This window comes from Bombus impatiens, unplaced genomic scaffold, assembly GCF_000188095.3.
Source record: "Bombus impatiens unplaced genomic scaffold, BIMP_2.2 scf_0417, whole genome shotgun sequence".
Taxonomy (NCBI): domain Eukaryota; kingdom Metazoa; phylum Arthropoda; class Insecta; order Hymenoptera; family Apidae; genus Bombus; species Bombus impatiens.
The window spans coordinates 353,780-425,849 of NT_176836.1; the positions used below are offsets into that span (position 1 = coordinate 353,780).

The 72,070-nt window shown below is 34.1% G+C and overlaps 5 protein-coding genes and 1 long non-coding RNA gene across 16 annotated transcripts in view; 3 read left to right on the plus strand and 3 right to left on the minus strand.

Moving 5' to 3' along the window:
- Positions 1-19,529, plus strand: part of LOC100744615 (protein Gawky) — a 25,261-nt gene extending 5,732 nt beyond the window's left edge. For 2 of the 8 annotated variants that reach the window (XM_012386690.3, XM_024368248.2), the window contains 15 exons: positions 1,078-1,127; positions 1,474-1,586; positions 3,510-3,684; positions 7,059-9,086; positions 9,216-9,583; positions 9,712-10,045; positions 10,354-10,878; positions 12,148-12,524; positions 12,845-13,042; positions 13,531-13,686; positions 13,799-14,272; positions 14,450-14,785; positions 15,521-15,750; positions 15,920-16,283; positions 17,031-19,529. In XM_012386690.3, the coding sequence (XP_012242113.1) occupies positions 1,518-1,586; positions 3,510-3,684; positions 7,059-9,086; positions 9,216-9,583; positions 9,712-10,045; positions 10,354-10,878; positions 12,148-12,524; positions 12,845-13,042; positions 13,531-13,686; positions 13,799-14,272; positions 14,450-14,785; positions 15,521-15,750; positions 15,920-16,283; positions 17,031-17,372 (5,976 nt within the window). In that variant the 5' untranslated portion in view covers positions 1,078-1,127; positions 1,474-1,517 and the 3' untranslated portion in view covers positions 17,373-19,529. Of the gene's footprint in view, positions 1-246; positions 393-1,077; positions 1,128-1,473; positions 1,587-3,509; positions 3,685-7,058; positions 9,087-9,215; positions 9,584-9,711; positions 10,046-10,353; positions 10,879-12,147; positions 12,525-12,844; positions 13,043-13,530; positions 13,687-13,798; positions 14,273-14,449; positions 14,786-15,149; positions 15,341-15,520; positions 15,751-15,919; positions 16,284-17,030 lie in introns of those variants that run through there. The other 6 variants (XM_012386694.3, XM_024368249.2, XM_012386693.3 and 3 more) reach the window with 6 other exon arrangements.
- A 16,308-nt stretch (positions 19,530-35,837) lies between these two features.
- On the minus strand, positions 35,838-44,570 carry LOC117151755. The gene is made up of 3 exons (XR_004461866.1): positions 44,556-44,570; positions 42,057-42,059; positions 35,838-36,848 (listed from the first exon to the last, which is right to left on the minus strand). It is a non-coding gene; the product is annotated as an uncharacterized LOC117151755 (long non-coding RNA).
- A 3,085-nt stretch (positions 44,571-47,655) lies between these two features.
- Positions 47,656-49,885, plus strand: LOC100744932. Its single transcript, XM_003490219.4, has 5 exons — positions 47,656-48,340; positions 48,417-48,525; positions 48,725-48,925; positions 49,002-49,211; positions 49,288-49,885. Exons 1-5 carry the CDS (start codon positions 48,189-48,191, stop codon positions 49,342-49,344), a joined length of 729 nt encoding a protein of 242 aa, XP_003490267.1. The 5' UTR covers positions 47,656-48,188; the 3' UTR covers positions 49,345-49,885.
- On the minus strand, positions 49,473-60,227 carry LOC100744810 (D-3-phosphoglycerate dehydrogenase). Of its 2 annotated transcripts, XM_003490218.4 has the most exons (7): positions 60,117-60,227; positions 58,341-58,481; positions 52,466-52,617; positions 51,240-51,592; positions 50,906-51,124; positions 50,379-50,816; positions 49,473-50,273 (listed from the first exon to the last, which is right to left on the minus strand). In XM_003490218.4, exons 2-7 carry the CDS (start codon positions 58,473-58,475, stop codon positions 50,029-50,031), a joined length of 1,542 nt encoding a protein of 513 aa, XP_003490266.1. In that variant the 5' UTR covers positions 58,476-58,481; positions 60,117-60,227; the 3' UTR covers positions 49,473-50,028. The 2 variants fall into 2 exon arrangements, with proteins under 2 accessions (XP_003490266.1, XP_033177110.1); XM_033321219.1 differs by lacking the exons at positions 58,341-58,481; positions 60,117-60,227 and adding an exon at positions 53,008-53,124.
- Positions 60,228-61,879: 1,652 nt separating this feature from the next.
- Positions 61,880-72,070, minus strand: part of LOC100746700 (trissin receptor) — a 14,949-nt gene continuing 4,758 nt past the window's right edge. For 2 of the 3 annotated variants that reach the window (XM_033321226.1, XM_003490233.4), the window contains 3 exons: positions 66,647-66,833; positions 65,040-65,691; positions 61,880-63,553 (listed from right to left, as the gene is read on the minus strand). In XM_033321226.1, coding sequence (XP_033177117.1) covers positions 63,130-63,553; positions 65,040-65,691; positions 66,647-66,821 — 1,251 coding nt within the window. In that variant the 5' untranslated portion in view covers positions 66,822-66,833 and the 3' untranslated portion in view covers positions 61,880-63,129. The remainder of the gene's footprint in view (positions 63,554-65,039; positions 65,692-66,646; positions 66,834-72,070) is intronic. The other variant, XM_033321227.1, reaches the window with a different exon arrangement.
- LOC100745052 (sodium-independent sulfate anion transporter-like) overlaps positions 65,120-72,070 on the plus strand; it is a 17,789-nt gene continuing 10,838 nt past the window's right edge. The window contains exon 1 of the mRNA XM_033321218.1: positions 65,120-65,208. Coding sequence (XP_033177109.1) covers position 65,208 — 1 coding nt within the window. The 5' untranslated portion in view covers positions 65,120-65,207. The remainder of the gene's footprint in view (positions 65,209-72,070) is intronic.

Sequence of the window (72,070 nt, forward strand, 5' to 3'; positions counted from 1 at the left end):
TGTATATACTGCACACATAGGGGCGTGTGTGCGCGCGCGCAAACACATGCACATACAGCGTGCAATATACATGTACATATATACATATATATGCATGTATACATGCACGTACATGTTACGTGAATCTATACGTACTTGTGAACAATACATGGTGCCTATATTGCTAGAAATATCTATAAATGCACTAGTATTTTACATAGATGCGTACGAGTTTCAGCAAGTTAAAAACATTTTTTTTCCATATTTAATGCGTAGAATATTTTGTATTTCGAATGTATATTTGTGGATACATATATAACATATGCCTGTAGTAATTATTCGTGAAATGTACAAATTACGTCTTCATTTTGTACGTCTACTTGTTATCTAACCTTATATTACGCACAGATTTGGTAAGTTGTGCGTTTTGAGAGTGTATCCAGGGCTTATATGTCTATTGGTGAAACGGGGAAATCGATCGAAACGACGATTTTCGTTTTGATGTTCAACGTGTATTTACAACATTTCAGTAGTAAAATTACTTTGCAGTATTTCCCTTGCTCATTGATAAATTTATAGTACATAGAAAATATTTGGATTTATTATAATGAGAGAAATGTAGTCATAAAATAGAAACATTAGTATTTTTGCAAAGCTTCTAGTTTACTGTCAATAATGTATATCTAACAATTATAGAGTTATAGTCAGGTATTGCATGAAATATGTGATATGTATTATTGTCACTTGGAGTAAACATTGAAAAAATTAATGATTGCTACTAATAGTTTCATAGCGTAATAAGGCAGTAAAAAATTTATATTCGCAAGAAATAGGGAAAGGCAATCTTAACTATTTTATCTGCTTCATTCATAGTAAACATTAGCAATTATATTATATTGTATATGGTGCAATTAAAAACATGTACTATATAGTTATGTACTTAATAGTTTAGAAAAGTATATTTACTCGTACAGAGAATTAAAAAATGAACTTAGAAACAAACAATTTTTACTAGCGCTCAAAGATTTATATTTGTTTAAAGTAATTATATTTTATAATTATATTTGTTTAAAGTAAAATAATATTATGTTATTACAGATCTCCACTGGCATGGAGCTAGGAGCACACTGATAGTGATAGTCTACAAGGTTTGTACTTCAGTTTGTAGTATTCATAATTTAATAAATTAATTAAAAGAGACTGATACATTCACATTGTTACAACTATCTTTTTATTTACTATTCAGTACTCGCAATATATTTTTTCATTTTGCATTATATCATAATAAAGTAATACCTATTGCACATCAATAATGTTAAATTGTAGACAATTGAATTTCTCATGTAGAATCCAAGACTCATTGCTATTACAATGTGGAATAATAAACAGATTATTGGTTTAATAAAATTAATAACTGAAAATTTTCTTTAATTTAAACATTAATATTATGATTCATAATAAGTAATAATAAATTCATAAAAAATTATTCCTTAGATCTTGGTTTCTATGCATTGCCTGCCAAAGAAGAACTGAGCCCAATGTTTCCACACAATTCTAGTTCACATGAGATTTCTACAGAAACAAATGCCTTCGTACAAAATTCCATGGTAAGTATAAGTTCTGTAGTTTTTAATAGCTCTATTTTAATTTTTTAATATTTTTTGACACTAGTTTTGAAATATATTGTAAAGTGAATCTTTGATGTGTTTTTTCTTTTTATCACATAGTAACTTGTATGTATAACAAAAAAGATTCTAAAAAAATATATATGTATTTTAATCAAAATACTAAAAAATATGTAATATGTGAAATATATACTATTTTTAAATTTTTATACGAGTACATAAATGAATGGTAAAGTTTACTAAATTACATTATACAATCTAATTTACTTAAAACATAAAAACACAAATTTAAACACTATGTGTACATAATATAAAAAAATGTGAAATAATTCCTTTCTCGTTTTAAATTAAAAATCAATATTCACCTCTTAAACATAAATATGCCTGTCAGTAAAAAGAATATTTATTTATTATTTTAGATTCAGTCCCCATATGCAGAATTTTATGTTATAAAAATATATTTTATGTTGATAAAAATTAATGTGCATTATTTGAAGATCATTTTTCGCAATGAACAATATACATAGGACAATTTTCAATTAGATTTTTTAATATGTTCCAAGTTACATCGTATTTGCATTTAAAGTTGGATATATTTTTTAGAATAATCAATACTTATATTGAAATACAGTATTTTTGTTAAAATATTATTTTTTGCTATGTTTCACTTGCAAAGCTTTTTTATGTAGAAAATGCACCTGCAATTGAAACCTTTCTCGTCATTACAATATTGTGCGAAATTTGCGCATAATCATGTTGCGTAATGTTAACATTTATAATAACTTATAGAAACATTTGTAGGAAGCAGCCTCTGTGATTTTGTGTGAACATTCTAAAGTTAATAATAGTTTCATCATTTTTGTTGTAATATTAAAGAATCTAACAAATTGAAATTATATGTATACCTAACCTTACTATACAGCAAATATTACGTATAGAGTGTTGTTTACTTGCATTGCAAACACAATAAATTTTTACGTCACACTGAAATTCAATTATTCACAATTTGTTATCTAGATATATCATAATCATAAATCCTCTTCAGACATTATTTAAGGTATATTAACATTATATACATGTGAATAATGTTTCAGAGATAAAATCTCACTGTTGAAGGTTGTTTCAATGTCACATAACCGCGTATTATCATGTTCATCGTGTCTTGGATGATTATGAAAGCATAAACATATTTTCCACTTTAAAAAATTAGAATTTTATTTATAGTAGTAGTAGTAGTATATATTTATTTCATTATCCACAAAGAAATGCAATTGGTTTTACAGAATTTTAAATACTTTTACTCTTATTATACTTACATTGCTAGAATTACGTTTATATTTCACAAATTATCCAAAGTGATTTCGAAAAAATTTTTAGAATCTTGCTATATTAGTTGGCTATATTACATTTTCATTGGGTATTTTACTTCTGAGAAGTATGAAATTTTCAAGTAGTTTTAATGTACATTTCTTACATACATAAGCATATATTGTGTAATTGCTATAAATAAAAGAAGCTCTTATTAGTGTCTTCTTCGTTTATCACTTTTCAATCTTTATATACTGATTAAATCAATTTAGTTTATAACAAAAAGTGATACATAATATGAAAAGAACAATCAAGGGTCAGTGGAACGAATGAAGAAAAAAAGAATACTATACTGCGAACAGAAATAAAAAAGATGTTTTAATATTTATGTTTAATTCGCAATGAATTGTCAAATATTTGTAATTGAATCAAAGTAGTTTTAATTTTATATTTAAAAAGTAAAATAGGTTTTATTTGTATTCTGATGAACAACTCTTGTTGATTTAAGTATATGATTGATAAAAATTTTAGCACATAAAATTTTAGACTGATTAATAGAAGCAAGCATTTTTATGATAATATTACTTTTGATTTCAGGGGGATGTAGTAGTATTAGGGAAAAGCAGTCCGATAAGGGTTGGGGAGGGAAGAGAATCAGAGAATGATAGGTACTGTGATATCGAGTTCATAAACAACATGATGGCCAAACCTAATAGCCATCGCGAAAATACCGCCGCCAATGACTTTTTAACCGTCCTGTCGAACCAAACTGGTAAATATATATTTTTATAATAGCTTATATGAACGTATACATTAAATATTATGACATATAAAAATTCCTTTTTAAAACATAAATGAAAATAAAATAATTAAATTTATAAAATGGAAACGAAGTATATGCAATTGCATTGGGTAATCTTATTCAGTAATATATATGTATATCGTGAAGTACATTTCCGTATATCACTATTTTATGCAGCAGTATATGTTATCAAATTTCTTGGTTAAATATACGGATGAAAGCAAACAAATGTACGATGCCATTTAAAAAGTATGATCTCTTATTTTTTATAGAAAGAAGCTTCTTCCTTACAATAATATATTCTCTATTTTATACTAGTAATACAAACATAACAATACATGCGTAGCGATTTACCTCATGCAAATTGTAGAGAAGAAGATTGACGTTCTCGATGTCGTGAGCGATTCTGCATTTTCTAAGAAAAATCGCAGATTAAGCATTAAACCTGCTTATTCACGAATCCATAAGAAAATATCAAAGCCCGCTATGAAATTTTCAAACGGGAAGGATTAATGTTATTTCAGTCCATGAATTTGCCCACATAATTTAAAACAGATATTACTATGCAGAGAATATACACAAGTCACTAAAAAATAACTATTACACAGTATGATGTTCGTATACACATGCACAGGCACGAAATAAAAGATGAAAGAACAAGAAAAACAACAACAAAAAGAAAATACAACAAAATAGATTAAACTACAAACTAATACATAACTAAAAGAAGGATTTAAATTTATCGCGTTGAATAGACCGTCAACGTATCGCTACCGTTATGGAAATGGTTCTATTCTCCTAAATCTGTTCTAAGTAAGGAATTAATTATCAGGTAAGCAATTATTACTTGAGAAGTCACTCCTAAGCAAACAACTTAAAAAAGTGGACATGCTTTTTACCAGATGTATTTGAATATCGTCTCTGATCCCAGGTCAAAAGCTAGAACAATTTTGGGAGGACAGAATTGTTTCAACAACGAAAGTTGAGATTCGAATCCAATGATAGCGATCAATGAATGCGATAATTTAAACCTCTTTGTTAGTTATATATTAATTTATAATTAATTAGTTGTAGTTTTAATACAGTTTTAATTAATTTTTCCATATTTTTGGAACAATATTACACTCATTGTATTTAAACAATGAACTTCGTGCTTTGTTTCAGTAACTTTATAATGCGAAAGTTTCCAATTCGATCTAAATGTATTAATAAATAGAATTTTAAAACTTTGCATATGGAAACTTTTTTTAATAATTCTAAGCAGTTATGAATATGAATAATTAAATATACAGCAATAAATAATGCAGATTACAGGGTTTGAAATAATTTATGGTTAAAGAAACTGTTTTAAATTATAATTAAAGTATGAATAGGTATTTCCTTTTACGATGTAGTTTTAATACGATGATGTAATCAATCTATTAGTATTCTGCATTGTCCTCCTCGTTTAATAAATGTAAACCTCTACGAACACTTTCTATTTCGTATTATGTCTCGTACTACTGGTTGCATAAGCTATTAAAAAAGCCAAATTTATTTTTTATTCTTAAACCAAATTAATTAAAGTTATTGACTCCTCAAATTTTATTCTGAATTTTGGCTGATCCGGTACTTTTTGCGTCCACAGGTTGAGAACCTGAGACTTAGAGCCTGGCTTCAGTTCTCAGAATTACTGTTCCTTTTTCACTGTATTAAAAAATATTTATCCTTATTTTAAAAGAAAAATTATAATTTATTCTAAAAGAGATTATAATTTATTTTAACCTGTATTCTGAAATTCTCGACACATTATTGAATTGATAGTAATTGATTTAAAAAATTTTGGGTGTGTCTATCTGTGAAATAGACTCTAGATGGGGCTAGATTAGGTGGTGTCATCTTTTATTTCTCTATTTTACATTCTCACTATATCGTTTCCATCGATCATACATATACATACAAGATATATGAGGTAGCAGAAATAATGAAAAAGAAGAACTATTTAGAATTTGAAAGATTTCATTAAAGTTATAAATGAATGATTTTGGAAAATTAATAGAAATCATAATGCTCTTTGTATTCAAAATTTCAATGATAGATATAAAAGTCTGTAAGATAATTATCATAAGTATGTCGATAAAAAATTGAGATTGCTTTACGGTAGATTGTATTTTAATGTCTACATCTATTAAAACGTTATCAATAAAGTCATACGGAATCGATAGTATGAGAAAAGTAATCAATAGTATGAAATTTTTTACATAACTACTACAACATTTTGCTTTAACGATTTAATGTCTCTTGCTTAAAGCCTTTTTAACGCGAAGTAGGCGGCGCTAGTGTTACAAGAAGCCATTTTGGTACAGATCGGAACTTTAGCGGAACCAACAGATTGTCTTTTTATAGTTTAATCACTCTTCTCAAGATTTAATATTAAATCATCTGTTTCTTCGAAGAAAATAACTATTTTCATTTAACATTACTAAAATAAATATATTTCAATATTAAAAGAGAATATTTATTACACCATGGCAATAAATTATAATATGTTTAATATAAGCTATTTCGTTTAATTGGAAACGGTATCACAAATTATTTTTTTGTAGTTAGAGTAGTAGAGGAGATTTTAAAATCAACTTCATTTTTTAAAATAGAGTTATATATGTTTTAATACATTAATCGATCCATCTCGGCATTTCGTATAAAGAAGTATTAACTTATTTATGTCGAAATTACACTGTTAGTTTAGCAGATGTTTTAGCTCTAATGTGTCATTTAACATATGAAAGATAAGGGAAGATGCGAAGTGGTACTTCTGTATTTACGTCTGTCTTTGTCCTTCATACGTTAAATTTTACAAATTAGAGCTAAAACATCTGTTAAACTAATAGTTTTTCGACATAAATAGGTTAATATTTTTTTATAGCAAATTCCAAGATGAATCCTAGATGGAAAAAATATATGGTCCCATCTTAAAAAATGAAGACGACCTTAAAATCTGCCCCACTAACTCTATCCGCAAAAAAAATAATTTGCATCATATGATATTCCCCTTCGAATCAAACAACTTTTATTAAAACATTTTTTTGGTAATTTTAATATTCGCGAGATATTCTATTTTTCCACGTAAACAAGACACCCTATATATATTTAATATATATTTCGGTAAAAGTTTTAAATTAGTATCTAGCTATTGAACTACCTAATGTTTACATATATATTACTCGATATTTGTAATATTATGAATAACTATTTGATTATAGAATATTTAGGCAGTTACTATAATATTTAAGAAATTTTTTTAATATAACATTTTAATTATATCAAAGAGCTGGTTGTTAAGGTAATATTATTTTGTGTTTTAGGCAAGTTTATCTTGACCAGTCGAAGCTCGACCTGCCAGTCAGTGGCGTCGTCAACCACAAAACACCCAACAAAAAATCATCTTCTAACTAGCTTTAGCGTACTAAACATTAGGGTACTAAGTATAAGCGTAAATCTAAGATTAACAGGAGATAAGTGCGCAATCGATGAAGGGGTACCTAGCCTAGTTAGGATACCCAAGTCTGATCGCCCCTCGTCAGGCCACTTTTCTCTCGACTCTCTTGACAATTACTCCTTACTAGGATCCTGCCTTCATCCGGGCAAATACAATAATATTAAGTCTAATTCTAGCCTCCTAAGTAATAATAACGATAACTACAAGTCTGTGATATTGCTCAGCTCAACCAGTAACCATTATTTCCTCCGCGTTGAAATGGACGGTGGTGCGATTGCAATGAGACTAAGAACCTCAAAAATATTAATTTTGAACTTAAAAGAAAAGACGGTGGAGATGTTGTCCTGGGTAATTAATGGTATTAGTGACGTGGCAACAATTACTGTTGGTGCTCTTTCATTTCAGGATAATGTTAAGTCTAACGAGCCTTCGGGCACTTATTTCGCGAGCTATAGGTACTCAGGGTCGTATACGCGTCTTGGCCCTGAGTTTGTTAAGTCTCTTTCTAAGTCTACTATAGGGGATAGGTTTAGGGTTAAGGGGGAGAACCAAGACGAGTTCGCTCTCTACATTCCTACTATGACTACCTGCAAGCCTACGATGACGCTTACACGCCAATCTGCATCCCGAATAATCGGTGTACCTGGATCTCGGCCGAACTACTTCGAGATATTATGGCCCGACCAAATGCACACTCCTCACAAATTTTATGGCAGTTTATCAAACTGTTTAACGGAATATCACAATGATTCTCTTCCAGAAGGAGAAGTAAAAGAAAATAATTCTTCGAAATGTTTCGGCAATTTTAACGAACAAATACAATGCCGAAACATTGGTGAAAATACGATTAACGATAACGAACTAAAAAGGATCAGATCTCAAACTGCTGTCTATTTCAATGACGAGCATTATACTCAGACAGGAGTATTTTGTTTTTGCGGTTTTGAGAGAAACTACGATTGCCAAAATTCGCACGAGTTGATAGAAAGAGATGTTTCTATTAGTTTGTCGTGCTCTAGTTTACTTAAACGAACGAAGCTGAAGTACCAAGCTTTCACTGGTGTGATTGATGGAAAATTTTCTTCAGAAAATCTCTGTGATTTGTACCAATCTAAAGAGACGTTATTCAAAGTACTCCAAGCTATCGGATTTAATGTTGAGAACATTTTCACAGAAAGTCTGGTAAATTCTAAGCAATTCAGTCTGACCAGTTCGACGTATCAAACTGCCCAGTTCATTGACAGTGAGAATTCTAATAAAGCAATGAAGATCGATGCCATTGCAGTAAACTTACATAATTGCAATCAGTTTAAAAAATATAAAGATGCTGCTCCTGGTTCAAAGGATAAGCGAACCACAAATGGAAATTTAACTGTTTCTACTGCAGTGGAAGAAATATCCTCAAGAAATTATCCAATTTCTAGTTTCTCGAAGAGAAAGGAAGTCGACAACGCAAATGGCGTGAGTCGAACTTATCTTATTCATTGTGCAAGGAATCTCATAGCAGCGTCCGTTGGAGTTTCCAAAGACATCTTACAAGCTCACAGAACTGATCTTAAGCACGTGTTAACGCTCCTTTTTGGACAGATTTGCGATCTTGATGAATTCAATTTGGGGTATAAGAAAAGGTGGGGAATTCCTGGCATTTTGAGATTGGCTGGCGGGGGTGAAAATTCATTGAATAGCGGTGGAACTACAAATTGGGGCTCTACACAAACTAGTACTACAAATAACAACAACAACAATCAATCGGGTTGGGGAGGAAACTCTGGGAATCCTTCCGGAAGTAGCGGAGCACCTGGTAATTGGACTGGAAACAGTGTAAATAGGTCCGTTGCTGGAAATCCAAATTCAAATCAAAATCAGGGACCTCCAGGTGGACAAAATGTCCCAGGTAAGCATTTTGTATTTGTTTTGTTAAGTTCTTTTCTTAAATAATTTTAAATTTGTGTTTAAATATTAAATTGAATATATGGAATGATTTTCATAGCAGAATATGTTTGGATGAATAATTACTTCTTAGGTAACGTGAATAAAGTGAGCAATCCAAATCAACAATCAAATCAACAATCAGGTCCACCCACTTCTCAATCAAGTGGCACAAGTCAGGGTGGTCAAAACAGCAACCAATGGTCACAGGGAAAATCTAATAATCCTGGAGGAACAAGTCAGAACTCTTCTGTTCAAAATAATAATACTTCAGCCCAACAACAACAACAACAGCAGCAACAGTCGAATTCCAGTAACAATAATAATCAGTCAAACAATCAGACTCAGGGATCTGTTAACAGTAGTAATACACCTGCAAACAATAATCCTTCAACAAAGCAACAATTAGAACAGTTAAATACAGTGAGGGAAGCACTTTTTAGTCAAGATGGTTGGGGTTGTGTGAGTATCTCTGTTATCATATAAGGTATTATTGTAGGCATAAATCTTTCTTTGATCATTTTGCACACTTATATTTTATATTTGAGTACTGTACCATACTAACATCGAATTTTGCATTTCTGTTATAGCAGAATGTGAATCAGGACACAAACTGGGATGTCCCAACATCTCCAGAACCTAGTATGTCAAAAGATGGAGTTCCAATCTGGAAGACACCGGTAAACAATGGCACAGATTTATGGGAAGCTAATCTCAGAAATGGTGGTCAACCTCCACCTCAGCAGCAAGCTAAAACACCTTGGGGTCATACACCAGCAACAAACATTGGTGGAACTTGGGGTGAAGATGATGAAGCTGCAGATACATCTAATATGTGGACTGGTGCCCCCACATCTTCCCAACCAAATTCTGCAGCTGGCCAATGGACAACTGGTACCAGTAACCAAACTGGTATGTGGGGAGGTAATTATTGTCATATTGAAATACTTTCCCTTTTCCTCCATTTCCTGTTTTGGACATTAAAATTTGCAAATCGAAATATGATTACAGAAAAGATTATTATTTGATTGCAATTTGTACAATATTAAAAAAGCATTATACTTTAAATTCTGGTTATTTATGTGTTTTATTATATGGTCAATTTTTTAAGAATATATTAAGATTTTTTCAATATTCAGAAAGTTAATCGAAAATAAAAACCTTCTAACTAAAACTTTTCATGTTATTGAAGATCTCATTCTAAAATAAATTACGAATGACGTATTTTATAGGATCCAACTGGGGTGATCCAAGGATTGATCATCGAGATCCTAGAGATCTCCGTTCTGTTGATCCTAGAGAGATGCGAGATCCCCGCGACCACAGAATGTCTTTGGATCCTCGAGAACACATACGTGTGATGGATCCAATGGCTCGTGATCCTAGGATGGCAGACATGCGTGGGGATCCCCGCGGGATTTCTGGAAGGTTAAACGGTGCCAATGCGGATGCAATGTGGGGTCAACCACCAGGTCCACCACATCACCAAATGGGACATCAACATCCTTCAGGCCCTCCAACAAAGATGTTAAATCCTTCTAATATAAATCAGTGGGCTGCACCACCACCGAAGGATATTATGCCAGGGAAACCATCAGGTTGGGAAGAACCTTCTCCACCAACACAAAGAAGAAATGTCCCAAACTATGACGATGGCACAAGTTTATGGGGAAATCCTGCAGTTAATCAAAGGACCATACCTGGTAGTAAAGTTTCTCATTGGAAGGATCTTCCAACGCCAAATATAGGGAGAGGAGGTTTGTTTGTTTTCTTTCTTTATATATATATATATATATATATATATCGGAGATGAAAGGACATCGGAGCCTTTCCTTTGGAACTTCGGGAAAATCTCTTAACTCCGTGATCTAGATTTCATCATAGGCGTAATTAAACAATTGTCGTCATTCGATCCGATTGTATTTGTTCGAGATCTGTGATAATGAGCTTGGGCTCGAGGCGACAACCAGTCGCCGAACGTAGCCGCGGTCGACAGTCACTCGCCGAACGTAGCCGCGGTCACGGGATGAACGCTGTGTCTAACAAAGGTATGGAGTAATTCTATAGCTCTCCTTAAAAGAAATATTTGTAGCGGCACGCGACAGTAAACATTCCAATATTTTCTGTCTCGTGGCTCGCTATACGCAGACCCTATTCTTCGGGTATGATGGTTACCAGATGCCGACGCATCTCCACAGTACATGTTCAGTTAGCTTGAGGGCCGTTATAAACATTAAGATCAAGTTACCTAAAGTTCCCGCTAGCAACATTCCCTCAAGGACGGCTAGCATCCTTTTCTAGCCACCAACATGGAAATTGACCAATTAACAGCAACGTCAATTTCCCTCACTTTCTGAACGAAGGCTATCCTCGACGAATCCGCTGATCTCGTGTCCTTAGACACATCCCATCATAGTTTTCCTCTGTGGCATCATCGGGACGGAAATTCTTTCTTTTCTTGCGATCTCATCGATGAAAACAGTAATGCCTTACGATCAGTGAATATTACGCGTTTTATTAACAAAGAGTCCGACTTAGAGTTTGTGAGCACGTACATCTATCATCCCGTTGACCGCGGATATCGCACATCCTGTTATCCCGTTGACCACAGATTCATTATTGAACCTAGGATCATTGTCATTAGCTCTCCGAGTATCTAAGTACCACGGTTACTTATCAAGTCCTGTAATAATCGTATTTGCACTACTCAATGTCTGCACATCCTGTTATCCCGTTGACCACAGATTCATTATTGAACCTAGGATCATTGTCATTAGCTCTCCGAGTATCTAAGTACCACGGTTACTTATCAAGTCCTGTAATAATCGTATTTGCACTAGTCAATGTCTTCTCTATTGCATAACGACAATGTATAATTCAAATGAAGATTCGTTTCACGCCCGTAACCCTAATTCTAATGGAAATCCGTCATATATATTGTTCATGTTCTTTGAATTTTATTCGCAGTTGGGAACTTTTTTGCGAACTATAAGAATTTAATAAAACTACATTTTTACAACTTATAGGAATGCAGTGTCCTCCGGGCATGCCACAGAATAGAATGCCAGCTCAACCTGGAATGAAACCAGATGTTAGTGGACCAATGTGGGGACATCCTGGTGCTGCTGGTGGACGAAATGGTAGTTGGGCTGAAGGACCACATGATACAGGTTCATGGGATGATCCAAAAACACCAAGTACCTGGAACGAAGCTCAATTAAATCCTGGCACTTGGGGTGGACCCAGTGCGCACAAACCTAAACCAATGGGGCCCACTGGAAGCTGGGCTGATACTGATATGGATCCTACTCCTAGTTGGGGTCATCCTACGAAACCAACTCTTACAAAGGAAGTTATATGGAATAGCAGGGAATTTAGATATCTTTGTGACATGGGATACAAAGTACGTATAAATTATTTAAATTTATTAAATAAAACTATTAGTTAAAATTTTATGTTTCAAAATATAATTGAGGATACTAAAACACTAGAAATATAGTGATCCATTCTAATATTGTCAATAATAATTATAGATATAATAATTTTATTATTGTAAAATCTAACAATTTTGAATATGTTTATTGTGATACGATACTTGTCGATGTAGTCATTGTTGTTGGTTTAATTTAATGTATTTGACAGATATATTTCTTATATTTATGTTTTGATTAAGCAAATGCCTTCTTTTAATTAATGCACTTAATGATTATTTTTTTATTATAGAAAGAGGATGTTGAATTGGCATTGAGAACTCGTGAAATGAATAGAGAGGAAGCTTTGGAACTTTTAAGTCAAGTGCGGCCTTTAGACCAATGGAGAAGACATGACGCACACTCCACTTATGATCCGACAAATCAAGCTACAACTGCGCCAGCATATCCTAGATTTAATCATGTCGCACAGCAAATGTCTTTTCCTCCGGTAAAAACTATTGTAGTTATTTGATAATTTTCTGAACCGAAGCAGTTCATATTATTATTTGAATGCTAGTTTACTCCTTCTTTTTACTTTGATTGTAATAAAGCACAATCAAGCGTATTTATGTTATCTCTTAAATATTAACATGCTTTTATATGTCACAATAAACGTAATGATTTGCACATTTAAATTTGCATTGATTGTAAATTTTCTCGTAATTATAAAACACTTTTGATTGGCACATTCTTACATATTGGTTTATTTTATGCTATGGTCGTATAACTCATTTTCCAAATCTTAATAAATTTTCACCTCTTAATGTTATTTTTAATGTATCAAATGTTAAGCAATGTGTATATAAATATGTGTGTTTATAGACATTACTTACCGGTATGTTTATATCTTAAGTGACATTTATATACTGAAATTTAGAATTAACTGTAATATTGCATATGAAGTGACAGTTTGTGTGTACTAATTGTTAATTATAGGGTGCTGGAGTGCCAAGTGGAAATGCAACTGGTAGTGTGGGAGGATCGGTTGCTAGTGCAAGTTTATTGAAATTACAACAACAACAGCAACAAACTGCTGTTCCATTACAACAACAACAACCTAGTAGTAATGCACCTCAACCACCTTTCAATCAGGTAAATGTTGTTAGTATTGCTAGTTGATAGATATTCAGATAATTGTTTAAAATTTGTCTGTTGAGATTTGTTATATTTATAGCAAATAGTTATTCTTTTTTTTCAATTCTAGGCTTCCAGAGCTCCTCAGAATCAACCCAGTACTCAACAACTGCGTATGTTAGTACAACAGATTCAGCTAGCCGTCCAGGAAGGTTACTTAAACCATCAAATTTTAAATCAACCACTTGCACCTCAAACTCTAATACTTTTGAACCAACTATTACAACAAATCAAAGTCTTACAACAGCTTCATCAACAACATTCTGTGCAAAGTACAATGAAGGGCAATGGCCAATCTGTTCTTCAGATCAGTGTACAAATTACAAAAACAAAACAGCAAATAGCAAACCTTCAAAACCAAATTGCTGTGCAACAAGCTACTTACATGAAGCAACAACAGCAGCAGCAGCAGCAACAACAGCAGCAGCAACACCCTGTGCCACCATCTCAAAGCTCAGAATACTATAAGAGCTCAGTACATGATCCTATGTCAGCTTTGCAAAATAGTTTCACAGATTTGACAATGAATAAGGAACCTCCTGTTGTAAGTACATTTTTTATTTTGTAAGAAGTTATATATACTTCATAGAAAAATTTATATACAATGTTTTAAATTTTTTCTCGTGAAAAATGAACGAAATAATTCATTTTTGTTGTATTAGAAAGAAACAATGAGAGTAATAATTAGATTTGTGATGTGAAAATTAATTTTTTATTATAGAGTCAGCAACAGTCAAGACTGAATCAGTGGAAGTTACCTTCTTTGGACAAGGATGGAGAGTTAGTTTCGAACGAGTTCTCGAGAGCACCAGGAACAACCAGTAAGCCAGCAGCTACACCGGCTGGTTTAACACGATCACACAGTAGTCCTAACATGAATCCTTTGTTGGGTCAAGGAGATGGTACATGGTCCACCAGACTTGGAGAGAGTGGATGGCCAGATCCAGGTAACTCGGATTCCACTGATGGAAAGGATTGGCAGCCAACTGGTGCAGCTGCTGGTGCTGCTGCTTTCACCGATCTTGTACCTGAATTTGAACCTGGCAAGCCATGGAAGGTAATCCATTTCCAATATCGTACTTCCTATGTGAAGAAAACCTTTTTCAGTATAAAAAATCTTATTCAATATTTTGAATCGGTTGTTTATGACGCAAGTTTAAGATATTATTGAAACATTTGATTTCTTTGAAATAATTGTATTTAAAATATATTTATGCAGAAAAATGGAAAGAATAGAATGCCGTTTACACAAAATGATACAAATTATACAGATCTTCTTCAGATTTTATGTTGTACAAGTTAAAATAATGAAACATTATTAAGGTATTGTTTCATTTACGTTAATAGAAAATAAATTTGTTTGTTAATCGTAGAATTCCTGTCATGAAATTTGGTTGTATGACGAAATTTTTGTCTCGCAGTGCCTGACGTCGAAAGGGGTTAAACAGAGTACGCGCTGGTAATCAAATTCCAAAATAAGAAATGACCTCTTAAAAATAGTAAAACAATGAAGGGTTTTTTTAATTTGTCGTAAAGAATACAGATTAGATATGTATTATCTATATATAGATTAGGTAATATATATTAGTATTCTAATAAAATTTAATAAAATAATTTTTCATTTTCTTTTAAATTGTATTCATTATTGTAATAAAAATTGATTTAGGATATTTGAATTTCTCTTTTCTGTTAATTATATTTAGTAATTCAGATTTTGTATGAGTAACAGAAAAACGAAAAATTCTTACGTATGACGTTTATTCGGGTCCACCTATATTTAATTTCATTTTAGGGTACCCAGATGAAGAGCATCGAGGATGATCCAAGCATTACTCCAGGCTCTATCGTTCGTTCACCGCTTTCTTTAGCAACGATCAAAGATCCAGATGCCATTTTTTCTTCAAGTAGTAAGACTTCGCCGCCACCACAACAACCTACCAATCCTGATACATCAATACCAAGTTTAAGTAATTCTACTTGGACGTTCAATCCACCTGCTACTACTCCAAACGCATTTACTAGGTAAATATTGCTTTAAAATTTTAATACTTTACCTACCGTATATATTCTTTATTTTTATTACTTTCTTTATTATAATTTAATATTTTAAATTTTAATTTAATACGATTCGTTAACTAACTATTTAATGTTTTTATTCAACTATCTTAATTATACAAAATATAATTTACAGCTCGAAGAACACTTGGGGTGAATCTGCTCCACCGCCGACTGCGGTTACTTCAGAGCTCTGGGGAGCACCAATGAGTAAGGTTCGTGGCCCTCCACCAGGCTTGAGCAGCAAAACTACGGGAAATACGAGCAATGGCTGGGCAGGTTTTGGCACCGTCAGCAGATCCAGTTCCTGGGGCTTTCAATCGAGCACAAATGCTGCCTGGGTTTCTACCTGGTTACTACTTAAGAATCTGACGCCTCAAATCGATGGTTCTACTTTGAAAACCCTCTGCATGCAACACGGTCCTGTTCAAGACTTCCGATTATACCTTAATCATGGAATTGCTTTAACCAAATATTCATCAAGAGATGAGGCTATTAAGGTTTAGTGTCTTTTACATATTTTTGTTATTGCATCAATTGCATTAACCTTTAGTGGTCTTATATCCTTTTACAGTTCAACATCTGTGACTTTAACTAAAAGTATTTAAATATATTAGACTCTCACTTATTGTAAAATTTACTTTTTATGTATGAATAATCTTGAAGTATAGTTGATTCTGTTGATTCAGATCTAAAAAATAGCGTAGTATAATAAAAGCGTAGTATAATTTAGACCGTAAAAAATTAAACTTAGGTTAACCACCCAATAATTAATTGAGTTGAGTATTACCTACTATATTTTTATTTGTATATATGATTCATCGTATATATCTATAGACTAAAAATCTAAAGCTTTTATGCACTGGGACTGTATTAATGTTAGGTGCTCCAGGAAGTTTGTATATTGAAGATCGTATAAATGTGTCCTTATGTAACTTTTTACGTGATTTTGAAATTCTGAATATATTTACAAATTTTTGTGCACAATTTTCATGTTCATTTTCATTTCCAGTATTTTGTAAATGAATATGCACTCTTCCCAAGTAATTAGTAGATTTACTTAATAAATCCTATTGTATAAATCTTATTTGTTTAGATATATACATATATATTATATACACGAATGTAATGTACAATTTTTATCATTTAGATATTATATAAAACAATGATTAAAAAATCACAAATCTACTACCATGAAATTATCAAAAGTTGAAATTAATAAGAGAAATGTTTAATGATGTTTACAGGCACAAGGTGCTCTGAACAATTGCGTCCTGGGCAACACAACAATTTTCGCAGAATCTCCAGCCGATACCGAGGTGCACAGCTTGTTGCAACAACTTAGTCATGGAGGTCAACAACAAGCTGGAGCTACTACAGGAGCAGGTTGGGGCTTGCGACCATCGAACAAAACTGGTCCACCACCAGACACATGGGGCGGTAGTTCCAGCCAATTATGGGGCGCTCCACCGAGTAGCAATTCTCTTTGGAGCAGCGCTGGCATCGACAGCAATGATCAACAACGTGCTACGCCCAGTTCTCTGAACTCGTACTTACCCGGAGACCTTCTGGGAGGTGAGTCGATGTAGAGTGCCGCACGGAGGAGCGGTATCACTCGTGCGACGACCAAGCCTTCTACTTCACGATACGTCAATTATATTCCGCATTGTCAGATGGGCCGGTTCTCGCGATGAAGTTACTTAAATCAGTGCCGTGTATAATTTCGGCAGCAACAAGGATCTGATTTGATTTTTTCAACAGAAGATTTTTCAATTTGGGATTCGGGGATAATGGGGGCAAGGGAGGGTATATCATGAATTTCAAGGCTTTTGGCGTGCGCCGTGCTTTATTAATTGTTTGGTGTAATGCCGACTACATTTAATAATAGGCACGAGAGAATGCTGTTATTATATCGCGCGTACTACACATTAAGTACGTACGTACGACGTAATACTAAATTAGTATTGACGTTACGATATTGCTTCTGTCGCAGTTCATTTTGGTATTTTGGTATTTTCATATCTTAAAATAATATTATTTTCATCTGATATAATATGCGCGTATGTGTATACATAGTGCGCACCCATCTCTGATAGGCAGGTTTTTCATGATCTTTCAATTACTGAATTAGTATTCTTCCCATTCAGGTCGTGTTCTCATTAACGTTTCAATCGAATATCCTGTTTATTCAGAACAATATATATAGTAGTATGTTGAAGATATTTAAGTTGATCTTTGTTATGCTACACTCTTCGGTGTTTTAATATGTTCAATGTTGCGTACATGCCCGATATATTCATCATTGCATTATGAATACTTAAATTATATGATACATGCAGAAGAAAATTTTTATGAATATAAATTACTCTATTTTCATATTTTTTCACATTTGAGTATAGCAATAATTTATATTTCATTTTTCTCAATATTGACGCGAGTTACAAGTTCATTTTGATCAAAATAATTTATAATTTGCAAATGGTGCGTATCCAATATATCGTATATTAAAACATCGTTGTGTAGGTAATTTTATGAAAAAATAGTATAAATTCTAGCTCCTCTTACATATTTTGAGGATCGGAGCACAGAAAACAGTAGGAAAGTTAAAAGGGTACGCGCATACAACACCGCAGCCATTAGCTTTGAAAAAATGATACATTGGCTAATCTAGATAATGGCGTCGCCAACACTTTCTTAAGGATGCGCGTGTAAGAAAGTAAATTATGATCAATGGTCTCACGAGTGTTCCACTTTTTTGCTCTGAACAGTTTCCTCTAATCGAGACTGCCATGCGTATCAAACGTAGACTGTACCAATCTAATCAAAACAAAAACAAGCAGAAAGAATGAATAAGATATGAATGAAAAGAAAAAATATAGAAAAAAAAAAAAAAAAGGGAGGAGGAACGTTACCTCTTAAAGAAATTAATAAGCGAGGATCCACGTCGATGCTTTGGGCTATACATACCTCTTCCATTAGCAACGGTGATATAGAATCGAATTTTTAGTGAATTTTTCCTTCACATGGCAACAATTATCAATATAGAAAATTTGGTTATTGTTGCCACAAAATTAACGATAGTAATACGATTAGTAATTTGCTTTTATTTGTATATTGTTATTCCAACGAGTAAGTCGAGATTATATGAATAATATTGTAATAAAACTATGGTTATAAAAAATTTGAATCAATAGCTTCACTAGCTAAGAAGTGTATTGGCAGATATGGTGATCTTCTATGAGATATTCGGAGATCGTTATTTTAGCTAAAAATCGATTCTCTATCGTAAAACGCCCACAAACTTTTAATCGGATGATAAATCGGGGTCCGAGTTCTTGCGACGACAACAAAAACGATACCAAATGTTATCGCAATAACGTAAATTTTATTCTACATATATTAAATCTAAATGCCACCCGTCGTGCCAATGTCCAGCGTGTCTCTTTACCATTTACTAATTATAGAGTTATAACGAATATGGTAATTCGATGTTTTTCTCTAGCTATCTTTGTCTGTTGTCTGCCTATCTGTGTGTGTCTTTGTCTTTCTCTCTTCTCTTTCTCACTCCCCTCTGCAAAATGAACGATACTGAGGAGAAGAATATGCCACTTCCCATTGGTTAATATTAAGAGACAAAAAAGAAAAGCATTTAAGAAAGCTGAGATCCTAATTAAAGTTTTCAGAATGACTTCGAATTTTCGAGTGAATGGTATTTCCAATTATACAGTGACGCAAAATTTCTATTTTACAAATTTTGAGTTTTTCTTTTACTATCTATCTATAGTTTTATCTATAGAATCTATAGTTGGTAACTTGACAATCTGAGACAATTTTTCAATGATAACTTACTTACTACACTGTCTCAATACTTTTTTCAGACAGACAATATTATTCTTCTATCTATTTCAGTTTAAATTCAGCAAACGATACGGTAGTATTTATGCGTGATTTTTAGTCTAGTAACATATTGTGTAATATTAGTTCTCTTTCCAGTTATTATATATATAAAATAGAAGATATTTTAAGTGCTAAATAATATTTAGTGACATCGATTAAAAGGCATAGAAAAATTGTAACGATATTAATCTATTATTAATAGCATACCTAGTACTTTATATTGTATAATAGAGACTCATTAATTGCTCTATACATGGGTGAAATCTACTATATATATTCTTCAATTATTTATACTAAAAATATTTTAAGTTCTTTTACACTTTGAATGAATGGACAATTAGATATCGTTTTCGTTGCAAAAATGATGAAACTTTTAAAATTTGTGTTATTCTTATCAGCCTTGATCAAATTATTTTGAGTTATATAATAATGCTCTCTATCATGCTGATGATATTTGCAAACACAAAAATAAAATAATTTAATTTAGGATGTGGTTAGCGTAGACATTCTCAGAAAAGTTGTTATTTATGGATTCGAGATTATCGTGTGCTCATATTGCGTATTGCTAGAACGTTGATGCGCAGAAGGAATGCGCGATGCAATGCGATTGGATTAGTCATGACGCGCAGTCACAGAGGCAGGCTACACGAATTTTCGTTATTGACTAGTGTTTTATTTAACATCTATTCAAATGACATATATTTAGCACGTATGCAACGCGACAAACTTCAAAACGTTGGTGTAGAATAGACTTCACCAAACGATCTAAAATACTACTAATGCCGCCAAGCATCTAAAAGCTTTGGAAGCATCAGAGCATGCCAGCTTTCCAGCACCACATAATACGTATACTATATTTATATACGTCTTTATTTTTATATCGCTCTATATTTCGTAATTAAATTCATTGTTAGACCTTTCAGATTCCCTCCCAAAGCTAAAAGTTAGACAATATCGTAGTAGTAAAATGGTATTATCATCTAGAAAATAACCGGAGTCAAATATCGTTTGAGTATTATAGTACAATGTTAGTGCAGTTCCTGGACATGATTTATTTTTATGACAAAAATGTGTTAGATATCTATTAAACGTTTCTTTTATTATGATAGAATGGAAACTATGAAGACTTCAATTGTTATTTATATTCTTTTCTCGCATTTGATAAGTGATAGGATTTCGTTTTTGTAAATTCAATTCTCTGTTAGTTTTGTTGATTGGGATTAATTAAAACATAAATCGAAATCATACAAGTTTCGAAAGGAAATTTATCGCAGGCCAGATGATTGTGTAAATAGTTTGACAATTTTGGCTTTGCGACTATGTTAAAGAAGGATTCACGAATGATTTGTAAATAAATTACGAATGACTGAATGAAATGGATGCGAATGATTAAAATTTTACTGATTTCATAAAAGATTGCCCAAAAAGTGAGGGAACTGGAACTTTCATGCAGATACTGATTCTAAGTTCGCATTTGTGTAACATTTGATTGTCTTGCAATTACAATGGCGGGCGTTTCCGCCATTCTCGTTAAAGCTTAATTTGCTGGACTGTGTCAATAACTCTGTGCAATTAATGAGTCTTACTATACTAGATACCTGCTTGAACAAACAGCAGAAAAATGTTGATTCTGAAAAAAGGAAGGATAGAACGAGCGTCGTAACAATTTTCTGTTTATTTGTTTGTTACGCTTTTAACTTTCCTCTTTATTACATATTCTTTTCTGTTCTTCAACGTTACAAATAATTATATATACAAGATATAGAAAGATATAAATGTAGTTTAATTTTTCAGTATGTACATATATGATACAAAGATTGCATTTAAATTTGGAAATGACTTGACCGGGCATTCGTTTTGCCCGTTTGATTATCTTTCGTTGTTCGTGATCGAGCACGACCGATACTTTACTTCGTCACTATATATCTCACACCTAAACAAGAAGTGAATCTCGAAAATTCGATAGAACAAAAAACAGACGTTGATGAATATAATGTTTTGAAGTTCTGATTGGACCATTGGGAGGAGGTTCGGTTAAAGGAAGGGGTAAAAATGAGTTCATTCCCTCTGCCCCTCCGTTGCGTGCGCGCGCACGCGCGTGTCATGTGAAGTTTATGCGTGCATGCCTACGTGTGCAAGGGAATGTGATTGCGCGCGCGCGCGCGCGCGAATGAGCGAGCGAGCGAGCGCGCATGTGTGTATGTGTATGTTTTCAACGTCAAAGGTACCTGAATGGACTGATAACCATACCGATGGGAAAAAGAGTGTTTAGTATTCATTGCACAATATTTTCTTTCCAACATTCTGATATATCTCTGAAATATATATCCAACGCCCTCAGATCTTCTCGGTCTTGTTCAGCCGCGAGACTAAAGAAAAAGTTCTTTTCTGTTTTTTTCTCTCGAGTCTGCTGTTAAAAGCAGATCCATAGATCTTGCCGTGAACATACGCATAACGTGTGTACCTACATAAAGGTTTAAAGGTCAATCTCTCTCAAGTGCCGATGCATTTCAAATAATTAACGTGAGATTTTCTTGATCTTCTGGGATTTGATTATTTTTCATGACTTTTTAGCATTTTGCGTGTTACAGATATTTAAGTCATTCTGTGTGTTCTAAGTTTTATCGATATATATATATATATATATATACACACACATATATATATATATAAACATAAACATATATATGCATAACGAGTATTCCTCAAAGGTTAATGAATTCGAGTCATTAAAAACTATGATAAGTAATCAAACTATCCGTAGATCGATTTCCTAAATCAGAAGGTTAGGTTTCTCGTATAATAATGAAACAAATGAAGGGATCAAAAGGGTCCTAATAAATTTAGTTTTGGGACTACCTGAAATGTTTAAGGATTTAATTCATTAAAAAAGGAAAAAAAGAAGAAAAAATCAAAAATTCGAGGAATGGATACGTTAGAATTCTATGATTATTCAAAAAATTATAAGACTTAATGAATTTATTTGCACACTGTTTATCGATAAAGTGTGTAAGTAGGTAGAGAACTACTTAAAATACATACAAACAAATGTCGAATAGTATGTTTGGTAAACCAAAGAGGATCGATGTTAGGAAATGTTTGTAATTAACTACTGACGTTAGGAATAAAAAGCGAACATTTTACGAGACGACGTTAGGTATTATGGTAGACTAACATTCATAATATTCGATCGCGAACGATGAAATTTTAGTTCGTTTTCCTTTTTTCTTCTTTTAATCGAATTTTCTGTTTAATATAGCTTTATTAAGTGAGATGGACAGTATTTGGCTTACAATTAGTAGAAAATGTCTTCGTTTTTTACGAAAATCTATGTACTACATATATATTTAACTTTGACGCAACTAAAATGGGTGAAAATTTATTGAAATATATCTGCTATGTTCATTTCGTAATATTTTCGAATACGCTTATCGATATTTCTCTATTACATTAACATTCATTGTTAACATAAGAATATTCGCGTATTAAATAAATTATTAGACAATTTTTTAAACAAGCTGATGAATAGTTGACCCTACAACTTGAAGCGTACAACATCGCGTAACTGTCTTAGAAAAAATAAAGGAGAAGAAAGTAAAAAGACGAAATTGTTATTATCTTATTCCAACGAAGGTAGTTAACAATGGATCTAAAGGGTTTCTTTCTTATTTTGACATACTAGAAGGGCGGGAGTGCATTTTCGTTAGTTGACTCTTTCTATTTATGGCAATTCAATCCGAAGACTTACGTTCAGTTTCGCAACTCAGATTTCACCTATATGCTTAACTGAATACCGTGTGTGTGATTTCAGGTGATTCAATAATACACGTATAATTCACAAATTTTATATCTTAATGCTTGGAAAAAGCTGCCTCTACGATTCATCGAAATTAGTTGACACTAAGCTTCTATCCAGATTACTCAGGTTCCACGGTGGAATCGCTGAATTGTAACAACAATAATAATAAATAATAATAATAGTAGAAGTAGTCGTAGAACTAAATAGGTTCAGTTAGTGGTAGTAGTAGCAAGTAGCAGCAATAGTAGTGGAATTAATAGTAGTAACAGTAATAATAATAGTAATGCTAAGTGATAGATAATATTTATAACACTTAATAACAGCAACAACAATAGCTATGATGATAATAAATAATGATGGTTAAAAAAATGAAAAAAAAAAGATAAAGATAACGCTAGCAATCGTGTAACAAATATAGCAATCGAAGTGGTAATAGTATGAGCGGCAACAATAGTTCTAACAGCAGTATTAAAAGAAGTAAGTTGTAATTTCAACGAGGTTGCAAATGAAAGGAATGATAATCTGTAGTTATAGCAATTACAACGATAGTAGTGGCGCGACAATGATAGTAATAGCGGCAATATTGTGTAATGTGATAATAGAGTAATGATAATGTTACCACTATTATTATTACTGCCTTTGCTACTACTACAATTGACACCTTTGTACTCATATTATCGCTGTGAGGATTATCAACATTTTTGCGATTATTGTTGCTGCTATTGCTGCCATTCATTTCGTTTGATTTCTATTGCAGCCGTGGCTACTACTATCGATTCTAATCTTATTTCTCGTTATATTTAGCTGCTCTTACATTTTGCTACTACTAACGCTGGTTACTATCGCTGTTTCAGCTTCTACTATTGCCACTCTCTCTACTGCTTTCTATCGCAGTAATACAATTCTTATTTCTACTGTTCAGCATAGTATAGTAACGCATCATTACCATTATTGTTACTATTATTATGGTCGTAACTATTGTTAGTGTTACACACAACTACTATTACCGATGATTAATATTAAAGAGTACTAGGATAATTGTTGGTGCTGTTAATTTCTGCTATTATTATTATTAACATTGCCATTGTATTGTCACCAATCTTTTTGTTACAGTTATTAAACATTATCATTACTTATTATCATGACGCTGTTACTGTCGTTGCACAGTTAATAGTAGCGGTAACGATAAATCATACCTAGTGGTGGTGGTGGTACACGATATTAATAATAGGGAAACGCCTGTCGCAGTAGTCAGGATACCGTGAACGGAATAAAAAGTTAATCACGATATAATAATAAGGGGTTAATGATAATGCGATTTATGTAATATAAAGAAAAACATAATTGTTGCTGATTATGATATTCATTAATCAATAATCCGTAAAAACAATAATAATAGAGTGATGATCAAGAAGACGATAATAACGATAGTAATGAAATATTAGAGTATTAAAGTAATTGCAATTTATATTAGTGGTAGTGATATTAACAAGCGGCAATGGTAATACTTGCTAATTAACAAGGATTATCATGACGGCAGCAGTAGTGTAATGTTTTTAGGAAAGCAGCAGTCATATAAGAATTGCTAGTGATAATATTAATGGTAACGAATAATAGATAACATTATTGATAATATTACGAATAATAGAGGTCTGAGGGCGTTCGAACATTATGAGTGTACCTTATTTGCTGTTCCAGAATGGAACGTAAATTTAGATTACGAGACGGGAACTAAATTTGTACGAGCGCTGGTACTTCCAATGATAATGGTTTCTCTTTTTCATTTGAGATAAAACATAAGAAGCAATTCATTGTCTTTTATCTTGAAGATAGGCGGCAGCACACTTCAAGCATGATCGACAAACGCTTGCAATCGTTTAACTAAACTAAATTAAAATAAAATAATACTGGTACACGTGTGGGATTTTTACGACACTGGGGGTTAATTATATACGTATAATATACATACGACACAAACAAACAAACACACACACACACACACACACACATCTCTATAGTTTTATACTATAAACACCTGGACACTTTCCTAAACGGTCGTCTTTTTATTGCAATCTTCTCGAATAAGTTTACTTGAAAGTTATAGCTGGACTTTGTATAGTTTTTTTCAATTCTGTTGCTAACCAATCGTCGTAGAAGCAAAGCATTATAAATTAGTATTATTAATTTGTCGTCTCTGTTGTGTTTTGTTCGTCGTACTGTTAATTTAAAAGATTTAAAAATTTAGAACGTTAATTAGAATCTTCTATTGCCTTAATAATCTCTCGTCCTATTTTCTTTTGCTTTGTATATATACACATAGTTATATTATAATAGTTTACATTTGATATCCGAGGAAAAAAACATTTCAATTATTCGATTACAGATGATGGTCTATTTTCATAAAATTTGATGATTCGATCGAATAAAAACGCTGGTATTATTTCCTTCGAGGCTTGTAAATATTCTAACATGCTTTGCCTTTTAAGTACTTTTCGAACAAATAAGATACGTTTCAACGATGCAAAATGTATCTATAAAACTAGAAATCTTGTGATTTACTTATAAACGTTTCAAACAATGAAGAAAGAAAAGATTAGTTTTGTTATATTTAAAAAAACGAATTGATTTCTGATACATATCACCGGAAAAATGTGTGAATAGGTGAATGAAAATAAGTAACAAGTAAGCTTAATCTAATAGCCACTTACCTCAGTGTCGTTAATTATTATTTTATGAAAAGGCATATTTCAAAATACTAGAGTTAGCATGCTATATTTAAGACCAATCAGCTATGTAACACTACAATCTCTTGTGCGCATGCGCTGAAACTACGTATTCTTTTTCCCTTCTTATCTCCTTGTTTTCTCTATTTTTCGTCTGTAGATCTAATTGTATTTAATTTGTTGTTCTCCTTTTATTTCTCTCGTTAACCTCCTACACCTTCTCCGCTTAATTTTCTGTTCATTACACAAACGCGTATGTACTTTATTGCACTTATTGTCTGTGTTCTTTTGAAACCGCACGAGATCGCGACGCCATCTCGTCTATATTTATTTTTCTTGTTAAAACTCTAATGTGATATTGATATTAAATACCATTCGATTTAATACTAATGATTTAGATTAAATTTAAAGAGAAAAAGAAAAAACAAGTTCGAAATTTAAAAAATGAAAAAACTTTCATAATTTTCGTGAGAACTTATTCGTCTTCTGCGTAAGATAAATTATTCGTCTTTAGAGCCATGTAATTCGTGAAATTATATTTTTAACTAACATAAAATAATGGCAACAAATCGGTTCGATTAACGCTAAATTGTAATTGTTTCTGACCTATGTAACTTTCTTTAGGGAGTTATTAGCGACGACATTATTAACCATTTTACGTCTATTTAAACATTTCAAATTCTTGGCTGTGTCTAGCGAAGCATGCGGTATATTGAATGTTAAGTCTAAAAGGTTAGGCATTTATATTTAGTCCGAGACAAATCGAATACACGTTTAGAAAAAGAAAAGGAGAAAAAGAGAAAAATAGAAAAAAAGAACCGGGAGGAAAGTTTTAAAGGAATACAGCCAATAACAGGCGTATGCATACTTGTGCGCATATGCACCACTCTTGGTGGTTTACGATGATACGAATTTCTAATACGCTTACGCGCATGCGTGTTATACCGCGTTTTTGTTTCGTGCATTCGACGTATCGGTACGCATGCGTGCTATACTATCGATGTGCACACAGGTGTCACAGGGGTATCTAGTATATTTTACGTCCGTGTATGCAAGTGTATATACGTGTTACTATTAATTGGTGCGTGTATTAGTTGAGGTTTCTCGGTGGTCAGTTTACGTATTTCGAGCGCATGCGTACACACGCGCCAGTAGGAAAACGTACACATATGCGCATACTCTTCTCTTTCGGGATGAATCGTTTTCCCCTCTTTTTCTTGAATACACACGCGTGTGCATTTGGGGCATGTGCCATTTATTAATTTGATAATAACAAGAGGACGGGAAAAAAAATAAACATGTGACGTGGATAAGGAAAAATTCCAACCACAATAACTATTACAAACGGAATAAATTTAGTCAAAACAAAAGGCTTTTGATAACTCGAAACTTGTTAACGAATGTGTCTTTACGGAGGAAAGATTGATACGAATACTTGAATTTATTTTAGGAAAAGAACGATCGAAATACACTTGAAATAGTTAATTTATATGTTTCTTTGTATTTTTAACGCATAACGTTTTAATAATGTATTACTATGAATATTAATCTTATAATTGTAAATTTGATTTCTCAAGTCACTAAATTTAATGGTAAACGAAGTTTTAGAAATATTTTATATAGTCATACAGAAAAGTGGCGCAATATGGCGAATAGCCGACGATGCCGGTGAAATTGAAATAAACAGTTATACATACATAAATAGTTTTATGTTCGACAATTTTGTTATAATATATAAAGAATATTAGGTGTAATGCAATATTAACAGAGATAAATGATATTATTAAACATCGTTATAAAACCTTTCCTTTTAATTAATCTTTTAAATGATTAAACTTTCGCATACCTATGCTCATTGCGTTGCAATCTATTAGTAATAATTATATCCCTATAGTCTGATTTGTTTTAATTGTGATACAGTATTATTTAAAGGTCGCGAATGCGTGTGTTCAAATTTTAACTACTCTTCTTCATCTTTTCTCCCCTTCCTCCAAGAGAACTCTACAGTTCTTTGTATTTCTGCAAGAAATATAAACGAAATGTGCTTAGAAAATCGATTTTAATATATGTCCGAAAATGTGAGCCAACTGTTATTTTTATCTGGGATGTTAAATGTTAAGGTAAACGTGTTAATATCTTTCTCTTTCCTTTTACGTCTTACGCACCTCGCTGAGTATGATCGAAATATAGCTTTTTCTCGATATATTGAAAACGCGAGAACTCTGAGAACTAACCTTTTATAAATCTTCCCCAAAGATTTCGTTGGTTGTCGTGATTATTACTTAGAGTTGTATATATATGTAGTGATTTGAAACGTTCGTACTAATAAGTTTGGTTAAAACGATTCTTCGAAATTTTGTTCGAAAATTCAAAGTAATACGAATAGCAAAGAAAGAAAAAGAAATGTAAAAAGATAAGGAAAAGCATTTCACTCGTAATATCAGGGAAATATATGACTTAAAATATACGGAAGACCGGAATATTAAATTTTACGATTCTGTTGTAATAGATTTCGAAAAATAGAAAAGTATTTGAATAAATTTGAAAATTTCAACATCGTTTCGAGATAAACGACACATTTCTTTTTTGTTGCCTAAATACGAAATTATTGACGGTGAATGTAAATAAACTTGGGAAGAGCGAGCAAAATTCCTCGAAATATTTCGCACAATTTTCGAATCGGAATTTAACCTAAAGTGATTGAGTCAAAAAAAGTGATTGAAAGAACGAAAATATTTTTCGAGTGTTTTCCAAATCGAAGTGGACTTGAAAAATTCCGGAACCTTTCGTCAGGGTTTCTTGGAAAGACATAATCGAAATTAGAACATGTGGCAAATAACCTATAAAGTAAAAAAAGAAATATAACTAAGTCTAGATGCCTAATAGTAATTAACGATATGTATCTGGTCGTTATTCGGCGGTTAACATATCCAAGAATTATAAATAAGTATGATTCCCATTCTTTTTCCGTGAATATTATTTATTAGTTAATCGTGACCAATTAAATTTTGAACATACGGAAACTGAAATGTTTGTACATACGAAGTGATCAGGGCCAAATAATTCAGATTTAATGTACAATCTATAGATGATATTTTCACTTATTATGAATGTAAGCATGTGAAATTTTAAATGAAGCTTTTACGCACATTTATTGTCTAATCTAGTTATGAAGTTAATTTAATACGTGTTTGTAAGATGCTGTTTTTTTAAATTAATTATATACGTATAATATAAATATACATTGAAGAAATATACGAAAAACACTGATTTCATAAGATATTAGGAAAAAGTCGAAGATGAAGTAATTTCTCTGTTGTAAAAAATGAATGAGCGAGAAAAATTAAAAAAATTGGCTGCAATGCGCGTTTTGCAACCTAGGACCATTCAATGAAGGTGGAAGTGCCATGCACTGATTTCGTAATTAGCAAACATGGAAGGTTTTAAAGATATTACAGAAAGTTAGTGTCATGTTATTTGTTAGATTTAGGAGAAGTACCCCTTGTGCACACGCTTCGAAAGAGAACAGCATCCCGAAAGGGGTTCTAAATGAAAAGAAAAGAAAACGAAATGAAAATCGAGGTCCGAGGAGTAAAGTTTAAACTTGTCATTTTTAACTATTAACATGTGAACAACATAGGGAAGAAGGATAGTAAATATAGTAAATACTGGGACACACGCAGGCACGCACGTACGAGCGCGCGCGCAATACACACATAAGACACACGCACATACACACATACATACTTATTAATAATTTAGGATTTATCAATGATAAAGAAAAAGTGAACAGACATTTATGTATACATTGTTTGTCTACACGTATACACACTACATGCTGCGTACACGTACATGTGTATGCATATTCGTGGATAATATAACCCTACGCGTCCACAGAAACGTACACACAGACACACGCCCACCCACCTACCCACACACACACATACACACACACACACACATACACAGTTATATATTACGATAATATATATATATATATATAAATATATATTATAAGAAAGCATTTTGAAGAGAGTACTAATTAATAAGGTGATTAATTATTGTAAAAAAATGACTACTGATTAATGCAACAAAGTGGACTAATTCGCGAGTAACCTCTATTCCTAACAATAATGAAAAATTAATTAATTTTAGATAGATTAATAATAAACTAACAATAATGAATTAATAATTAATGAAATAAATATTAGGTATTAACAGTAATAATGATCGTAATGTTCATTAAGATGCGATATAATGCTAATAACAATAATATAAAAATAGAGACGAGAAGAAGAAACGGTACGAAATAATAGATATAAAATGTTAGTTATTACAATTTTGCGATTTTCATTGTCTAACGGTATTGAGAGATATATTCACAAGTAGCGTAGTATTCTAACGACTCTGATGGTGAAGCTTAGTGTAAGATTTCCAAATGATTGGGTGAATATTGTATGCGTGGGAGGGGATAGGAGGTTATGGAGTATAATAACGATTACAGTGACGAATGACGTTTACGATGACAATGACGTTGAACATGGTTCTGCGGAGTTTTGTGTTTACCTTCTACTTAAATGTTGTTCAAGAATTTTTCACCAATGAATTTTCTCTGGTACCTTTTTCTTCGTCTAGTAACTTTTCTTTACGTCCAAGTTATTAGCGTCAGTGACATTACAATGCGAACCTAATACGTTTGGGCGAGCGCAAGCTTTTTAAAAATACTATATTTCCTTCTATTCTCTGTTTCTTTCCTTCAGTTTTCCACTAGAAGTTATTCATAGCGAAATACTACGATAGCGCGTTGAAGTCTGTGAACAGCGTTTCAAGATCGGTGATGTTCCTCGAATTGTTTGTTTGTTTGTTCGTTCGTTCGTTTTATTCTAATTTAAGAATACATTTTGATCGACTTCACGATGAAGAATACGTGACATGTATACTTCTATTCTTAGTCTTTTTATATTTGACTTTTTTTTCTTACAACGATTGTTGAACGTTGACGGTCGACGAGTAGTCATCATTTGTTACGAAACTTCGCTAGAGATATTTTTTTTAAATTTTCGAATTAATTTTTTTGGACATCATTTTTTCAAAGAAGCGTCGTGTTACACATATCAGAGTCTGATGAACATCGAAAACGAAGATTGGTTTTCTACTCGATTTTAATCGAACAATGTCACAAAAGTGCTTTGGGCGCGTGAAAATTCACAATACGAGTTAATAGTTCCACATATAATCTAGAAAACGGTGTGTCCTTCGTTTCTTGCCAGAAAGAGAAAAAAGGCCAGAAAGAATTCAAAGTGGAAAATGTATAGGATAATTGAATGTCGCGTGTTTTAAGTACACACACTACATCCATATAGCACGCACACACGCCCACACACATAGGAACACATATATACATATAAACATGTACACACACGAACACCACACACAAATTGAATCAAAGGGCGAAAAGCTTTCTCAAACTAACGGAAAGATATTTGTTGTGATAATAAATATTGAATATATAGCTGTTTTAGGGTATGAATCATTACTATAAAAGATTAGAATTTAAATAAATGCGCCGGGTTAGTGTGGAGAAGTGAATTTTCAAAAGCCTCGACTTTTTCTACTCGAGAAAAGGTTCGCGCTCACGCTCATGCACGCTGAACGAACCTAAATCCCATTTTCTACCTGCGTCTCTGTATGTGTGTTGATTGTGATGAAGGACGATAATTTTTCTTGTGGAAGATACACTCTCGTATCGTGTGTACGTATTTAAATATGCTTGTTAAACGAAGAAAAAACAAAAAAAAAAAAAGAAAAAAAGATAACAATTCAACATGTACAGGGTGTCACATAAATGATAGTACAAGAGCGCAGTTACAATTCCTCTGCTAAAAATAAGATGATTTTGAGAAATTGATCCCACTTTGCTTCTAAGATCGTCCCGGTTTCAAAGTGAATCGTAAAAGGTAAAAAAAGAACAGGCGGAGAAGAAGAGAAACGTTATCTCAGCACCTTAGTTAACATCGATTTTCTGAAAAAAGAAAAATGACAAAAAAAAAATTAAAAATAATAGGGATAAGTGATAAAAAGAAAAAATATGATAGTCGGTCGAGTGTGGGGGAGAAAGTAATAAATAGGCATATGAAAAGAGTAAAGGTAAATAATAATTGCCTGTTTTATATCGGACGAAACAGTTCTGTACACTATAGCGCTACCTATATTAAGCACCCTTATGTAATGCGGTGGTCCTTAAGGAGCTTTTTTAAAGCCTTAAAGCATAGATTAGTCTGGTCATCGAAACGGTTGAAGTGAAAATATATTTTGTTTCTTTGTTGCCCTCCTTATCGTCTTAAGTGTATTTTTCAAATTCTTTATACTACGCGTGTTCTTATACAGGGTGTTTGGGAAGGTACAACAAGGGGCCGTTGTACTATTGTACTAACTAACGAATTCCATTTTTAGTTAAAAAAAAACATACGGATGATGTTTGCGGACAAATTGTTTCCAAGTAAAATCGATCTTGAACTGAATTGAATAACACAGCAATCAAAGTTGAAAAGAAAAAAAAAAAAGAACGTTCACACGTATCCGCAGTTCAGCGATTCACCGATGATACGACGATTTATTTGGAAAAAATGACAGAATTTTTAGCTCGAATGAAATTTGCGTAATTTGAATCCGGGAATCTTACATATCGCACTTTCAGCTTTATTGCACACCCTATATACGTCTACACGTATATACGAATAATGTGCACATATGTGTACGCGTGCGATCGTATGTGAATATGTATACGTACACGTATTATATACCTATATATGTATGCGTACATATATGTATACGTTCGTCCAGGTGTGTACATGTGTAAATACGTGCACAGCCACGTGGGTATGCATGTATGCATACGTACTTATGTGTTCATACGCGTACGTGACACGTACACCACATGTATACATATAATATTACTTAGAATAAACTTTCTTACATACAGGGTGTTTTAAAGATTGTAGTACAAGAGAAAACTGCGGCCTTCCTAGATATAATGGAATATTATTCTTAATCGTGATTTTATTTACCGCTCAAGGACTATGACGTTTCGCGCGGCTAATTACAATTCGAGATTTGTGAACATACCGTGGCTGCTAAAACCTGAGAAACATTTTTGAGTTGAAAATAACATGATTCCCTCTTTTCAGTTTCCCGCTCTCTTTTCATGTTTTCTTCACACATATTTTGCTCCTCGACAAATAAATCTTTAGGCATTGCTAGTGACCGCATATACCGTACTATGATAAGTAGTAACAATTGTATGTATATATATATATATAAGGAATGCTTTATTAAGGACTATCGAATAATCGAATAACCATTATAGAGGTATAACAGTGTGAAAGTACTTGTACCAAATATTAACGAAATGTAACGCAAAATATTTTATTATTACAGATATTATGATGAAAAATAACTCCCTTCGTTGCTACTCACAGTACACCGAACCGAATATGTCTTTTTAGCTTTTTATTTCGCTTCTTTTAAATTTTATTCCGAGTAATTATACATTAGGCATTATCTTATGTTGTTATTTTTATTATTATTATTATTATTATTATTATTATTATTATTATTATTATTATTGTGACGTTATCATTTATTATTTATTCTATCGTTTCGCGTATTTGACGATTTTTGAGGGAAAGTTAACTTATTGCCGAATGAAATTTAAAACTGACGCCATATACTGTGAGGATGATCGGCTTGAATTTAGATGATAATGACGGTGGAATGTGCGACCAATTACGCCTAAAATCGAACCTCGTTTTTTAAGGTTTATCGACAGCTTTTTTTTTATAGTATTGTTCAGTACCTACTATCCTATACATACGTTCACCGAGCGTCGGGGACAGTTGCGAAAAATCGTCTTATTTTCTACTCAAAAGATTTCTTAAAATTGTCTCTTGCACCATTATTTTTTGATCACCCTGCATTATCGAACATTATATTTTTTCCTTTAAAAGTACAGACTCTTTTTAACCGAATGAAAAAGATGTGTAACCCAATTGTGTACGCTTTTTTCAGGATTTTTAGATAATCACTGCGATGGTATTAATTGATTAATTGTAGAAATCGTACCGATAAGCGAATTAATTAATCATTTAATTAATTAATTAATTAATTGATGGATTAGTTAATTCATTCTGGAGGTATTAAAAAAAATATCAACGCGCATATGAAAAGTCTGGAGATAAATTAACATGTTTCTTTCTTTTTCATTTATTATTTATTTTTAATCTGAAACTGTAGAATTTAATTGTATTAATTAATATATATGTTATATATATAAAAAATATATATATATATATATATGAAATGCATATGTATATTAATTAATTGTATGAATTTAATATATGTTTATATTAAGATGTTTACTTTTTTCTTCTTTATTTCGAAAAAAAAAAAAAATCTCTTGGTTGCTTTCGTAATTACTTAATTATGTAATCGTTGAGTGAGAATTCGAATAACGAGTGATTAAAACGATCATGGGTGTTCTCTCGTCTTTTTCTGATAGCTATAATGATAAATAGAAATAAAGTTATTTAAAATCAAATTGAACATTCTCCTTTTTTTTTTTCAATTTCCCTAATACAAATTCAACCGGCTTTCAATAATTTATCATTTTCTTTGCAGCATTCTTCGTTTTCGCAATTCTTTTTCAGTTGCAGAACCGGACCATTTTTCAGTCTCAAAGTGTAATCATTTTTTTTTTTTACTAGGTAACCGCGAATTATTTTAAACAATTCGTCTAAACAGCATTATACGGAACTCTCGCTATCATTTCCTTGTCTATTAAGAAAACGTAAGTAAATGGCCCAGGTTTCCTTATTTCTATCGCATTACTTTGCGTGTTGAATTTATTCTCTGATCTATTCTTTTTGTCAGTACGCTATTGAAACGGCGTGCAAGTTTATTTCTGTTCGAACAAAATTATGTTACTTTGTACGTTCTGTGTCCTTTCTTCTCCTTTTAGTTTCGTTAAACCGATCCAATTTACAACGGAACGATTACAATTCAGTGAGCGAGGAAAAAGTAAAAATTGTCCAACGATTGAGCTTCTTTTATCGTATCAATTTGCTAACGTGTTTGCTTAAAATGAAGAGTTTTATAGCATTTATTGAAATCTCAGAATTCATGGTATTTTTTATTATAAATGGAACAGGAAATATTCGTTAAAATATCGATGACAGTTTTTCGTTGAAATTTTACTGTAAAACATATAGAACAATTTTTTGTACATAATTGTACTACAATTGGTGCGAATGTAATTGTAATTTTTGAAGCGGCTCGAAAGAATTTTCTGTTGATGATATATTTTTTGTGATAATTTATTTATACTTGTGTAAAGTTAATATCGATATTTATAGCAAACCATACAAAATTCTAACATATCCGTTTTTTCTCCATAATTTATATGTAGAATTAACGTGCATTAATGTATTACGTACATATTGTTATAAAGCAATAATACGGTTAATTATCAATTACCGCTGCTACTAAATGTTAACGATGAAGAATTAATTTAATTTTTGGTATTTTCCTAGTAGTATTTTTTTCCTTTTAGAAATTTTGAACGACGATTTCAAAATCACTTTTTTTTATAAAATGTCTATTTTCTTATGCGTAATGGATATATTAACGAACAAGTAGTTTTTGTTAGTCGAAAGACGTATACGGTGATTGCAAAAGATATTCTACACCGCTGTATTTATTACGTTGCATTTATACACCAATTAATTATATCCATCTATAACAAATTTCCATACCATTTAATAATAATTTCATATGATTATAAAAATATGGAACTGAAACGTAGAATCTAATAAACAGGATGCTTCGTTTCGCATTCAATCAAATAATTTTCGGCTAAAGATAAGTACGTATGAATCTTGTAGCCACTGTATGTATGTACATAAATTACGATGAGCGGGTGAACAGGTGGTGCTATCGTGTAGAGAACATTATTTCAACGATGTACTTTGAACTTAGTGTTCTGACAATTTGTTAAAATTTGTTCATAAAAAGGTACCCCCCCCCCTACGAGCGTGCATATACGCAATTCCAAGATCATGCCATTTTTCGTAACGAACCGAATAGGAAAGTAGCAAGAATTTCGCCTTTTGCAAATTAGCAAGAACATAACGTGATCAGCGTAACATTTCGAAACGCTAACATGTGATGTCGAAACAAGACAGTATGTAACTGTGAACCGTCCCGTAAAATTTTTATTTGGCTATCGAGATTTCTACTACATATTTCCGATATACGCATCTTTCGTTAAAGCCTCTTAATATTCTTCTTTGAAAATGGTAAATAATTTCATTACTGAAACAGATGATACATAATTTTATTAACATCTATTACTCATCAAATGTAATGTTAATCATGTCTTATTTTTCTATTTCGTGCTACACTCTAAACGTTTACCTGTGTTTTATCGACAAACTTATAATGAGCAACGTGACACAAGTTTGGTAATATCGCTTGCGATATTTGTATGACAATCAATTTTATAAGGATACCTTATATAACCTTGTTTTCAGCATGCTGTCTATATTGTTTCTTGTCCTGTGATGACAGAGAAATAGCACAATGAAAATAATCTGAAACTTAATCGAATAAAAGTTTTATTAAATCAAACAAATATTTATTATGAATGTGAATGACTTTCTGTACATTTATTGGTTACGTTACGAATGCGCATTTTTATCGACATACATATCTGCATTGATGACTATAAATGCAGAGAAAACATTAGTTGTCTTTTTTCATTAGAAAAAGTCGAGATGAACGCGTGTAAGACTAAACCGGTGTATAATAATGTGCAACTATTTGGTGATAATCTAACGACTCCGTATTTATAAAAGCGAGTCTCGTATCTATTTGTTTGGAAAGATCGGGGAAAATGAAATAAGAGAAGACTTATCGTCGCCATGATGTTCAAAATCGAATTGAACGCTTACGATAATTACCTTATTTCCGAGATTTCCGAAGTATTACATGTATTTAAGAGTGTTCCATATCATCGTCTCTCCGAATATTCTCTTTCATTCTTCTTTCATTTTGTTCCTTGAAAATATTCATCGTTTCCTTGATAGTTTAGAGAAGAAAGGAAATATCAAGAATAATTTATAACATGATATTATTTGCTCAAAAAAAGCGCAATAGGAAATGGGAAAAAACAGGCCACGTGAAGTATAGCAGACAAAAATAACTATACTTGTGCCCTCTACGCATATATTTCTCTTTTCGTCGAACTATATTCCCGTTAAAAGTATTTCAACAAAGTATTTTAATCGGTGTACTTAATCGCAAAGATGAAATACACAAGTACGAATGGAAAGTGTAGTAATACTGTACATTCATATAATGGTGCAACATAAAAGAAATGAATATCCCTAGATTTAGCGATAAACGATATATCAATCGATACTAGCGACTATTAAAAGCTGCTTCGTTACTAGTGTGTAAATTTTTCAAAGTTTATCATCACATATGTACATGTATAATAATCTTTACATTTCATTTCTCTCATTTATTTGCTATCCAGTGAATTTCGCGAATCAACTTCGTTTCTGTCTAATCATTGGAATATTGAAAATTTTTTTTATAGTATTATTTTCTAGGGTTTAAAAATTTATTCTATTAATGCAAATCAGTTTATGTTCCAATTACCGGTATAAAAACGGCCTAGGAACGACAAAAACGGGTACAATTATGAACTATTTTCATTATTTACATCCTTTTTATTAAAACAAAAATGTTTCCAAAGTAGGACGTAACGTCATTGTCACCGTTTGATGGAAAATCCCTGAGAAGTGTTTCTTAAAAGCTTTTCGATAATGGATAAAAAAGAAATAAGCAAGGTACATATAATCAAGAAACTTGATATGAGATTTAATAGTTATTCCTCCTTTTCTTCGATTAATTTTAAATTTTCTTTTCTTTTTTTAGTTAGACATAAACAGTGATATTAATAAGAGATTCTAGTCTTGCTCGCTCTTGAAAACAAAGTAAAAGGAGACTTTCATTCGGTGGGACACCAAAAAGATGTTCTTGAGAAAAAAAATATTACGTTCGTAAATCGAAATTTACCGCGCTTGGAAGTTATGAAACATAGGTTATAGTATAACGAACCGTAGATTGTAATCGTGGGATGTCGAAAATGGTAAATCAAGAGTATTTACTTACGTTGAAAAAAAAAAATGAAAAATTGACAAAAAATATGTATAAAATCGCGGTAAATTTAAAATAAGACGAATAAGATTTAAACAGGCAGATTAGTTTTAAGAGATCACGAGAGATTTCTATTTAGAGAAATACTCTTAAGAGAAACTGTCAAATCGAAGAGACGAGAGATGTGATTTATCGATTAGAGACAATTCTAAAATGGAATCGAGAGAGAGAGAGATGAAATGGTACGAAGCTTTGTTGTAGCCTTGCTACGTTTCAAGCAACTCCACGAATGACGAATTAGAAATCGAAGCCTAAAAAGACGCGTTTTCACCGATACAACGCGATCAATTATGTGCGTATATTATTTAGGTTACCTCTAGATTACAGACAATCATTTCATCGACAGCTTAAGCGAGTTAACCTTGCGTACATACTCACGCGTTCAAATCATCGACATTTAATTCATATTTATGAATATAGGTTTGTCATCATCATCATTGTCCTATTTCGATTTTTCTTAATTTATATTAATTTTGTCTAATTCATTTTTCTAGTGTAGCATTATTTTCAAATATACCACATATATTTCAAAATGTCCTCAGAATAATTCAGTCCTATGTTAAGAGAACATCAAAATCATTAAAGAAGGATCTGAAGGTCTAAGAATGGAAAGTTACAAAAATAACATTTAGCCATTGTTTGACTAATGAGTGTAAGCACATAAATTTGAAAGAAATATTTCAAATTAAGTAAATAATAAGTACACTGATGAAGTGGTCTCAAGTTGCTTCAATTCAAGTAGCTTTATTATAGTATATACCTCTAATAATAATTCTTTAGTATATATAATAATAATTATCTAAGAATTCAATATATATATTGTACTAACAATATAAAGTCACGATATAAAGTTAGTAACTTAGTATAACTTAAACGAGGCATGACAGTATAAGTGTGATATAATAATATTTTATCATTTTCATCACTTCTTACATAAAGAAATGAATGTATTGGTGGAAAATATCATCGATGATTTAAACGCGTGACTAGACAGAGTGCCGAAAAAATTCGATATCGATGAAAGCATCGTCGAAATTATCGAAAATGTTGTGAAATGATCGTCGGTGACTTGAAGGTAACTTAAAATATTATTCGATGCAGAAATACTCGAGAATAATCGGTTAACGATTTAAAAAAGAAAGGAGAAAACGAGATGAAATGCCGCTTGTGAAACGGTATTTGAAAGTGTGTGCGCGTCTGTGACCACTGTACCTACACCGTTAGGCCTTACTTTAGAAAAATCATAAAGAATCGATACTATTTAAATATTTTTTCCAAGTGGGTAGCATTCATTGTAACTTGGCGTCATTTGAGCAACAATCAGAACGTAAAATAACAAGGAAGATTTTGCTTTGCCAACATCGAGGGAAAAATATCAAAGAAACGTATATTTGCTCTGTGTGTTTCAATACAAAGTAAGGTATTAAAAGAATGGCAAGGGACACGATTCAACTTAATCCATCATAAATTTCAATTCTTCCCAAACTGTTGAACCGTCCTTACGATCTTCATCACAACGCATTGTCCCGCGATTTGTTTCCTTCTGTGATTTTACACTCTTTATTGTGACTATATATCAAGTGCCAATATAGCAGGGAACAATAATAATCAAAAGAAGAAAACGGCAAACGTTTTTTCTACTTGTCGTGACTTTTATTTACGATCGACGTAAATCGTGTGATATCTTGGAATTTCGAAAAGACATCAAACTAGCGTAAATAGTTCATTTTAGGAGGTTAGGTATCTCGAAATGCACAAGCAATAATAATGACAGGAAACATGTAATTTTCTAAAATTCAAGATCAGTTTTACTTGAAAGAAATACATTTATTGTTTCATCGATTAATAATATAATAGTATTAGTTACATAATTAATTAATTGAACATGAAAAATCAATAATTTCTTAATAATAACTTTCTATATTTATCTGATATTCTGTAAATGTCTTAACATTTATGAACAGCTGATTTTAATATAGTAACACTCAATTTTAATATAGTAATATTATACGTTTGCTATGATAATAGTACAATTACCATGATACTTATTTCCAACGAATAAATTCTCGTCTTCTTGGAAGAGTGTGAAATTCGTTTCAACGAAAACTGTATCTCAATTGAACTATCGATTTCTAAATACAATCACACGCGAGATCAAACTAGAACATAATAGAAAAATCATCGGAAGTGCCGTAATATCGACTGAATGCATTATTTTTTTAACTAAAAAGACGCTCTTTCTATGAAGCATACAGTTGACGTATCGAAGGTGTCGATGAAAAATTTGACTTTTTTAATTTTTTTACCCGTGTGTCATTATCAAACTACGTAACAATTAAAAGGCTATAAGTAGATAGCGGATTTTTACGTAAATTCACAATTTTGGGAATATAACCAAAAAAATTAGAATCTCGGTAGAAGATTATTTTACCTATCAAGTATCATAGAAAGTATTATACTTTGGATATTTTACATATTTTTTCATATCACCTTTATTCTGTGCAATTTTGCACATACAAATTTCCTATAAACACAACAAAATCCGCAGTCTAGCTATGAAAAAAACATTTCTTACAATAAGAACTTATCATTGAATTTACAATTATATTTTTCCATAGTCGTGGAGGTAATAATTCATCTCCAAAATTTGAGACTGACTGAGAGCAGATTAATAATAAACTGCGAATATAAATATTTTTTTAGACTTTCCTGCTTGACAGCATTTCTCTGATGAAGAGGTGAAAACCACAGTTCGATTAGTAGAATCGTGTCCCTTGTTAAATTTCATAGCTCTCGACAAGGGGGGCAATCTTTTTCCCTGATAACTATTACAGTTACAGTTTCATCCTGTGTATTCTACGAGTTGTTTTTTCCAATTCGAAGATCCTTGGTGTTTGTTTCGTGATTTTACCGAATATATATTCGTTTTCGAAAGCTAACGAATCAAAGAAGACTTTCAGTATCATTGGAGATAACGTTAAATATCTATACGTAACTAACGACTAACGATTGTACAGGGTACTTGATACTTGTTTGAAATTTCATTTCATTCGCTTGTTCGGAACTCTAAAGTCTAAGAATTCCAATCATCGCTTTAATATCGATTATACTGATCGTGATTAGAGGTAAATAGAATAAAAATAATCATTCGTTTAACTGCCCGACTTTTATATTTCAACGAATCCCAATGAGTTTGAAAAGGAAAAAGAAGGTTTGATACTTCAAAAGACTATTACGACGACAGGTTACCTTTATTTCCTTATTCGCTCTTTTCTTTCAAATATTATTCTGAAGTCAGAAATTATTTGAAAATATTAAAGACACGAAGAATGATCTCTTTATCTTGATTATCACTGAAGAATATTAATCTATGTTCTATAATTTTTTCTAACATATTTTAAACGCTTAGTCGAATATTAATTAAGATAAGTATTTTTTTTTTTTTTCTAAAATTCTCTCTTTCGTATTGTTCGTGTATTAATAGATGGTTGAGGATTCGTGAATGATCACAGGAATACAATTAAACATAATTCCCGCTTAAATTATTTAATTATCACAATTTGATTGGATCTTACTCGCTAATTGCGTCAAGTTTTCCTTAATTCATACGATTCTCTTTGAAAATTATTATATTCCTGTAACATATGGTGTTTCCGTGTACAGCGATGAACGAAAATATTGACAGCAGAGGTCAGATTTTATGCTGTAGAATTCCATATAAATTTGTAAAACGTAAATTTTACTAGTATAAACTTTAAATACATATGTATATGGTAATTCAATATCATTAAAATACAGTTTACTTGTGAAAGATAACCAAATGTCCAAATACGATTTTGACATTTTAACGGCAATGTACATTTCATTGAGAAAAGGAAAGTTTCATTGAAGTAACAAGTAATAAATAAATATTATTTTATCCACGATTTACGAGTATTATAGGATTCAATTCCTCTGGCTTTTCTTGGTTGATCGAACCATTTCTGATTATTCCATATTATATTTATAACACTGATCCTCCACTCATCAAATCAATATACAGTGGAACTCCGTTTATTCTCACTTGGAGGACAAGCAGCAGTTTATATGTATAATTGGAGTTGACGTAACACCAAGAGCTCACCAACTACTTGTTATTTTGTGTTCACATAACAGGAGCTCGCGTTCGACTAAGTAAATTCAAGCAGCTAAAGTCCAGTTAACGAGTCGCATTAATTAAAATCTCTTTGAGATAAATGAAGTTCTACCGTATAATGATCGATCTAAACGTTCAAGCAATGGAACTGTAATTAATCATCGCGAAGGGTAAGCTGCGAGTGTGATTCCAAGATAAAAACGTCTCGATAGAAGAAATATTGTATTTCATGTTTCCTCCTTCCCTTCTTCCTCTCTCGCGACACGAGAAAGCTACGCGTTTATATCGTATAAACATACATACAGGGTGTTCCACCAGTGAAGCTATACTCGCAGGTTCTGGAACGGCCTGTATAAACAGGAGTTCATTTGACGAATTGGATTATTTCCTTCCAATCGGCTCGATTCGTTTATCCACGGGCATTTTCGCGATCTATAACGATGTTTGTGATACTAGATAATTTGTAATCTTATTATAATCAAACTAACCATCAGTTGTAAGCTTTTCTCCCTTCGCTTTCTTGCAAACTAGTCGAACGACAAATCGTGTACGAGGTTAGTTAACGTTTCACCGCGTGTATCTCGATTACGATGTATAATCGCCGTATCGATGTATAATGACCGTCAATATACATACACAGTATCGCGTGTGTAAATCGCGGAAATACGAACGATCAATGTGATTCGATCGCACGGTAGCGATTAAAATTCAGGTACCGTAATCGCGTTACGTTCTTTGTTTGAAGTGGTTGCAAGTAGCTTGCACGAACCTATTGCGAGGTTTCATATGTACGTAAGACGGAGAACGGGGAGAAGGTGTTCTTAAAAGTATTAAAAATCGGGGAAAGATAAAGTTAAAACGAGGGATAAGTGAATGGACAGTTTTGACGAAGGAACGAAGGAAAACGAAATAGAAGAACGACGGGAAACCAAAAACAGAAAATAGAGGAACAAAAAAAAAATCTTAGCTTATAAACATAGAGGACTGCAGAGAGTATTTTTTCTAGGAATGTTAGTGGACCAGCCAAACAAAAAAGAAAAATAAATAAAAAAAAAATAACAATCGAGGAGGACGATTGCGAGGGAGTAACACATACGGAGATATTTATTGAAGCGGGTAAGGGCGAAAGCATAAATGTGTTTCATAAGGTATGATGTATCTGAGAGAACAAAAAAAAAGTGTTTAATATCTATCCAAAGGATATAAAAAAATGCGAACGTAATTTCTATAAACTAACTCTAAAGTGACACGAGCATTCTCTGGTTTAAAGTTTATAAATCATTAAGAGACAAATATCAGATATTTTTTAATGGCGGTACAATTAATTGCTAGAAAAAAGATAATGAAAAAAAAGTAAAATAAAACGAAAACGAAAGAACTGCGTAACTTATTGGAAAACGCGTGTAATTCTCCCGGGCCATTCGAACATGGAGCAAAACTTTTGCAAATTAAAAACTGATTCGATAAAAAGAAGAGCAAGCAAATAAAGTAAACTAATAATAGTAGAGGTTAGGTAAGGGCATCGATAAGCTCGTATTTCTTGTTTCGATTAAACCGTATTTCCTATCTTTCATTTGCCGCATATGCCATACCTTGTAGGACACTCTGTACTCGTTACTATGCCGGTGTAGTGTCCTGGAAGGATGTCATACGTAGCAAACAATTTTCTTCTAACCTCTTTGATCACTTCTTCTATTGTGCAAATCTATTTCGTCCATTTTTGTATCTTCTTGCCGCTTCTTTATCTCTACCACTTCTCCTTTTTTCCGCTATAGCGTTTAGGTTTACTCTTCACAACGTTATCGCATTTCCTCCTTTTATCGCCTTTATCGTATTAAACGTTGCAATTAGACTACGGATTTTCACGTGTCCGTATGGCAAGTTGGTTAGTTGACAGTTCATAAAATTCAGAAAATCTTTTAACATGTGTCTGAGAAACGCATATTTCAAACGTCCCAACAACCCAACATCGAACAGACACGCTTATTTATTAGTCACTTAACTTGCTTGTCTCTGCCGGATACGTTATCGTTACAATACAAATTACACTACGGTGTAACAATATCACAATAGAAACAATTCTTCGCCTACAGTTCCATTCATCAAGATTCCTTTCGTTCTACTTATAGAAATACAAATTTCTATAAATATTCGCAGTCCGATTGCAACAAACTTTTCCTATGACGCATGCGGTCGTTTCTAAAAATGCAATAGAATAAATGGTCATGGATTAGGAGAACATTGTGAGTTATATGATAGTCTTCCAAAGTACCACACTTGCATAGCGCTGGACTCGCGCGCACACACGTCTGCCTGTAACGTGTGTGTGTCTGTGTGTGTGTGCGTGCGAGCGAATGAACGAAGAATAAAATAACAAAAAAATTAAAAAGCAAAAAAAGAAATCAACGGCTAGAACTAGCGAACTGCACGAAAGGAATTTCTCACCGACATCTCGGGCGAGGGTGGGGACAGGGGCGGGAACGGGGGTTTGCGTGATATCGACCGATATTCGAAAGAGATCGATGAGAAAGGAGCGATCATACAACGCGAAAACGATTGTCTAGTATTTAAAGAAAAAGGAGAAGACGAGGAAGAAGATGTAAGAAAAAAAGAAGATTCTCGATATCTGTAGTTCGTAATGTGTCTTAAGTTTTCCTTCCGAAGCTAGTAAGAAAGCCGAAAGAAAGAGAGACGTAAAACTCTTTTAAGAATGTAAAAAAAAAAGCAAGAAAATTCCTTTACGGATGTCGCGTATAGTAGAAGAAAAAAAGAAACGAAGTGAAAGAAAGAAAGAGCGTTAGGGGAAATATGTGGGGGAAAAAGCGATGCGATAATTAAAGAAGAAAAAAAAACAATAATATTATAAGCAACAAAAAGTGCTTTTATGAAATACAATATTATTTATACCATCCTGATGATATATAAATATATATCTATATATATATCTATATACACTATATGTATTCGAATTAGATTTATAAGATTATAAGAGATAAGATATGAATTCATGTACCGCGTAATAATACAAGGGTATAATAAATATCATATATGTATACATATAAACACATACATACGTGTACATGTAATGCACTAAGTGTAGGGGTATTACGAATAAACGAATAAATATGTATATGTATATGTATATATATATAGTTTATACATACGTATGTATTTATTTGTTTATTTGTATGAAAACTATCATATATAGATACGTACACACAAGTGCGCGCGCGTACACGCATGCACGCAACGGCACGCACGCACCCACGCCGCAAAAAACACCATTAAGAAGAAAATCTCAGATTACAACCAATATAATAATACTAATATTGTAATAATGCGTAGTATTATGTTATAATTAGTACTGTATTAAATAATAAAGGTTGTCCTACATGTGAACATACCAATTATTTATTCGTAACCCTGTCCGGAGATATCTATAATTACCTACGATATAATTTGAAATTTAATTAAGCTTTAATTTGAATTCTTACACATCGAAAAGAAACGCCTGAAAGACAAAGAATTAACACTTTCCTTCGAGGATACCATGACGATGAAACGTTATGAATAAAATTACTCAGTTACACAAATTATACAGAAAATTATGAATTGTATATAAAGTTGTACGATTATTGTAAACTTGCACATTCGATTGAATAAAACGACCTTATTTTGCAAATGGACAAAGTGTTTAATCATTAGTTATTTTAAAACCTTCTCATTATCCATATCCTTAAATACTTTCCAACTCTCATTAGTTTAAGTTATCAAAAATGGCGGAAGAGTTTGAAAAAATTGGTAAATATTGGTAAGTATTAAAAGAATAAAATAGTATAAGCGTCACGTCCCGCGTCCCGCACGTCCGTAGCGCGAAAGTAAAATTGATAATTTCTTTCAAATCAAGGTAATTTAAAACGTTTATTTGAAATCGTGTTTACAGTATTTGAAGAGAAAGGCAGTTAAACCTGCTAAAAGCTATATCTTGCGAAAACTTATCTAACTATGTTTTTATATTTACCTAACTATATTTTTATAACGATAGTAAGACAATTTAAATTGTAAACAAAGTCGGCAGTTTGAACAAACGTTGGGGATTTTCCCAAACATTTTCAAAAGGAAGACCCCGACGTTTTTTCATCTCTGACAGATATAAATAAATGTAGTGACTCAGAGAAATCGATAATTAATTACCGCTCGTCAACCGAATAATTACCATTCGAGGAGTTAGTTATCATTTTGTCAACCGAAGAATCATCATTTTGTTATACGAAGAATTACTATTTTGTCAACCGAAGAATTTTATATCCGTCAGTCTGTCAATCAATTGTCAATATTGAATTCGAGTAAGATTTGAATAAATCATTACATATTGTTAATTTACTTTCGAACAACCTTAATCCTCTCTCGTGCCAGTATTCCTGCACATAGCAAGTTAGCCGAAAGTTGGAACTTATTGCCAGTTGCATTAAACGTCAGTTAACGCTACCTTCTCGTCGGTAACTAAATAGAACGTAACAATAAGACGTAACTGAATCCCTTTGAAATTCTCAGAAAGGTTGAGGATTCCTGATGTTGCGCCAAAAGCAATCCTGTAACAGACAGAAGATAATATTAGTTTAACCTATCTTATAATGTAATAAATTAAATCTAAGAATATTATAACCTTTTCTGAATAATATTAATAAAAAAATTAATTTATTTGACTCCACAGAAATTGCTGAAATTAATTAACAGGTATCACGTTAGTGGTTTTATTTACTGAACAGAATTTGCAAATGTTTATTTATCTCTTTCGATGTTTAAATGGAATATAGGAGCAAAGTTCAGGATCTAATTAGGATGATATACGATTGCAAAAGAAACAGTGAAAAAATGGAACTAATTTATATATCTTTCTTCGTCGCACACTATACCCTAATCTTGCACGATCACACATTTCTCCTCTTACCTAACCTATGCGCGTTTCTCCCACCAAGAGCGCTGGAGACGAAGTGTGCTGATAATGCAGCCGTTCACCACGAGAGGTCCTTATTCTCAGTGTACATTTTTTGACAGGATTTCGCTTGACGATATCCCTACTAATCTCTCCTTCAGAATCACAGAAATAAAACTAATTTCAATTAATTCCTCGCTGTATTCCTTTTTTAATTTTACCACCTATCCATTGATCATTATTAGGATTATTAAGGTCGTTGAATTTGTGTCTTCACAATATATAAACATATTGGAAAATACAGGGTACAATTTAAAAAAAATATTGATGACCTTGAAATCCTGTAACGAAATGATCATGATCGTTGTATAGTGCGGAAATAATCGTTAATTATGAACATGTCACCAAGAGGAAAGATAATTTTAGAATTGTGTATGAAAATTAATAGTTTCCCGTCGCGCCTTTATTCAAATTGTTCCTAGATTAGTCGATCGGATGATACATGGAATCATTTATTTTGTTTAAAATACGTTTTGCATTATTGCATAAAACGAAGAGGTTAGTGTTAGTGACACCGAGTGTGGCAATGTTTTGACTAATAGCAGTGCAGTTACGCGTAGATCAGCCTTGCCAAAAATGATCAAGAAAAATGAGATTTTGTTTGTGTTTGCATCACTTTTAATAATTTTTTGCGAGCAAACGTCTTCAGAATGTAAACAATTAACGAGTTGCTCGTGCATGTTTCCAAACTGGCAAGGGTACAGTTTGATGCCGCTGGTTAATTCAAGGTCGGTGGATCGAATATCCTAACCTCTTCATATTTTGCTCGTTAACTTTTATCCGAAAAGAAATTTTTTCTTTTAGGTCTATAAATAGTACCGAACAGAATTGCGCTTTTTTCTTCCATCCTTGTACAAATAAGCGACTGTCGAACGATCAAATGAGCGAATGTTACAAAGGAGATGGGGCTTCTGTAAGGAAATGTTTAATGAATATGCTATGGAATTTTCTCGTTTGCTCTAATTCTATTATCGATGTCATTCAACGTACAACGATTCACGATAGTATTTGAATATTTTTAGAAAGCTTTTATGAACATATTGTACAAAACATTGTGAAAATTCATTGGTACTGTAATATGTAATGACACACTACTACTATCATGATTCCAGTTGTGCGCCACATGCAACAACAATACTTTTGTGCTGGGTAAAGCAGAGGAAACGAAGATAATTATAGAGAGTGACGAATCGAAACCACCTGTTTTTATGTTTCATCATGAGAACTATACAACAACAATAGCCCTGTCATGTTGTAGTTCATGTGAAACACACTTGTACGTGGAATCTCTCAATAAAACTCCTAATGAATATGTAAGTTTCAAATTTTTTAAAAGGAATAGACAGGTGTTTCTCCTAATTCTCTTAAACTCTTGCGTTTTTGTTTCAGCATCTACTCTTAACGTCTACTTATGCTTGTAAAACATTGATGCACTCTAAGGGCCTTTCCATTGGTTCTACATTACTTATTTATTTCTTTGTGATTTCTGGAATATACTTTATTGGTGGAGCACTAACTTTGAAGTTCTTGAGAGGTGCAACAGGTTGGGAAATGATGCCCAATCATAGCTTCTGGCAAAGTCTTCCTTCACTCGTTAAAGTAAGTTAATTAAGACACAATTTAGGTTTTTCTCCATTTGTTTACCCTTGCAAACAATTTAATATTATATTTACAGGATGGAATCACCTTCACTTTTAACTGTTGTCGTCTAGATAGCTACGAAAGAATATAAATTTACATTTTCTACGATTATATTTTAGTATGTTTCAAATGCAATGAAAATTCATAGATTATTGGAGAAAGTATTTAGTTGGCTTAGTTAGCAAACGGACACGTAAATAATTTTTTAGTTTACTGGTGTAGAATTGTCAATGACTGTATTTTCTAAGGTATATACATTTCTCATGCCTTCTTGGCCCATGTGTATGTGGATGTATTGTATTTATCCCATGAGAAATAATGCGCGCGGAGATTGTTGTAAATGCTGGTAATTTTGTGATACATGTAATATTTTATTAACGAGTACTAGCAATATAAAAATATAAATACTTGTGCGTATACATATAACGTATACACATACACACATGCACGTACGCACGCATACATATATATATATTTTTGTATATTTTTAGTTTTCAATACATGTGTAAGATTTATAAAGATTTTTAATTACATGTGATCATAGTACAGGTGTATTCACCAGAAACACAACTCATGTGTTTCTTTTTCCTACATTTTCGATTGGAGCAATAAATAATACGTATGCGAACAGAGTCGAACATTGTATTACCCTTATATCTGCATAGATATAATTAATCTATATTGATGTAACAAAAATGTAACTCGATTTGCGTGAAGCTGATTCATACCGAGTTTTAAAATACTGCGCTTTTCTCTTAATTGAACAACATGGGCTTTAGAAGGATTCGATGCTGTCAACACGTACGGAAACTTCTTGATCGGTTTGAATCACCATCCAGCTTCCGCTGGCGTTCAAGTTGCAAACGTTGATGCCTTTTGTAGAGAAAGCGTTCACAATTTTCGCCAGATCTTGGACGTTGTTGGTTTGATACAAGGAGACGTAGTTCCCCAGAGCGATTCCATTGCCGAATTGTGCATCATTCAGCGAGAGCAACAGTGGTTCATTGTTACGGACCGTTCCTGGATAAAATTGACAGAGAAATAGACCAAAACGATCGAAATAAATATACTGAGAACGTCAAGAATGATAATACATTGATAAAAAGTGTTTTATTCTCATCTTACCTTTGATCTGATGACCTTCAGCTTCAACAACGATTGCTTCCCCATCAGTCGATTCTTTGTGGTTTCCTTTAACATCAATGCCTATGTCCTCAGCTAATATAGGCGCACTTATCAAGTTCAAACCGTTCTTCGTTTGCCCTGATAAAATTCCAACGAGGACGGCTGTGTGGACGAATACTTTTTCTCGCATGCTGACATTACCAACTGTTTGGCTATGTACAATTACATTCAGTTTCCCTTTCAAGAACCGACCGATCAATTGACCCAACTTTTTCGATAGTTCGATCCACGATGCGTTCTCGTCTGACATGGCAGCGTGCAACATTGGTGCATTTACGATTCCGGTAACTGCATATTCTGTCGATTTACCAGACAATGCTAGAAATTGCTGGGCTATTTCTTCGGCCACTCGCTGCTGAGCTTCCTCGGTACTTGCTCCTGTAAGTCAACATTGAGTTACAACGAAGTTACTGGTAAAGATAAAAGATAACAGTTATTTGAAAAATATCATTGAAAAAGGTTATTACCTAAATGAGGAGTAGCGATGACCTTGGGATGTGCGATTAATTCAAGAGTGACAGGGTTTTTCGGTGGTTCTTCAATAAAGACGTCCAAAGCTGCTCCAGCGCAGTGATCCGACTTCAATGCATTCAGTAATGCTTCTTCGTCCACGATACCACCGCGAGCCACGTTTATAATACGTATTCCCTTTTTACACTTTGCCAAGGTCGTAGCGTTAATCAGATCTGAAACAAGGTGTATCTATTTGTAAATTAGTTAATAGAACGCGAATAGGTTATTTCTTCCAAATATTTCGTTCCGATACTGTAATGAAAATAACTGAGAAAAATTTCGAAGTACTTCTTGTCTGAGGAATAAGCGGCGTATGTATGGTGATGTAATCAGCTATGGGCCATATCTCATCTAAAGTGAGCTTCTCCACACCAATTTGGTTTGCGATTTCGCACGTGAGTAGAGGATCAAAGGCGATCACACGCATGCCATACGCTTGCATTCTCCGAGTCACTTCGCGACCGATTCGACCCATTCCGAGCACCGCAAGTGTCTTTCCAGATAACTCGAAACCGGAATACAATTTTCTGTCCCATCGTCCTTCTTTCAACGACTGAACCGCCTGAGGAACGTTACGTGCCAGACTAGAGATTAACGCGCACGTCAACTCGCAAGCGCTGATGCTGTTTCCACCGGGTGTACTGAAAAAAATGCATAATTGCTTAGCATTTTATTTAATACATCGTTGACCGAGCGATTTATAATATTTATTTGGAATATTTAATATTTCCAGACAAATTAGCCTTTGATGCAACATAATGTGCCACCTGAAATTTTATTGCACGAATTTGCCAAAATCATGTTCAACAATGTAAATCCTATATATGTTTACCACTTTGCATTTGTACAGGTTTGGTTATCTGCATCTTCAAAGTTGCTGAAAACAGTTTTTTTTTATATTTCAACGAACGTAATAATCAGGTGACAAAAACTTTCGAATGAAAGAGATAATATCGTAGATGTAAAGAATATCTATGAAATGAAACGTTTTTCAATCGTTAATTATTCTTGTAAAATTAAATCTACGAAGTTGAGAGTTGGTGAAAATCTAGCTTACGTCATTCTTAAAAAATGTGCCAAATTTCGTCGTTAAATATTTATTAGTTTTTGCAAAGTGTTATTTACAGTGTTAAGTAATATTTACTATTCCTCATACATGTTACCATATTTGCTACTCCCCATCACGTTGCTCGACCTTAGGTTTCGAGATATTCGCAAAAAAATACCCCAATCTTAACGCGCTACGTTTCATCCGATAGATATTTCCAATATCTGCAAGCTTTGTTCGAAGCTTTCTGTTTTTGTTCCTCAACATGATTTTAACAAATTCGAGCAATAAAATTTCAGGTATGTACCATCTTTAGCACAATGTGATCCCTCTTGTGGCTAATTTGTCTGGGTTATTATGCAAAAACTAACGTCCGTAGTTGAAATAATTGTTCTCGTCGTTCAATTATCGTGAGAGTTAACGAAGTTACAGTAACAGAACAGTAACAGAGAGTAAGCGGACATACTTTAACACGATGACTCCCTTTCTCGTGGCAGCTTGAAGATCGATGTTATCGACACCAGTGCCAGCCCGGCCGACCACGCGGAGCTTTGGACAACTAGCAAACACATCGTTGACCACCTTTGTCTCCGATCGCACGATCAATCCTTCGTGATTCTGTTTCATACGTATAATTATGTGAATAGTACATTACTTACAGCGACTGGCGAAAATATTAGTATACATTTAGACACTTTTTTATGTATTATATTATTATATAAGACATTTTGAAATTTCATTAGCACTGTAATGAGACACGGCTACCTTAACTGTTGGTCTAACCTGGAACGGATCTGAAAATGTATACAATAGAAGTTACAAGTCGTAAATACCGTCAAAATACTTGCATAGTTAATTGTTGTCACTACATCAACAAGCCACAGTATATAGCGAGACGATCTGTAGCGTTTACGATTACCAATCGTTCGCTAAGTGTATGTTTGCAATAAACGTTTTGTAATTTCTAATAAGCACGATAAAAGCATCGGCAAATCAAATGAAACTTACGATACGTCGATGAGAGGAGCTTTCTAGGGAAACCATTTCGACAAAATTTTAGTCCTATCATTAGGTTAGTTATTGACCTAAACATGATTTCTTTTACTGTATGGCGTTACTTATCTGTAAATATCTGGAAATTTTTCAAGACCTTGCGTCTGAAAATTTTTTCTTCAAGTTATTAAATTACGACACTTACGTTTTTACAGTAGAAACTGTCTATCATGTTTATTAACCGATAATTTTTTCAGATTTTTCGAAATGCTGCGTTATACATAAAAAAAAGAATTACCCGGGCATGTAACAGTGACCTATGTACAGATTTATATAACTGATATAACGTGCACATCGTCTGAGTATTATCATCGCATGCAATTCTAAGTAGCTTTATTTTTATTAAACGAATGAATTTTAAACTGTTCTACCTTTTACTAATCGCTGTCGATCGCAGTATTTGCTCAACTATTAGCTCAACGGTGAAGATTTAGCTGAGTATCGTGTATACCTCATAACGTGTGCGTAGCGTGTATGTAGCATGCGACGAATAACGAATTATCGTAACGATATGCCAGCAACACTCGATAGGTAGCGCGACTGCCGTTTGCACATTCGCATCAAACTGTTCTTTTTATTCTCGTGCAGCCATGTATTATTATCTTGTTTTTTCAAGTAACGCGAGTTTATATTGCTTTCTGAATTCATTATTTCTGCCAAGTGTAGCATTGCCTGAAATATTTGGTAGGACCCGGTAAGAATAAATCGTTATTTCAAGAAAAGTAACAATATAGTACAATTTCAAGCGAGATGCCGACATATTCACAGCAAAATCTACAACTTCCATACAGAGTACATATCAAACTCAATTGGCTGCTCGGGAATAAAAGGGCATTTTACATGCTCATATATCGTTGCAATAACCTATTGTTTATCGCACGTTAGATACATGGCACGCATTATAAAATCAGACAGCGATAAAGATTAGCAAAAAGTATATTCACTCGTTTAATAAAAATAGAACTATTTAGAATTGCATATAATACTCGTACGATATGCACGTTACATTAATTATATAAATATATGAGTAAATATATGTATATGTCGGAGATGAAAGGACGCCGGAGCCGTCCCTCTGGAACTTCGGGAAAATCCGTAAAATTGCAATTAAAGTTTACAGTCGTAATTAAACAATTTGCCGTCATCCTGCCCAATTGTACTTGTTTCCGATTTGTGATAATAAACTTGGGCTCAATGCGACCATCAGTCGCCGAACGTAGCCGCGGTCAACGGGACGGGCGTTCCGTCCAACAAAGGCGCAGAGTTACAGTATGACCCTCATTAAAAGAAACACCCATAGAGGTCCCTTCGGACAACGAATACCAGATGTGGAGGCACGTACACAGCACAAGCCCAGCCAGCTTGGAGACCCGCTATAAAACCTGGGTTTTCGGCAATTAAGATTTTTGCAAACGGACAGGCAGCTTTTGTCCCAAATCGACCAATCGACAGCGACGCCGATCGGAGGAGCTGGCGTACCTAGATACACTACCAGAGGTTGTCTCGGTGGTGACGTTGGGACGAACATTCATTCCTTCGGGAGATCTCATCGACGAAGGGACCAACGACCCTTGATCCGCGAGTAGTACACGTTCGAGTCAGTGTCAGTCTATCTCTCCTCCCGTTGACCGCGGATTCGTTACCGGACCTGAGACCAACGTCGCTCACATCGCAAATGCCCCATCACCGCTGTTGATTGTCGAGTCAGTAGTGATCCTACTCTTAGCATCAGGCCGCGTCTTCGTTATCACACAACGATGGCCAACTCCAAGGGAGGTCTATGAAACGCCCACAACCCTGTTCCTGACTCTTCTCCGACATATAAATGTAGTATCGTGGACGAAAAGCCTAAGAGATATCGGGCGAACCATGAACAATGTCGCGAGAGCCGAGGCGCCGTCGGGCCCATCAATGTGTCATCGGTCTTTTCAAGTACATAGTTTCGTAGAAAAGACCTACGTGGCCTTGGCCACTAGCGTCTGCGGAGCACGTGTGCGGTGGGCCTGGTAAGGCACAATAGAATGCTACAACGGCTAGAGTCGAGAAGCAGCGTGCGGAGTCGAGAGGCAGAGCTTGCGAGTGGCGTTACCGAGAGAGTGTTGATTGCATTTTGTGAAAGTCGAGTCGTATTCTAATCATTTAGTTGTGCTGCTTTCTGTACGTTTGGCGTGAATAGTTCAGGTTGAACAACAATCGTCTTTTCTGTCCAATTAACATCTGTATCATCCATTCCTTTGTAAACATATCATATCACGATATTACAGGTATGTACAATAGCTCCAGCGGTACAGCCCCATGCAATGCCTCGGGAATTTCCGTTTGAAAGTTCTGAGCTGGCTTGTTGTGGAGAGCTAAAAGCTACTATTTCGAAAAATCTGAGAAAATTAATAAACACGACAGACTGTACCTGTCTTCTGCTGTAAAAACGTAAATGTCATCATTTAATAATTTCGATAAGAAAATTGGCATTTTCAAACTTTTCCTAATTTCCCAAGAATTGGTGTTATGCGTATTCAGCTATGCTGTTATAATCACGACAGTCGTGTCTCGTTATAGCGCTAACGAGATCTCAAAAGATTTCCCATAATGCACACGATATATCGATGAAAAAAAAATTGTGTGACAAGCGTTCGAATATTCTCGCGAACCACTGTAAATGCGCTCTTCACGCTCGTCCTGATAATGATAAGCAGTGGCGGATTCAGGTGCCTTTCGCAAGTATGTTTTTCAAGCTTCCTCTACGAGATCTAAATTTGCTTGTAATTTATATTTTAATATCTTTGATACCATAACTTAAATAATCTAATTCGCGTTATGTAGTTAAATTAATTAGATTAATTAGCAAGTTGTTGAGAATGTGGCATTTTTATATTTTGTTGCTCTTGGGGATTCGCCATTGATAATGGCCTGTCGGGAGCTATCACGGAAATTGCATGTCTACGGGCGCACAATAGGAGAGAGGACTCGGCCGACACAGATAAGTACAACGACCCATGTAGCTAAACCGGTATTCACGTTTGTCGACCGAACTGGATCTAGCCGGTTGCACCGACTTCGATGTACGCGGCAATTGATCGAGATTAAAGAAAAGAAAGAGGGACGCGAGAACGGGAATAAAGCGGTTTACACACGCTGAAATACGTCTGCGATAGTTCGATAACATCGACGTTTCATGAAACCGCGTAAAGTGGAACTCACAATCAGTGCAGTGAAACGAAACTTTACAAACACTACTTATGGCTTCATTAACTTAGATAAAACAATAACTTCACTTTTCTTTCATTTGGGGATTAAATTCAATCATAATTAGCGATTAACACAATTTTTTTCCATTGCATATACTGCTATGGAGTTTTTGAAAAAGTAGTCACAAGCTTTCTGTACGAAAAAACTAATTACTTGGGAAAATCGTTCTTCTGGAAAAGCGATGGATATATCTGGATTATATCAACTCTCGGCGATTAAATTCAGTTATTTGAACGTGAACTCGGATTTTACGTACTCTAGCTGTGAATATGAATGTTTGTTTCCCGGGCGAGTTCGGATAAATGAAGTTCCATCGTAGTTTGTAATCTGATACCTATATTCCAATACTATTGCTATTATCAATAATGTAAGCTATTATTAAACTCTATTGAACTATTATTAAATTTCGCATAAATGTATGAATATTCGCAATCTACCAATAAACATATTATGATGCTCAATCCTTAAAACTGAAAATTCGGCATTAATGTCACGTTTTACGCCTATTTGAAACTTCTTTACATCAGTATGGGACCTTGCTCGCTGATTAAGATGGAAGATTCTCTTGCTATTGCTAGATGATTCAATTTTGTTAGTCGTGTTGCATATTATACCCTTGTTTAGATACAACCGGGGCACGGCAACCATATCTCTCTTTGATGACAAATTACACGTATAAACAATCGTGTTTGTAATATCGGTTATCGGTTAGAGTGTAGTCGTTGACACCTTCTGAAGAGAATTACCCTGTGTAAATCTATCGACGAATAAGGAATACTATAAGCTGCATCTAATTGTGACGAGAATTTTACACGTTACTACTTCCACCAGATTAATTGTACGTGAACTATGATATGATTAATCTGTTTCCATTCTACTGCCTTTCAAATGTATGCCTTATGTGAGAAGAATCCATCAAAAGTTCGACACAGTAATAGTGGACAAATATTTTTGGTAATTATCTAACCCACCTTTTCGATTTCAAGAATTTTTTCAATATGTTGTAGAAATGAACTTTTTGAACAACTCTATTCTTTACATGAAACCGACCTTTGGCCTTAGTTCCCGAGATATTTGCGAAAAACTGCCCGTACCAATATAATATATTTTGCCTATAATTAATTGTACACCCGTTACAACACGACACGGTGGGCGGATAAAATAGCATCTAACTCAAATCTAACAAAAAATGTGCTAATAATGTGTCTATATGTGACACGGTAACAAACATAGCTGACACGTTTGCCGCCTCGCTTTCCGTTTATATAAGCTACAAACAAAACACAAGGATCAGGTTTGGATTAAGCGTCATTTTATCCGGTCGTTTATTTATTAATAACTCGGAAACTAAGATCGAGCGGCGGTTTCATGTGTAGAAAAGAGTTGTATTCAATAATCATCGAACTCGGTGAGGTGGCTGAGATATTGATATTTACCATATTTCTTTCATTTTGTGTACGTTGAAAAATGATGACATACTAGACAGAACATTTTAATTAGGAAAAGCAGAATCAATACCAGTTTACGCATCTTGTTACAACCTGAGTCAGGAGAAATCTCTATGCATGCGTCGCCATATTACAACGTGCGCAGTCGACTGTGTACGCAGCATAGGGGGAAAGTGCAGCTAAGCCTAATCGTCACTAAATCGAAATGGCGTAAACCGGTTTCTCCATTCGAAGCAAGATAGAAATGTACATTACCGTGTACTTGCATTTGCGAAAAAGCAATAATATAATCGAAGGTGGATGAAAATTGGTTCTGCGAACAGTTGCCTTATAACAGTGCTAAGAAAATTGTTAATGCCTCATATAACGCACGTAATACATTCACAAAACGGGGTTACGAGTGTTTGACTGTATTCGTAACGTTATGTCGAAAATATCAACTTTTTGATCGGATTGCACCAGATGCTAAATATTTATACGCATTAGTGTAAGTAGAAAGTAAGTATATAGATCGATTGTGACAATTTCATCGCGTCTATGTACAGAAAACAAGAGAAAGAAAGAAAGTTTCGATTAATGAAAGATTGTGTATACCTGAAGCTCTTTTATTAGTTCCTCCTTTGATAGCTTGTATTTAGTGGTGACTGGAATACCGTGGCGCACAAGCAGTTCGCTGCAACACGCATCCACAGGATCGCTTATGAGAACGCTTCCGAGTGTGCTGAACATGTTATCCTTGAACAAACAAACAGAACCCCTGAGTGTATTTCTGCCATGTAGATTTCCATTAGATATAGCTAACCTACGTTCGTGTTCTGCACGATTTCAATAGCTTGTGTTCGATATACAGAGTGGTTGCATAATAATAGTACAATAGTGCTCGTTTAGCTCGTCAACGTGTTCACTGTCACGGTAGTCGTCGATGACCTATGTTTCTTCTTTACTAAATTTTTTATACACTTATGGACTAGAAAATTTTCAACAATGTGAATCACCTAGATAACATTGCCAGACAAAAGTGCGTAAATTTATTTTATTTCGATTAATATACGCTTTTACATTCAAATTGTTCGCGAACTACGAAATGCCCGTAAAATTCCACTTGTTACTGAATGCGATGAATTTGATTCCCGTGAAATGAGAATTAACCAACAGTTATTATTTACGTACTCTTTAAAACAGAAAAACTTTTTTAAGTTTGGACGGAACAACTTGAGATTTTTTGACAAGTTAGAAAAATTAGTTTATTCGACGACGTATAAAAATAGTAAAAGTCACTATTTAGAACTTTTTTATCTGAGCCTGTAATGAAAATTCAAATAATACGTTTTCTAGACTTACCTCGGTCATATACAGTTTTATATAGAAATCGATTGATGCAGAAACAAGCGACAGGTATCAAAAAATGTATCAAGACTCATTATAATTTATTATAGGCCGAAAGTCAGTTTCAACCATTTGTAGATCATAGCAACGTTAACGGTTTTCGATAATTACATAAATCTACACAAACAAATATAATTACATAAATCTACAAAACATATTATTTAAATCCTCATTACAGGCTCAAAGAAAAAAGTTGTGAACAGTGACAGTTGCTTTTTTGCACGTTGTCTAGTAAATTAATTTTTCTAACGCCTCAAAAAGACTCAAGACTTTGATCCAATTTAAAGAAAGTTATCTTGTTTTAAAAAGTTATGAGAGTGACTACATGTAAACGTCCGCGTTGAAAGTATGGATAGAAAATTTTGCATTCACGGAAACTATGAATATAGAACGGATTAGCAGAGGTAAATATTAAAGGTCGCTACATATCATACGGCACGGAACGTCACGTGACTCCAACATAACTTATAGGTCGGTGGCATTCAATAATAGTATAAACGAGGTATTAGAAGACGTGTTTTAATATCTTATCATGCCGATACCGGTGCCGTTTTGTAAGTAACGTGCTTACACTGGTTCCTATCATACAATATAAACATCCGTATTTGAAAATGTGTTTCTGAATCGAATGGTTCCATAAACGTACCGTCTTTCAACAGATGATATAACAGTAGCTATAAAATATATTCACACATAGTTTTATTTATTGTAGCATTTACATACTAATTAACTAAATTGAAGTATATTAAATGTCATGTCATTTAATATTATTTTCGTATGAATACAAAAGTTATATACTATGAAAACAATAAAAAATTGTGCTATTGGAGAATAAGTTTATGTGCCAATATCTTCGTATTATTTAGTAGTATTACATTTTTATATGATTACAAAAATTTGGTACTAGGAACATGAAGTATAGAATCCGACAAAAAATATGTACAAATAATGCATTCAACGTTGATTTGATTGACAGATACATACCTTGTAGAACGTCTTTCAGTGTCTTCGAATGTCGTGAAGACTCGTTGAAAACGTAAACTGCCCGTCTGACGATTCAACTGTAAACTGCCTGTTCCTTGGCGATTTATCTTCTTATAGGGGTCTCCCCACTCCCCAATCGCTCGAAACTCGAGCGTCTACCGTCGCTCTTACTCATTATTTACCGGATTATTGCTCTGCATCAAAAAGCAAATACTGTGTCGGAAAAATCGCGAAACTATTTTGTGTTCTACCTATTTGTTATTGGATTATTTATTTTGATTCTTGGTGATTCACGAGTGAATTTTGGATTATGTTTGGCTCACCAAAGGAATGAGTAACTTATTTTGAAGATTATTGTGTACGTACGTAAAAGGTATTATACAAATTTATTGAGATTTTTTGGCAATTACATTATTTTTATATTTTTATAAACATAACCTAGGAAATAGAATCACAAAAAGTACTTGCATAAAAAGTAATAGAAATAACAGGAAATATTTCGCATTTTTGTGAACATAACCTAAAAAATAGAATCTTAAATACGTGAATATATACAAAATGCATATGATATAGAAAAATATAGATAAATATGAAGCGAAAGTAGTAATATAGTTGTAATATGCAATAGTAAAACAAATCTCTATTTACGGTTTTCTATAAACGTACAAATTACTTAAACTACAATATTTAGCGTACAAATCACAAATCTACTTAAAGTTCTCCAAAAATACATAAACACTCGCAATCTAGTGATCAGAAAATGCGATGGGGAAAAAAAATTCTATTGTTTATCTCTTTTAATATCGTTCTGAGAATGAAAGAAGAATATTTTTGCGTACAGGCGCATGATACACGACGACGGTTACTGCAAAATATATTTTCCATTTCGGGGTCATCTAATGCTACGTGATGCAACGCCTGCTGGGGGTCTGATTTTGCAATAATTATTACGCTGCTATCGCCAACTCTGGATCCGTTCGAACTCTCGTTTATTTCTTCTTGATATGTTCGTCTCCTTCGACAGATAAATCGAGCATATTGCAGCCCCGGAGCACCACGCGGTGCAACGTCCTGTTTACAACTTTGCCGAACTTTGATCACGAAAGAATTTAAAAGCTTGTAGACACCTATTGTGAACAGACACACGTTGGTTCACGAAGATAGTCGAACACTCGCAGGTTACACGAACACAACCAACCTTCGCCAATACAGAAAAAGTTTATGTGCCAGGAGACTAAAGTGACAATTTATAATCAGGAAACTGCATTTAAACTTTTCTGCATTTATAGGACATTTGCAGGCGAAAAATCGTGCAGAATACACGTAATATGAAAAAATATATAAAATATTCAAAATATATATATATACATAGCTTTCTATAATACTTGACAGGTAAAACAGATTTTTACCAAGATTCTACGCTTTTAATTATATGCCCGAAAATATGAATTTATGATCTAGTAAATAATTTTTCTTAAGATTATTTATTAATCTCACGATCATCGATGGATGAGAACAAAGCTGAAAGGTATCTTTATTGAAAGAGGATCGCCCATTACCCGATAAAACGTTAAAGCTGCATGGAGAAGTCGATGGACCGGAGTTAACCGGTTACTTGGCTGCGAACTCGAGACCCCGACGAGATAACACGGAAAACAAAACAGCGTAGGAAAGAAAAAATGCAGATAACGCTCACATGATTCGACAGAAACAGGGAAAGAGACGAGAGCGGAACGATGATAATTTAAACGAGAAAGAAATCGTTTAATGAAACTCCATATGATACATATATTTAATTACTTCCAAAAGTGTTCGGACAATAACAAAATGTGACTACAGTTATTTATGAAAGTATTCACTTATAGATTTACTTTATGAATATATTATATGTGTTGCGCGAAACATTTTGGAACGTCATTAGTACTGTTATGAGGCCGACTATCACGATAAATGATAGTAAAGTTTGAAACAAATCTGAAAATATATGTAGAAATTACAAGACATTTAGTGCAAGTATTACACAGAGATTGTAAAAGTATTTAGACAATTAATTATTCATTACGTTAATAATTCTCGACATTCATGAAATAATATTAAAATCAGAGTATTAATAAAAATATACTTATCATATTTTGCTTCTGATATTCATTCGTTGATTTTATTTTTTAGCTTGTTTCATTTCTATTACCAACAGTCGATGTAACAAATCGAGGTTCTATTAACGAGCCTTATATTTCAATAAAATTTTCATCTCTTTTTTCCCCTATTCTCGTCGAATATGTATGATCTCGTAAAGAGCCATATATCTGTCTGCTAAAACCACATGTGCCGATGCCAAATGTCAAATACGAGTTAGATTAATGCAAATTCCGTGTAATCGGAAAACTTGGCAACTGTGAATCTGCAGTATTGGTTCAGTATTCTAAAAATTGTCGATCAACTCTGCAAAGATATTACATTACGTCTGAATTCTCTTGCACAGTAGTTTACTAATTTACAAGCTGTAAACTATACATTTTTCTTTATGATTCGTTGCCTTCTGATCTTTTATCGATTTTCTGAAAAATAATATGGAAACTATGATGTATTTTTCCGTATGTTTGTATTCTCATGTGAAATCACAACGTTATTATCGTCCCTCGTATTAACAGTAAAAGGAGAGCGAAGGAAGTTGTTAATACAAACATCGTAATTGTCAATAACTAAAAAACAAAACTGAGAGCACAATTTTTTTTATTCTTGAGTTTTGTCTTATTTCGACGTCAAGAATCACCCTTTAAATTATGTAAAATCAGTAGCCGAACACCCAGTATATATATACAACGAGAAAGAGCACGAATGTACCCGAATAGGATCGATTTCGTTTCGAACTAGCGAAAGAACAAAGTCATTCGACAGGGAGATCTTCGTTTCAGTTGCGTCGGACTCTGCTTAAAAAAAGATACTCTTAACAGTCTAATCTCGAAAGGTTTGGTGAATAAAGCGCGGCTGAAAGTTCCACCAATAAAACTAATTAGTAACTGGATTTTTCGTAAATGGTTTGGTCTGTACTCGGTGGAACTGCGACAGAGCTGTCTCGATCAGAACTAAGACAGACCAGTAAACTTCGCCGAAAATCATTTACGTTCCCTTCGTCGTTTTCTTGTCGCATTGCTGCTTCTCTTGCGGTACGTCCCATGACCAAAACGCTGCTCCGATTTCTTGTCTTTCCGCAGTTCAGAAGTTCTTTTATTCCTTTTTGAAAGTTTCGCGAGAGGAAAGCATATAGAAAAGGATTCAGACAAGAGTTTGTGTAGGAAATCAAAAAAGTGGATAAGGTTAGGAGGGTGCTGAAGTTCGATGATCGATCATAACTCGAGCTCCAGTGGCGCCAGGCGATCCGTGCTTGTTGCGGCAGATTGCATACGGCGAACATCATCACCACTGCGATTAGCATTCTAGAAAATTTCGTCAGTTTCAATTTAACCCGAGGCACTATGCTTGCGGCGTAAAGCTCGAGGTGAAGTCTGCGTGACTCCTGATTCCTGAAGTTGCAGATATACGTATATGAATATACAGGGTGCTCGCTCACTATTTCTTATCGCTATCTGCGGCCGTGTAACAGACAATGTTTTGAACCGTTGTTTAAAGGTGTCGAATGTACTACGAACAATGAACAAAAAAAATCTTGAAAATACTTTATTTTCATAGCGAAAGCAAGGTAACTTGGGTAAGATAAATGGGACCATATTTTTATTAACTCGATACTAGGTTTATCGTTGTCGTTATGAAAACAAAGTCGTTCGTACTACACACGACGCCGTTAAAGTTCAGTTCAACAGATTTTTTGTTACATGGCCGCAAATGGCAAAAAAATAGTGAGTCGCGCTATTCAGGACATCCTGCATATATTTATTTATTTAATTTCGACCTCGCAGTCAAGAAATGAGACTTGATTTACAATTTCTTCTGAATTACCATACACACATATCTCTGTCGCACATTCTCATCCTTCCACATCCTTTTCCCACATTTTTCAATTCTGTCCACTCTACTCTATAACAATCAGGTAATCAACGCTATGCATTTCTTCCTATCCTATCCGTTCTATCGCTGTTCGACTCTGTCTACTAATTCTTTTATTACACATATCTGTTCTTTGATATCCATTTTTCCTCTTCTCTATTTGTCTTTTTCCCTCTTTACTCTGTCTATGTTTCTAAATCATTCCACACTATCGCAATATTTTTCAATACTTACATTTATTCTTTCCATGCCTGTACATCTTCCCTATATTCCTTTCACGTATCTTGCACATTCCTCTTAATACGTACCTCTCTCCGCTAAGTATCGTGGCATATTCGTCTTCTAAACACGATGCTCAACTTGCGGGTAACTTATACACGAATATAGGACAGATTTCTGGCAATCTTTCTTACCGACTTACCGTTCTTACAGATTTCAGTGTATTTGCGCGAACGCGTATGCATGTAGTAGTACTGGCGAAACACAGACGAAATCAGACTTATTTCTAAACAGAATGGAAGAGAATCAGACAGATAGAATCAGCCAAGTCTCCGAGACTCTACCTCGGCGATAGGGAGTCAACCCTCGACCGATATCATCGGGACCAGAATTGCAAGGACCAGAATTACCTCGGATTTTCAATTTAATTTCATTTTATCGCTGATCTCTAGACTGCGGGTTTTTATACGTTTATGGGAAATTTGAGAGCACAGAAATGTACGTGAAACGCTCATAATATAACACGCAAAATAGAAATATTCAAAGAATCGATATATCTTCAATATCGATTAGTTAAAACAATTCTTCGCCATCTTCTCTTTTGCTTTTATGGACGAGGGATACATTTCAAGCGCTATATCCATAAAGATACAAATGTGCATAAATATCCGCAGTCTACTACTAAAACATAGCTCGTACCTTATTACACCGCGTCTGGCGCGAAGCACATTCCTACCGGAACTGTGAACACGATGGAGGCTATCATTTTTGCTTTTAGTCGCCAAACCCGGTCCTCCGAGGGTAGTGCCGCTTCTCCATAACCCGACAGCGATTCTCGTGTAAAGGCAGCACATCAGAAGTAGCGGAAGTAAGTAAAGAAAGACGAGATTTACGGCGTCCAACAAAGTTTTGTTGTGCTTCTGGATATTGGCTATGCAAATGATGTCCACGTCGCCGGTGATTAAACGATTCTGCATGGTCTCGACATAAAAGAATCTCGGCAAAGCATAAATCGCGGCAACCATCCAAACTATTCCTATTACCAGCTGCAGTCGGCTTCTTGTCAGTACCGACCTGCACTTAATCGGGTAAACGATAGCCAAGTATCGTTCAATGCAAACCACCATTAGGATTAATACGCTGGCTGTGTAGGAAAGCGCGTGGACGAACATGTATACTTTGCAGAGAAAATCACCGAGTCGCCAACTGTTCATTAGGTAATTTGTCAACGTTTGATACACGCAAAAGATACCGACGCAGAAATCGGCTACTGCCAGGTTCGCCAAAAAGAAGTTGGTAATACTCCGTAATCGTCGTGAAAATGTTACCACAAAGATCACCATCGAGTTACCTGAAAGCAGAATTCAAAGGGATACGACCTTGAATTTATACATTGCATCGTTTCTTCCATACGAATGTTTCTCTTAATCCTATCGAAATCAAACGTTTCGCGAACCTTTTCTACGTTTATCGTTCGTCGCTTAACGCAATGCTTAACAAACTCAATCGATAGCGTGAAGATATATTCCGGAAGAAATATTTTTCAGTATCAAATATTTTCTGCATAAATATTCTTCGATATAGAATTCACGTTTAATATTAATCTTGCAAATTGAACACGTCTGTAAGACGCGTGTATTATAAGGAAAATTAAATTATGGGTACTGCGTTTTGAAGAATTTGTTACAGACCTATCTTATCGAAAGGTTACGTTCGAAGTTATCAGGTATCTCGTGATTCACCGATGAGAGTATAGATTATAGTGTTTGAAGGTATTCTTTGGGACAATTGCCTGGACATTAAAATTGATAAATTCCTTCTTAGATAAAAACGTTCCACAAATTTCTCGCGGAAATAAGTCACGAAACAATTAACGTTTTGTCTGGCTCCTTATCTTCATTTTCACATAATTTAACGTTTGGTTCCTTTTTAAACGTACACACATTAAGAAAATATACTTTTAATTTCTAAAAGTTCGTACTTAATAATTTTGTAAACTAGATACGTTTCAGAAGCGCGAATATAATGGATAAATTTTGGAAAAATTTGCTAATTCTTTTATATCAGGTTTTTTCAATGATAAAAGCGATTATCCTGCGTATATTTTTGAGTCGTTGTATAAATGTCTATAATACAAATAAGTACGAAAGCTTCAAATTTTATCAAAACTTTTATTGCTTTACACGATATTCTCTTCTTGTGATAGGCCGATGGAAAGTTTCAAAGCATGCGATGCGGATACGGATCAAATTGGTTTTGACACTCAATTGGTAATTTGATCGATTTAGATCGAGACGATCACTTACCGATAAAGCAGAAAACGAAGACGATGGAATAGAGCGTAATAAAAATTACTCTGACATCGGTCCTGTCAAGAATGTACTCCTCGTTTAGAGATATATCGTGCAAGGAAGTTTCGTTGTCCATCAAGCTTTTTTTATCACGAATTTTACGAAAAACGGCGTCACGGTTGTCGATCATTCTGAAACGAGACCACAAGGAATATAAAATCATTACTCTGCAATATCGAAAGCGTGATTTGTTGAAGATACAAGTAAAAATAATGCAACATAAAGTTTATCTTTATTAATCTTCTAATTCTCAATTCGTAGATGACTCGCGAGAGTTTAAGTCAAGTTACTTGTTACTGAATGAATAATTTTTCAACTCAGTTTCGCAACAAAAGGTTTATTTAAGGTAAAAATACAGCGAGATGTTCGGTCAAAATATTTCCCCTTGCTTTCTACGACTTTAAGCCATTTATCAAGCAACTGACGAATTCTATCACGAAGAAATGCTGCTTCTTTAGACAAGATGCAGTCGTTGAATTACCTTAGTACCTGATCGATCAGCTGGAAGTGGGTATTGGACAAGGCGCGTTGCATCGATCGAGACGAATAGCATTCCGAAGCAGCAACGTCTAGCGAAAAAGCTGGCTGCTATAGGACGTTCTAGTGAAGACTCGTGTCTTTTCTCTAGCAGAAGCACTTAACGCTGTCACGCAGCAATTCCACAGAATGTTCTTCTTTATCGATCCTCCGACGATTGGTTCTTGTCTAAGACACGATATTTTGCCGTGATGGAATTTATCATTCACCGAATTTACCGAATGTCCAGCCGGACAAATTGCAAAGTACAAATTCAATAAAAAAGAAAAAAAATGTATCACTTGGCTTAAAGTTGTAGAAAGCAACGGGTGAATAACTTGCAGTATCTTTTTTCTTAAATAAACTTCAAGTTCCACTGAAACCTTTGGACTATTCGTTTGGACTATTCGTTCGTAATTTCATTTTCTCTAAATGAGATACTTTGAACGGAAACGCGGCTGGTATCGTGGTCAATGTATATTATTAAAATGTTTGTAATTGAAACGAAGTTTGATTAGTAGCGCGTGTTAAATACTCTGTATCCTATCGGATCGTGTAAACTTAATCGTGCGGAATCGCGGGATTCGTGTTAAGCGTTACACGCGATTTCTACGTGGCGAACGGAAAATGTTGGACAGAAAATCGATCAACAGACACGGGCACGTACTTTGTTGTTACATGTATAATGGAAATTAGTACGAATCGTATATTAGGTCGAAATCGAAGGAAATAATGACTTCGCACAAGGAAATATTCGTAAACGTGCAATGTCTATCAACACGAAATATTTTTCGAAAGATATACGAGACGCGATATTTTCGCCGAGGAAATATCGAGAAACTCTAAAAAAGAAAGAAAACCAGACGAACAGAAAAATTTAAGCAAACCTGAAAGAAATAATAATGAAAATGACTGTTGCGTGTATTGTGGCGAAAAATATGACGAACCGCTTAAGCAAATATTGACTATGACGTATAACATGCAGCGAATGGGAACATGAAAGCTGCGCCGACCGGATTCGAAGAACGTGACGATTTCCAATTTTATTATTGTTAGCTTAGATCAGGGACAATATCGCGTGTATACAGTTTTATCGGAAAAAATCGGAGTGTTACGTCGCGTGAGATGGTCCACGCGACGTCCTTTATTGTCTGACCGTCAAGGCTCAAGCACCATTATAGAGACTCTCAATAAACCTAAGACCCCGCCATGAACTGAATCTTACTAGCTTGCAGCAACCTTTAATCCTGCAAGTATTTTCGGTTTATAGCTGGTACTTGAAACAGTCCTTAGGTTTATTGCACGTTCTTACAAATTACGGAGAAAGCGGGTTATCTAACGGAAAAAGTGGATGTTTAACGGAAAAATGTCCCACTGGACAAATTGTAAAATTTAAATAAATAAAAAAAAAATTTAACGGGAAAGCCAGTTTTTCCCATGAACAAGGTCACCCCCAAGCCACGTCGGTAGGAGGCTTCCTCCTCCAATCTCCATTTATTAACGTCGGCTTATAACCAATGGGCATCGCGGATCGTAACCCTCACTTTTCTAACGAAAAGTGTGAACAACGAATCCACGTTCTTAGTTCAGGAGGCACACGAGCTTTCCTCCGTAATCACACAAGAACGAGCTTGACTTGTTCTCACAACGACAGAGCAGTCACTTCATCCCTCTAGACTTGCGCTCTGGACTACAGAGCCCGTCACTTCATCTCTATACTTCATCTACGACATCAGGAGGGTCAAACTCTACACCAGGAGACTTCTACATCTTTTACATCAAGAAAGATCAACTTCTTCTTATCTTATATTCAACTGTAAGGGGACCGACCTTTGCTCTACTACGAAAGAACATTCAGTATTTATCTTTGGCGGGAGTGTGGTTCGAGCTGGATGAAAAGAGAGTTTGCGTTTCGTCACGGGACTACCGGTGGACTCGTCATTAAGGCTATGCCCGGGAGTCCCTGCCTTAGACGTGGAGGGAATCTCACTAGGTGCGGTATTTATATCATGCGCCCGTATATTCGACCGCTAACGAGATAGACAGACTCGTTGTCGTCGTAGCCCTCTGGTGTTGACGGTTGGTACCCGCGGATCGCCCAGGAGGTGTTGCGCCGCGTTGATGCCTCGACCTGTCGGTGTCCTGTTGATACCGATCTGCCACATATCATATCGTCTACGACATTTATATCATACGTAACGGTGTAACTCTTCAGTGTAATAAGTTGTTGGAAATATAAAATTTATAACTTGTTAATCGCAGTGTTATACCACATCAATCACCCTTATTATCCTACAAGAAATAAGGGGATCGATCTGTTCGTGGCGTCTCCCTGCGATTGATCGAAAATACACGGAGAAATCTCGTTTTATTACCAAGTTGAGTAGAAGTTGAGTGCTCCAACTGTTTTATTCCATTCTCTGATCTTCTGTTCATTATGAAAGCGTTTGACAAATTCACTTTTTAATTCATCAAACGTAATTTATAAACAACCAGTAAACAGCTTGAGTATTCATTGATTTGCTGTCAAATAATTTCCATGTGCACAGTGATTTCCATTATTTTAGACGAATACAAACTGTAAAGCTAAATTAACATGCACAATAGTTCTAACAATGTGGACCAATTATCAGCTTTCATATAAAATTAGCAGGTATTTGTGAACGAAGGTGGATAAATCTAATTTCACTCGTTGGTCGGAGCAAATTTCGAAACGTACTTCGCTCGCAACTCAAAAGTATATTTTCTTGCTTTTAGTTTAAAGCTTTTAGTTTAATCTTGCTTTTCATTTTAAAATCGATCGATAATTGAGGTAATTCCGAGTTTTATGGAAGCAGGAAAGCAAAAGTTTTCCACTTGCATTGTAACAAGTCAATTGGTTCTTAAGCGTTAAACTATGCAGCTAGAAAATTTGAATTGATTTCCATTATTTTGCATATCATTTCAAACTGGTTTATTTGGCTTCGAAATTTCTCAGTCACGGCCGTGCAAGCAGAAGAACGTGCTGTTGCATGAACGTGTTCTTCTTCTTCATTGTTGGCAACGTTATTCGTGTGCTTATTGAAACAATGAAACTACGACCAGTCCAATATCAATTGTACACGATCATCTACAAAATCTTATGGGAATCTTTTACGAATATCGAATTTTATCGACGTACGCTGATTGATTGAATCACGCTGATTGTGTCTCGTTAAAGCCTAGTCCACACTGGCAGACAATTGTCGGGGAACAGTTCCGTAAAATGCCCGCGCACGAGCAAGTATTTCGTTTTTCATCGCAATGAAGAAGAAGAGCAGTGTCCATGGGCAGATGCAGAGAGAATCTTTTTTACCCCTGGTAGGTCTGCAAAACAACGATCTCGCTGTGCGATGGTGAGATTTATGACGCGGTACGTATTTGCTGTTTAGATGGAAAGTAAAGGCGAAAATAGGAAATTTGAATTTGAAAGTAAGTAAAGTTGAAGAGAGTGACGAAGTGACGCACCGGCCTCTTCATGGATGCGTCGTGAAGAATCGTTGGGAAATCGAACAAAGGTTCGCTTGTTTTTAAATGGGACTATACATTTTTTAACACTTTACCGACCGATAGTTTATTAATCAGTTTTGTCGTCGACGCTTACCAACCGATAGCCTATTAATCGGCTTTTTGTCGCCGACAATCTTTCTCATTATTTGAGTAGTAATTTGTTATCTAGTACTAAGGTATCTTGCTCAGTTGCGTCAATCGCGTTGCTTTGTAAGCTCCCACGGTTTTATACCAATTTGAAAAACATACCGTTCGCGATGAACGAAAAGAATGGTATTGGAGAGTCTAAACCGAAACAGAGCCGGCGCCAGGGAGAATCTGCGCCTGAGCTGCCGGTCGGACGTGCGTATGCTGTTGAATTGCTAGCGGTCGGTAAAGTGTTAATACGATCTATCGTCACATTTCCTACAAAATGTTATTAGCGTATTATTTAGGTTGATATTTATGTCGGTAAAGTATGGGTATACAAATTTTTGGAAAAATTCGAAAGATCGTAAAACACGAACAAAATCATTAAATTCTGGGCTTCTGTAAATATCAACAAGAAGAAAATCTCTTCGTCGTTATAACCTTAATTATTTATATTTACATGATATTCCACTCCGCAAGTGGGCGTCGTATGTGCTTATCGTTCAAAAGTCATCATTTCAAAAGCTTGAAATCTCCTTCGTGCTTGAGTAAGAGGAACCGTTCCATCTCCAACAGATCCTCAACTCGTCCATACCGAGGAATACCAAGATACCCGATTAGTGTACAAACGACATTGTCTGCACATATTTTGGTGGTTATCGGCGGACAATATACGTAGATTATCTGTAAACAATGTCGTTTGTCTACTAGTTTCTAGCATAGCAGTGTACTCGGATCGGCCCAACACTGATCGACTTCTCCCATGCCCGAGTCTCTGATGCCCACATGTAATTAATATAATTGTTACGCCACGAGGCTTACCACAGGCTGTATTTTCTAATCGTCGCTCGCGGTCCTACAACGTCGCAGGCAAACCGTCTTATCTGCCCGCCGGATCATATACAATGTATCGACGAGAGCATAGTTGTCGCCAAGCAGCGAGCTCTAGAAACGTCGATTTTTGACCGTTACGTTTTTCACACTAGAAGAGGCATACGTGATCATAGGCGCGAGCGGTGGCATGACCCGAGCATAGTGGGGGTCTTCTTCCAAATGAGACAAAGGAATGATCGAAGGGCGTTCAGTTTTTTCTGACGAGTCAAACGTGACACTTCGACAAATCTGACGAGCAAACGAATTTATCTAGAGATATCGCAAAGTCGAGTCAAATTTCTGTAACATCTTCATCATATTATTGTAAAATAT

Bases quoted from the DNA above. Each gene is read 5' to 3' on its own strand.
- LOC100744932 (XM_003490219.4), top strand. From the start codon at position 48,189: ATGATCAAGAAAAATGAGATTTTGTTTGTGTTTGCATCACTTTTAATA. The intron at 48,926-49,001 runs GTAAGTTTCAAA...TTTTTGTTTCAG, and splicing joins ATAAAACTCCTAATGAATAT to CATCTACTCTTAACGTCTAC. The intron at 49,212-49,287 runs GTAAGTTAATTA...TTATATTTACAG, and splicing joins GTCTTCCTTCACTCGTTAAA to GATGGAATCACCTTCACTTT.
- LOC100744810 (XM_003490218.4), bottom strand. From the start codon at position 58,475: ATGTTCAGCACACTCGGAAGCGTTCTCATAAGCGATCCTGTGGATGCG. The intron at 51,125-51,239 runs GTACTTCGAAAT...ACCTTGTTTCAG, and splicing joins GCTTATTCCTCAGACAAGAA to ATCTGATTAACGCTACGACC. The intron at 50,274-50,378 runs GTAAGATGAGAA...AATTTTATCCAG, and splicing joins TGAAGGTCATCAGATCAAAG to GAACGGTCCGTAACAATGAA.